The following is a 72,089-nucleotide window of genomic DNA, read 5'->3' as shown; positions in this document are numbered from 1 at the left end:
CTTGCCTTTGCCGATGTTCCTAGGAAGATGTTGCTGTGGCTGAGGTTGAAGAGGTTGCTGCCTGTATTCTCCTCAAGGATTTTGATGGACTCCTTTCTCACATTGAGGTCCTTCACCCATTTTGAGTCTATTTTCGTGTGTGGTGTAAGGAAGTGGTCCAATTTCATTTTCCTGCATGTCTGCCATTATATTTTTTAACTTAATCTCAACTCTACTTCTTTCTAAACAAGATAAAGAGACTATAAGATCCTAAAAGATTCTAAAATATGTAGAGTACTTCAAGAAACAGAAGGAAGAAGAGAAGTGAAAGAGAAAGACAGATGCCATGTTACATAGGAGTAAATGTTTTAGTCACACACACAGAACTCTTTTCAGGCTAGTTGGTATTTAGGGAGAATGAAGACAATATCAAATAAACCACTCCTTTGGGGGTGTCTGGGTGGCTCAGTCATTAAGTGTCTGCCTTCTGCTCAGGTCATGATCCTAGGGTCCTGGGATCAAGCCCTGGGATGGCTCCCAGCTTAACAGGGTATCTGCTTCTCCCTCTCCCTCTGCCTCCCTGCTTGTGCTTGTTCTCTCACTGTTTAACTCTCTCTGTCTCTCTCAAATACATAAGTAAAATCCTAAAAAACAAAACAAAACTAAACAAGTGACTCCTTTCACTTCAGTAATTGCTACCCTACCCTTTGAAGACAGTAAAACAGAGGCAAATACAGTCTCCTAATGAGTCAACACCAGTACGCTATATAGAATGCTTTACTTTTTAAAGCGTATCTGACAATAAGAGCAAACCTGTGAAGTCGTCCGTCTTATTAGGAAATGTTTAACAGATATTGTAACTGAATGTCAGAAATGTCAAGGGACAGTGAAAACTGCACAGTTAGGAAGATCTTGAATCAAGATGATTTCTGACAGTCATTCTTGTGGTCACTATGATATGCTGCATTGCTCACACATTTGACAAGAGAGTAAACAATTTTAATTTAGTAATATCAAGTCCAAGAGAATGTGCCATGGGAAGATTGTAGCAATACCGAGCTGGAAATGTGAGAAGGTAGAATTTCTACTCCATAAAAAAGGTACAGTTTGGAAGTGAGAGAAGAAGTACGGTTCTACATTCTTTACCACTTTTCTTGTTCACAAAGTCATTTGGTGGAATATGAAATAAATTTTTACTTTTCTTCCCTTTCCAAGTTGGCTAGATGTTGAAAGGCAACCTTTCGATTTCATACTTTCTGTCACATCATTCTTTCTGACACTCGCTCGGTGGCTTGACCTTAATTATAGGTGGGTGGGGTTTGCAGGAGAGACTGACTTAATGTCAAAGAGGTATAAATCAAAACATAAATTAAAAAAGCATAAATAAGAACATTACACCTGTTCTCAGGGATAGAAAATGAAAATGTGTAAAATAGTGACTTCCTGAATGTGAAACCAGAAAGCAAGCAATTAGAATGAGTAGGTCCAAGTGAGTCTCCTATTCTGACACAGACAGAAGTTTATTGGAAGATTTTATCAGTACCCCAAGTTCTCTCTGATTGATGTAGAACACTAACACCACCAGCTGTGCATGTTGTTCTCAATATCAAATTCTTTTGTAGGATACAGAAGAAATTAACCAGCCTCTTAGGGGAAATGACACATATAAATGTGATCCCTGGAAGTCATTTGGTCAATCTGATTTTAGGTGATCAAGACAATATGACTAAACAATTGGAGGAAATATTCTTAGGGAAACCTTTTAGAGCTTTGAAAAGGTGATAGTTGTAGCGATGTTTGGCTTGTTACACAACCATGAGAGTAAGAACGGGGTCATTTTGATTGCGGCAAATGAACAGAGTTTCCCCTCTGACCCAGCCTGCCTCTTTTTAGATTCTTCCAACATTGTGCTGGAATCTGGGGGCTGTGCCTCATAGGACAGCCATATGTTTGGTATTTGCCGTTTTTATTTTTTTCCAACAGTGTGTAAGGTGACAGCTATACCTTTAATGCCCATTTAGTGTTGCAACACTGATGCCCACAAGAGGTACCCATGCTGATGTTAATTTCCCCTGATGTTTGTCCCCAGGCAAGCCAGTCTTGTTTCTGACAAACTCATGGTTTCTGTTGTATCCAGGACTTTTTGATACATACAGAGCAGATGACTCTAACACTGAGCATGCCTTGAGCCTTCGATATCCCATAGAGATGGAAGATAAACAGCTGTTTGGGTTTTTCTCTGACTGTTTTATTGCCGTATACTCCAAACCCAGGAATCAGGCTTGAAACCATAGGACTGTTCCAGAAGCCAGGCTTAGTGAGAGACACCAGGCTGTGTTAAGCATTACCATTCCCTTCTATCTCTTGTGAATTTCTTCTGAGTAAGAGTTATAATTTTCAGTAGGTCTGCTCTTGTAGTTAATTCTTTGGTGGAAATCTTTTTCAATTCTTCTATTTTAGACATTTGAGCTTGAGCTTTCTATTAAGACAATTCATTATGAAGCAAGAGTAACTGGAATAGGACCAGGGACAGTAATTGGAATCAACAAGATAACATACGTGTCAACAGCATAGCAGAGGTCTTGTGACTTTCAGAGAAATATTCCAAATGTCTCTAAATCACTCCATACTTGGAAGTGTATGGCCCAAGAGTCAAGGCTGAGAGCCATGAACTATTTCAGCTCCGTGAAGTCATAAGCCCTCAGGTCCTATCAGGTATTTTGCCTTGTCAATCACATAACAATATTCAGAAATACATTGCTCTCATCCCCTGATGCATCTGCATGTCCCAATCACAGCTTATCCATCTTTCTAGGAGGTCTTGACTAACCTATTTGGGATCAGGTGCAGGGTCCACTGGAAGCCGAGGGATGTAGGTAGCCTTGCTTACATGTCTGGTGTTGGGCAGTTTGTCACCAGGGCACCTGCCTCTCTGCCACATGGCCTCTCTAGCAGGCTAACTTGAGTTCATTCACAGGACCGCCTCAGAGGTTTAAACACAGATCAAGAAGCCCTCAGTGCATAAGATCTTCCAAATTGCTGCTTGTGTCTTGTTAATATCTTATCGGCCAAATCTAGTTACATGCCAAGACAGAGTCAATGTAGCAGAGGACAATCCAAATAGGGAGACAGAAGTGGGGGAATAATTTAGTCATTTCTGCAAGCAATCTACCATAGGCAAGACTACTTAGGAGACTTTCGTCATTGTTGACTCTATAAGTGGGTGAAACAAAGGAAGTCAAAGAAGTAATGAGCCATTAGACCCTTCAATATAACTCCAATAGATATGGCATAGCCAAACATATTCTCTCTGGAAAGCATTGACCTTTTGGGGAGTTCTGAAAATGTAATGCCTATGCTCCTTATTCTATGCTATTTTCTAGATTCTGTGTTGACTATGGGTATGGTTATGTTAGGAATCTCAAACATATTGTACTCATTTTATGATACTCATCTAAGATTCTAAATTTACGCGTTACATTCACATAGGAAAATAAAATGCTATTTTTTATTTTCCCACACTGACTCTTTTTCTTTATTTCATCTAATTTGTGTCTTTTTGTATTCCTTTGCCTCTGGACTGATTTGTAAATACTTATTCCTCATTCACAAAGCCTTTTCTTCTTTCTTTGGTCAATATTGATTGATAGAATCAATGTATGAATGAAATGGAGTGTCTGGAAATTTCTCAAAGTTATATAAGACTTAAATTGATGTCTTACATATTATCATACACATTCAGGAACTACTACATATGTAATATTATTACTGCTCTTTCCTCTTTTTGTTGCTGGAAAACCTCTTATTTTTATGTATTCAGACATTACCTTTTCAAAAATGTTCCTTTTCTCTATTTATCTCTCTATCATCTATCCATCCATCTATCTCAAAAGTATTGGTTGTCTTATTTCAGATCCTGTTTAATTCTTCAGGTTGGCACAAACCATCATTAGTCATCATTAAGTACTAAGATTTACATTCAGGGCAGTGCGATGACCTCCTTGTTCCAACTTTTATATTTAAGAGTCTGCATCCTTTTGTCAGTGATTTATATTGCCTCCTACAATGAAGACAGAGAATTCCAATGCAGAATCAGTCAGCATTTACTGAATACCCACCATGTTCCATGCACCATGTTTAGGACTCCCATATTTCTAATTTAACCAAAACTCATTATGATGTTATTGTCTTCACCATATTCACCTTATCATTGAAGAAATTTGTTTTCAGAAAGATAACCTGTCTTGCTCATGGAAGAATAGAATCAGTTAGATGGCATATTAAGAATGGAGACAGCAGAGACATCAAGCAGGTGAACACTATTTACTACCAATATATTAGTTCATGCCTTCTTTGTAGACTATCATCGAGATGTGTCATGTAGGCTAGGAGAAGCTTTAGGCTAAAAGAAATAGTAATCTAGGGAAGCTTCTCCTTCATTTCTTTTCCTTTGGCTATGACTTGGTTTCCAATGAGTATATAATGGGAATAGGTATCCTCACGAAGGTAGATGAGTCTCTACTTTTCTCCTTCAGCACTAACCCCACAGTAGATAAATTCCAACATGGAGACTCAATTCAAAGAGAAAAATTACAGAAAAAGTGAAAGGACCCTATAAGGAAGCTAAAGTAGGAAGGAAGCTAGTTGGAAGGAGGACATCAGTTTAGAGCTACAGCCCTTTTGTTGTAATTGATGCATGTAAGAATTTACTTTTTTGGAGGATGGAAAAACTGGTGCAAAAAAGAAAATTGATTATCTCTTCAGCTTCAGAGTGCCACTAATACTAGGATATTATTCTTTTCAGTTTAATCTTCAAGATCTGACAGATGACAGACAAAAGCAAATGAAGTACCCAATCTTATGTCAGGACTCAGAAGTCATTTAATAAAGAAATAAAAATTCATAGTCTAGGGTGCCTGGGTGGCTCAGTCATTAAACATCTGCCTTTGGCCCAGGTCATGATCCCAGTGTCCTGGGATAGAGCCCTGCATCAAGACCCACATTGAGCCCCACATCGGGCTCCCTGCTCAGCGGGAGGCCTGCTTCTCCCTCTCCCACTCCCCCTTGTGTTCCCTCTCTCACTCTTTCTGCCAAATAAATAAATAAATCTTAAAAAAATTCACAGTCAAAATCGCAAAACTCACAAGTTAACAAGGCAACAGAAGGTAAGCATCTTGTGAGAATGAACTTTGTCCACCCAACCTGTCAATTTAGTGGTTAACAATGTCTTAAATATGGTACATCTTTAATAGTGATTTGTTTAATAAATACCTGAAACAACAGGTCAGATATGCATATTAATCTCTTCTTATCCTAAGACCAGCACATTCTACAACTAACTACTTGAAGAATAAATAATATAACTCCTAAAAACAAAATAAATCATGTATTACTATTATTATATTACTATGATACTACTATTAATATATTATTAATATTAATAGGCAAGGGGCCATCTAAATCCAAGTTTGGGAAATTAAATTCTCTAATGAAAACATAACCTTCCAATATACAAGTCTGCTGGAACTTACATTTAATTTAAATTAATACACAGGATATACTGTTTCACGCTGAAGAATATATACTGTGGTAGTTTATTGCACTCAGGTCTTCAGGACAAAGAGTCCTTACTTTACATTTGCATAATAAAAGGGTTCACTGAAATATATCTTCCAGAACAAAGAGATATTCTCCTAAAGTTAAATTCAGTTTTAATACAGAAAGCAGATACTGGTAAAAATTTTTAAACTGCAATTTTCTCTAATATTAGACTTCAATCCTCCTCTGACCTACTAGTCTGACATAAGAGGTTTTAAAACAGAGTAGGTGTACACATGTGCAAATATGCACACAGGTATATGCATTGTAAAGTGCATGTGATCATGTACACGCATGTGTTACTGGGTAAGTGAACCTGTACGTGCATGTGTTTGCATACAGATATGTGCATTGTGTATGGTATGATATGTGTATGGAAGTGGGTTTGCAGCAATGCATTGAGAGAGGTTATCTGTAGGTGTTAACAGTATTGTTGATTTTTTTTTCTGTTCAAAAAAATTTCTTTAATGTGATTGTGTGTTGCTTAGGTAATTGAAATAAAACCAAATATTAAAAGCTGTTTTAAAAACATTAAAAAATCCACTGGGTTCAAGCTTCCATCAGCAAACCAACTGGGATGAGGAGCATTTACACAGCAGTAGAACAAATGCTGTTCCCGGACTGCCTTCAGCAGCTAGTTTCTTCCTTGGGAGAATGGCTTCTATCACCAACTTGCATTGAGAGAAATTCTGAAGTTTGCTTTGGTAAAACTCAGTTGTCAAATCTTCCTTGAAACCAACTTTGTTTTTAAATTTTCCATTCCAAATATTTAAAACCTCTCAATTTTCCTTCCTCTTCTCTACTAGGATTTTGCATCCTACTTCAATAGTGAGAGTTTATTAATAGGTTAACATCCACTGCCTTGGTGATCTTCCAATGAACAACTTTAAATAATTTTCTTGTCTGTATATTTTCCCACAGACTCAACATCCCTTGCAAAATCCAAAAACTTTTTTACATTCATACTTTCAGTTTTTTTTTTTGTGGTATCTACTAAAATTTCTCCCTGGCATGGAACTTCTGTTCCCAAGGGAGGCTTCCTCTCTTATATTTGCTTCACTAAGTGAGCCTCCCTACAGTTTCTACAGATTTTTGACCTACAGTTTCTGAGATTTTTGGGTATATCTCTGCTGGGGCTCAGTGAGGAGCTCCATGTCCACTGTGTTCTTTGTCGCAAAATCTTGTATTTCCTCCTCTTTTGGATTCAGAGTCTGGATTAATATTTTCTCCTGCAGTAAGAATAGAAAAAGAGCTTTTTTGGGGGAGGTGGGTAACTATTTTTTTTTCAAAGCAGGACCAACCTCTGCTTTATCTGTTGTTCAGCTTTCTTTTTCATTCAAAATGTATTAGAATTCTTGGAACAACAAATGTCTTATAGACAGTTTAAGGTAGTAGAATGAACACAAGCATCTAATTTTACTTCCTCCAGAAAACCACGTGACAATTCAGTAAAATGATTTTTTTTAAAGATGTGAACTCAAAAGGATGACAAAAAAAAGAAGGGAGGAGGAAATAGTAACAAAATTTTGGAAGTTGGAATACATGTGGACAATTAGTACCTGTTGTATACTAAAGAATTTGGCTGGCCTTTAAGTTCTGGGAGAGAAATTCTAAAACCTTTGGAATTTCCCAAATGAAAGAATTATCTTTATTATTCATGAGCCTCTAGGATAACAACTGAGTTTGGGATAATGAACTGATTTGGAATGGACACCTAAAAAGCTTCAGGATGACGGTTGGCCTCCAGAAAGACCAATGATATGATTACAGGCTTGGGATTTTGAACTAGCCCACCTCCAGGGATGGGGCTGGAGATTGAGTTCAGTCATGTGGTCAGTGATTTAATTAACCATACCTAAGTCATGAAACACCCCCCCACCCAAAATTCTGGGCCTCAAGTTCATTGAAGAATGCTGATGGTGATTTGCATTCATTCTATTGGATATGTTCTATTGTGTCCCAAACACATAATGTACTTTTTACTAATCCCATTTTTTAGATGAGAAAAACACATCAGTTAAATAGCTGATAACATTGCTAAGAGTGGAGTTGCTCTTAGCAATAACATTGCTAAGAGTGGTCTTTCTTGACTTTAAGCTTCTTCTTCTTCAAATACTTTATTAAGCATAGTCTCTGATTTGTCAAATAAAAATAAAGTGAATGATAAGAAGATGATAAAAAGAACATGAAAATTAAGAAATACTTTCCTAGTTGATAACAAGATCAGAGAGAAAACTCAAAATAAAAAACACAAAATGTATAAAGTGAAAAGGAAAACATTTCCTAAGAATACCTATGGGACACAGGCAAAGCTTTACTCAAAATTAATAATATTATATACTTGAATTGTTCTGGTATAAGAGAAGACTGAAAACATGAACCAGAAAGTCAAGTTGAGGAATTAGAAAAAAGAGGGGAGAAATATATAAATTAAGAAAAGTTATAAAGAGTAAAATTGCAACCTATAAAAATTTTAAAAAAGCAAAAGAGAAAAAATCAGACATTGATTTTCAAAAAAATAAGTCAGTAAATTAAGTGCAGTTGAGGGAAACCTAGTAATAATTTTCTTTTTAGTGAGACAACACAAAACATAATTTAAAAATAACAAATTTTGAACATGATTATTGAACAATTTAAAAGACTTGGAATGTTGTATAAAAATAAGAGTATGCTTAGGGGCACCTGGGTGGCTCAGTGGTTTAAGCCGCTGCCTTCGGCTCAGGTCATGATCTCAGGGGCCTGGGATCGAGTCCCGCGTCGGGCTCTCTGCTCCGCGGGGAGCCTGCTTCCCTCTCACTCTCTCTCTGCCTGCCTCTCTGCCTACTTGTGATCTCTCTCTGTCAAATACATTAAAAAAAAAAAAATCTTAAAAAAAAAATAAGAGTATGCTTATGTTGGAAGTATTGTATGATTTCTTTTCATAAATATAAAATCCTGAACTTGATCCAAGAAACAGTTGCAAAAGGATAGTAATGAAGTTATGTAAACTTTAATGAAGTTATGTAAACTTTATGTAACTAAAAAATACCTAACTAAAGATTTATCATTAACAAAGCACTGTGTAGCTTTGTATAGTAGTGGTTTATTCATTACCATTAATGTATAGAATTAAATTGTAAGGATAGATTACAATTTACCTGTTCTACTGTAGGTAGGTAGATATTTGATTTCCAATCACCATTGCAAATGATGCTATGTCGTTCTGTGTGAGCTCAATTTATCAAGCATGCTTTCCATGCTTTCTTCCCAAACAAAAACCTTTGTTTCCTATTTAAATTGTTTACATCTGTATCTGAACAACGAGTGAATTCTTGTTTTCTGTGTATGTTATGAAAGGGGTTTTCTGCTGGCCTGATGCCTCTGTGTCCCATCCTCCCCCAATAAATAAAAACAGGCACTTAAGAGACATGAGAAAAATAAATCCAGACATACTATAGTGAAGTATGAAAACATCAAAGAAAAGTGAAAGCTCCAAACTTTTCAAGAGAGATAAAGTAGATAATACATGAAAAGAAATTAGAGACACAAGGAAATCGGGCTTCTCACCAGCAATAATACATATAAGAAGAAAGAAGACTAAAATTTTTCAACAACTAAAGAGAATAGTACAGAAATTAAAACTTCACAAAGCATATACCTTATTTTTCTGGCTTTACTGATACAATTGACATAGAACATGGTGTAAGTTTAAGGTGTACAACTTGTTTAATTGATTTAATACGTTTATATGTTGCAGAATGATTACCTTCATAGCTTAAGCTCACGCCTCCAACACATCATCACATAGTTGCTATTTCTTTTTTGTGATGAGAACACTCAAGAGTTACTTTCCTAGCAATTTTCAGCAGGTAACACAGTATTATTAACTATAGTCCTCATGCTGCACCTCAGATACCCAAAACATATTTGCCTAGTGACCGGAAGTTTGTGACCTTTGACCAACAAATCTTCCTCTCTCCCCACTGTCACCTGCCCCCAGTCCCTGATAACCACCAACTGTACTCTGTTTTTTTTTTTATTTGTTTATGTACAGCATAACAGTGTTCATTGTTTTGGCATCACACCCAGTGCTCCATGCTGTACTCTGTTTTTTTGAATTCAGCTTTTTTCAGATTTACATAAAAGTGATATCATACAGTATTTGTCTTCCTCTGTCTGACTTATTTCACTTAGTGTAGTGTCCTCAAAATCTATCTGTGTTGTTGTCAAAGGCAGGATTTTCCTCCTTCTTGTGGCTAAATACTACACTATTGTATGTAGATACTGTGTCTTCTTTAACCATTTATCTACTGATGGACATTTAGGTTGTTCCTAAACCTTTGCTATTGTGGATATTGTAACATGAACATGGGAATGCAGACATTTCTTCAAGTTGTTATTTTTGTTACCTTTGGGTTTACAGCCAGAAGTGGGATTGCTGGATCACTTGGTAGCATTATTTTAATTTTTTGATAAGACTCCATACTGTTTTCCATAGTGGCTGCACCATTTCACATTCCCGCCAATACTGCACTAGGGTTCCCTTTTCTCTACACCCTCACCAGCTCTTGTTATCTCCTGTCTTTAAAAAAATATATATTTTTTAAAATTTATTTGACAGAGAGACCGAGACAGAGCACAAGCAGGGGGAGCAGCAGGCAGAGAGAGAGAGAGAGAAAAGCTCCCCATTGAGCAGTGAGCCCAATGTCGGAACTCGATCCCAGGACTCTGGGATCATGACCCGAGTGGAAGGCAGACGCTTAACCAGCTGAGCCACCCAGCCGTTCCTCTCCTGTCTTTTTGATGATAGGTATGAAGTGATATTTCATTGTTGTTTTGATCTGCATTCCCTGATGATTAGTGATGCTGAGTACTTTTTTCTTGTAACTATTTTACATTTGTATATCTTCTTTGGAAAAATGTCTATTCAGATCCACTGCCCACTATTTAATTGGATTTTTCCTTCTTTCTTTTTCTTCTTCTTCTCCTCCTTCCCTTCCCCCACCTTGCCCCTTCTCCTCCTCCCGTTCCTCTTTCTTCTTCCTCTTGTTGATGTTGAGTTCTCTAAGTTTTTCAGATATTTTGAATATTAAACCTTTATCAGATATATGATGGTTTGCAAATTTTCTCCCATCCTGCAGGTTGCTTTTTTTTTTTTTTTACTTTACATATATAATCAAAAAAAGATTAAAGGTTACCTTTTCACCATGTTGGTTGTTCTTTTTGCTATGCATAAGCATTTTAGTTTGATGTAGTCCCACTTACTAGTTTTTGCTTTTGTTGCTTGTGCTTCTGTCTCATATCCAAAAATTTGTTATCAAGACCAATGTCAAGGAACTTTTTCCCTATGTATTTTTCTAGAAGTTTTAAGGTTTCAGATCTTATGTTTAAGTCTTTAATCTATTTTGAGTTAATTTTTGTGAGTTGCATAAGATAGAGTCCAGTTTCATTCTTCTGTAGGTGATTATCCAGTTTTCCCAACACTTTTTTTTTGAAAGTGTCCCTTCCCCATTGAGTATATATATTTATATTTATGATTATATCTTCTTGAATTGACCCCTTCATCATTATGTAATGTCTCTTGTTGCTGTTCTTGACTTAAAGTCTATTTTGTTTGCTATGATAGCTACCACTGTTCTCTTTTGATTTCTACTTGCATAGACTATTGTTTAAAGGAAAAGAGAGTCTCTTATAGGTAACAACATATCATTGGGTCTTATTTTTTTTTAAATCCATCTATCCACTCTGTATCTTTTGATTTTAGCATTAATCCATCATGTTTACAGAAATTATTGCTGCATGAGGACTTACTAATACCATCTTATTAACTGTTTTCTGGCTGTTTTGTAGTTTCTAATTTCTTTCTCTTTTGTTGCCTTCCTTTGAGAATTGATAATTTTACATAGTAGTATGCTTTCATTCTTTTTTCTTTATCTTTTGTAAATTTACTATAGTTTTGCTTTGTGGTTATGATGTGTCTTATATAAAATATAGATACAATTCTATTTTACACTGATAACAACTTAACTGAATACAACTGAAAATTCCGAGGTGTTAGTGTATTCAAAAGATAAGTTACTACAAATGATATGTCTAAGATAAATGATACATATTTTCAGAATCTAAAAAGAACTTGCCAAATGCCTCAATTTCTGTCTTTACCTTAAATTTGTGATTGTTCATAGATTAGGAATCTAAATTTCTTAACATCTATAATTCTTCCCGTCATGATTTTCATTCTAACTCCCCTAATTATTGCTTTGTTTCTTTCCTTCATCTCTCTCCACTACCTGCCTGTTAATTATTGATATGCCCTAGGACAGTGATTTATACTGTGTAATAGGAGTACCACTTGTCATATAGCAGATGATTTCATGTGACTTATCAAGGAACACATTTATTTAAGTATATATTTTATATACATTTGTAAAAAACAACTGTACCAACAAATTAGCTTTGTCTCACAAGACATTTACATGAGAAAAGTATTTATTTAAATGAAATAGTTGGTGATATTCAACCATGTAATACTCCAATTTGGAAAAACAACATAGGTGTTCTTGAAGGTGATCTTGAAGAGAGAGAGAGGGATGGAGTCACGAAGATATCAGAAAGGCACGGAAAGGAAAAGAGAGAGCAAGAATATGTATGAAAGACCACAGTGATAAACATACAGAAGCAAAAGATAAAAACAAAGGGAAATGGAAAAAAAAAAAGGAAGAATGTGAAGCCATGTGAACCTTAATTTGGGCTCTTTTGTACCAAGGGTCTACTTCGGGACTGAATATTAACTTCTTTATAAGAGTCAAGGTGGTGGGCTGCACAAGTCAGTAATTATAACACTCATGTCAAATTTCATGGTTTGGAAGGATATCATTTTAGGGCTTCCTACCTTTGTATACAAGGAAAGTACCATCCATAGTTTTGGATAAATTTTGTTGTACTTGCAACTACATATTCATACAGTTTTAAAAATTTTGCCTCTACTGTGTGGAACCATAGATTAGATAATTAAATGCATAGAACTGATGAATTCTTACCTAAAATATGCAATATATGAAATAAGAAATGAAAAGTGACTAACAAAGCAATGGTACATAGTACATGCTCTTGTTTATAGCATGGTGTTCATGTTTATCTTAAAATTAGAGTTCTGTCTGTAGCCAAAAAATGCCAAAATACTGAATTTATTTTTTAATTATATGAACTAACATAAGTATAAAGAAACACTGTGCCTACCAAGCTTTCTTTGCGAGAGTCACATTTGATGATACACAGTTCCTATATGTTTACATGTCAGACCAGGATTGCAAAACAAACATTGAGAAATGCAGAAATATTTGAAAATTAAACATGATTTTAAGTAACACAGACCAATTGGAAATTACAGAAAAGTTGGTCAATATTTTGATCTGAATGAAACAAAAATACAACATATGGAAATGTGTAGAGGGGCACCTGGGTGGCTCGGTGGGTTAAAGCCTCCGCCTTCAGCTCAGGTCATGATCTCAGGGTCCTGGGATCGAGCCGCACATCGGGCTCTCTGCTCAGCAGAGAGCCTGCTTCCCTTCCTCTCTCTGCCTGCCTCTCTGCCTACTTGTGATCTCTGTCTCTGTCAAATAAATAAATAAAATCTTAAAAAAAGAACCAAAGCATTAAAAAAAAGAAATGTGTAGAATGTAGCTAAAGCAGTGCTTCAAGTTGTAAACTATTAAGAAAGAAGAAATATCTAGAATCAATACCCGAAGCATCCACCTTAAGAAACTTTGAGAAGATAAGAACAAGCTAAATGCAAAGTGAACAGAGGAATTAATAAAGATTAGAATGGAAATTAATAAAATATAAAAGAAAAAACAATAGAGAAAATCTATATGACCAAAGGATTATGCACCATGGCCAAATGGGATTTATCTCAGGAATGCAAGTTTGGTTTAGCATTCAAAAGTCAATTAATGTAAAAAAATGTAATAGGATGAAGGTTAAAAAGCATATGATTTATCTCAATACATGTAGAGAAAGCACTTGATACAAGCAAGATCTACTTACAAAAAAAATCCCGCAGACCTCTCAAACTCAGACTATAAGGAAACTTCCTCATTCTGATAGAAGTTATCTATTAGAAAACGTATACTAGTATTGTAATAGTGAAAGACTGAATTCTTTCTGCCCAAGATCAGGAAAAAGCCAAGATTGGCAGTCTCTATGTCTGTCAACATTGTACTGGAAGTTTTAGCCAGTGAAATCAGACAAGAAAAAGAAATAAAAGTCCTCCGGATTGGAAGGGAAGAAGTAAAACTGTCTTTATATAGAGACAATGTAATAATGTATATAGAAAGTTCTAATGAAAACATGACAAAGCCCTTAGAACAAATAAACAAATTCAATAAGGCCACAGGACATAAGATCAAGCTGAATATAGAAATAGCAAGAATATTTATATGTAACACCAATGAACAACACAAAATTTAAAAAATAATCCCATTCATATTGGTATCAGAAATAATATGTATTTAGGGATAAATTAAATGAAAGAAGTGTAAGAATTTTATACTGAAAACTAAAAAACATTTATGAGAAATTAAAGATCATTATCAGTGGTTTTCAGCCAGGGTTGATTTCAGACTCCCCCCAAGGGACACTTGACAATATCTGCAGAAAATTTTGTTTTTCATAACTGGAAGGATTCTTCTAGCATCCAGTGGGTAGAACCAAGAGAAGATGATCCTACAATGCACGCGAAAGCTCCTAAAAGAATATGATCCAAAATGTTAAAAGTACCAAAACAGAGAAACTCTGATGTAAATGTATCTGATGTTCCCAGAATAAAAGACTCAATATTATTAAGATAGTGATTCTCTCCAAATTGATCTATAGATACAACACAATCCCTAGCATAATCCCAGCAGGCTTTTTTCCCTAGAAGTTCACAAGGTGACTGTAACATTTATACAGAAAAGCAAAGACTTAGGATAACTGAAACAATCTTGAAGAAATAACATAGTGCAGGGCTTATGTTTCCTGATTTCAAGCTTACTGTAAAGCCATAGTAATCAAGAAAGTGTGTTACTGACATAAAGATTGATGATATAGATAAATGGGACAGAATTGGGAATCCAAAAATAAACTCTTATATTTTTGGTCAACTGATTTTCAACAAAGGGGACAAAGCAAGTCAGTGGAGTAAAGGACGGCTTTTGACAAGTGCTGCTGAGACAATGGGATATCCACATGCAGAAAGATGAATTTACTCTCCCATTTCACACCCCACACAAATAGTAACTCAAAAAGGACCATAGACCTATATGTAAAATATATACCTATGTTACTTATAGAAGAAACTTATGAAAATATTTCTATGGGCATGTGTTAGGCAAAAATTTCTTAGATAAAACACCAAATGTTCTGACCATAAGAGAAAAAATGATAAATTGGACTTCTAGTTAAAATTTTTCACATTTCCAAGACAATGCAAAAATAAGTCACAGACTGGAGACAATATTTTCAAATCATGTATCTGATAAAGGAATTATATTCAGAATTTATAAGGGACTCTTACAAAATCAGTAACAAGAAGACAACCCAAATGAAAAATTAGATGAAGATACTTTACCAAGAAAGATATATGAATGTTTAATATCATAAGAAACTCAGGGATAAAACTCTTGTTCCCTAGCCCTTTAGTGGGATAAAATTAAGTTCCAGTTGTTCACAGAATTAACTTGTTTGATAATACATGGCCTGCTGACTTTCCTTCTGTTTCCCTATTCCTTCATATTGTACTAAAATTTCTTGCTCTACTGTGTTTTCCATCTGTGGCACTCTGTTTTGCTAGTTCTTTCTGTAAAATCCATTTCTCCTTCTTGTTGGACATTTGAACCATGCAATCAATTAAATTTGTCTTCCTCTTTTGTGATTATATAATGTAAGCAGAACATAATGCAATGTGAGCACAAGAGATGAGTATACTTTCCATTTTAAAAAGTTTATTTATTTATTTATTTATTATTTATTTTGGAGAGAGAGAGCAAGAAGGGAGAAAGGGTTGAGGGAGAGGGAGAGACAATCTCAAGCAGACTCCTCACTGAGCATGGAGCCTAACACTGGGCTTGATCTCATCACCCTGAGATCACGACATGGGCCAAAATCAAGAGTTGGACACTTAACTGTCTTAGCCACCCATGTGCCCCTTTCTGGTCATTTCTAAATATAAACGCCCTTTTATAAAGCCTAGCTTGTTTTCCCATCTTTCATGAGCAGGAACTATACAGCTTTGACCATGTAGATGAAAATGCCATTCTATAGAGAAGCAGAGAAAAGATAGAAGGATCCTAGGTCTGTAAATAACCAAAAGGAGTACGATGATGACCCCACTGGCCTAGAGTTTGTCAGGTTGTTATGGAGAGAGCAAAATAAACTGCCATATTATTTAAGGATCACTTTTTGACCTTTGTTGTTGTTAGTTGCTTTTAGGAAGTAGCCAGCTGGCTTCCTACTATGTGAGCTCCCATTATGTCTTCAATTTCTACCACCTGTCTTATTAAGCCACCTGATTAGTAATCTACAGTGACCTCATTGACTACATCCTTTCACCAAGTTTAAGAAAGACCTGGGAATTTTAGTAACATGTTTTTTTCTCAGATTTCTTGAAGTCCTAATACTTGAGAAACAAGGTTTTCTTGTTACTCTATCTGTGCTCTGTAATCACATGCAGTGTGCCCTGTAAACCATCAAGATTCTGGCTCATAAACCAGATTCCTTGGTCTTTCTGTGTAGGTATTAGCAGTGAGGAAAGTGGCAGCAGATGGCATTCCCCTGGCAACTATGTTTCTAACTCACCAGTTTCTGTCAGTACCTGCTTGAAGGTTACAAACTTGTAAACAGTTTAATTCCTTTGACAGACTTGTTGAAGAAACAGCTGAGAGGATCTCTGGGAGCAGAAGCTTTCTAAAACTCTCAGCCTCAATGCCTCCCATTCCTTTGAAGGGCATTTGGTTTTATCAGGGGATTATCAGAATCACAATCATTTCTGACGCATCACAAACTGGACATAATGAACTCTTGTTCACCATTGTCTGTCTCGCTTAGAGGCGCAGGGCTTAAAATGACAAGGCTACAAACAACAGCTCAGTCAATGCTTAAGCTGGGTAGTCATGTTCTGGAGGCAATCACAGAGAATTAGTGGGCTTGTTATGTACCAATCATTTAGTAAGATAATAAGGACCACCGTGGAAAACTGTCAGCTCCAGGTTGGAGAAGTATCCCCCTCTATGGCAGATGGGGTTTTCTAGGAAGTGGATTCGGAGACAGTTTGCAGGGTGTTTATCAGGGAATACTCTTGAGATCAACTTCTATGTAAAGGGAGGGAAGAAATGAGTGGGCAGAGGGAGAAGCTGAGCTGCCATCACCAAAAACTTCATTGAAGCCCCACAGAGTGCTCCAAAGCCAGGATGTCTTTAGCTGACTTGCACTGAGGCGGGGGCGGAGGTGGGAGGCTGGCCATTCAGCCTCCACATTGACCAGTCATTGGTATGCAGGCTGCTGTAGGAAGTGGCTGTGGCATAGAAGAGGTACATTTTTGTAATCACTTAATTTCCAAAGAAGATTGATCACTTTTAGCCATTTGGGGACAACCTTCTCAGGAACTTTGGGAATAAGAAATAAGGCTAAGAAACTCTGAAGGAGAAATCTGGATGACTCCTTACAGGGTATAATCTATCCCCCACTCCAAGAACCTCCAGGATGAGTCCAAATGAGTTTCTTCCATTACTTTCAGGTTCTTCTCCTTACCACTGCTAGAAGTGATGACTTAATCTCTGCAGTCAGCTAGCAAAACCTTCTCACTATGGTACCCATGAACAAAATGTCCCAATCAGGGTGGCTGGGATTTTTAGGAGGCAGTAGCTGTTCAACCATCCTTTGGCTTCTCTAAAATGTGTTAGGCTGGGAGATTGGGACCGTGTCTCTCTCCCACTATTACCTGCAACCCTTCTTCCCTTAACTCGGTGATTCGTTCCATTATTCATCATTTACATACCACATTTTTTCCAGGTGGAGCAATTTTCCTCCTTAAAACAGAGTTTCTTATGTAAACTATTATTGGCCTCTGTCAAAATTTGCCGAAAGTACAATGTTTCAAATTCAGATCTATTTCTCCTTTAATTTGGGGCTGTGTGGTGTCCGCCTAGTTTGGTGTCTAAGAACACAGCAAGTACTCAATAGGTTCTTGTTGAATTTATTTGAACCACACAGAATTTCCTTCCTGAAATGTGAGTGTCCTAACTACTTAAGTTTTTTTGCTGTTTCACAAACCTGAAAATGCATGAATTTCAAGAATTCAAAATGTTTTTGGAAATGCCTTTTATGAGATGTACTTCAAAAATGTCCTCTGTAATCTTTTTTCCCCATTTTATTTATTTTTTTCAGCATAACAGTATTCATTGTTTTTGCACAACACCCAGTGCTCCATGCAAAACGTGCCCTCCCTATTACCCACCACCTGTTCCCCCAACCTCCCACCCCTGACCCTTCAAAACCCTCAGGTTGTTTTTCAGAGTCCATAGTCTCTTATGATTCGCCTCCCCTCCCCAATGTCCATAGCCCCCTCCCCCTCTCCCAATCCCACCTCCCCCCAGCAACCCCCAGTTTGTTTTGTGAGATTAAGAGTCATTTATGGTTTGTCTCCCTCCCAATCCCATCTTGTTTCATTTATTCTTCTCCTATCCCCCTAACCCCCCATGTTGCTTCTCCATGTCCTCATATCAGGGAGATCATATGATAGTTGTCTTTCTCCGATTGACTTATTTCACTAAGCATGATACGCTCTAGTTCCATCCACATCATCGCAAAAGGCAAGATTTCATTTCTTTTGATGGCTGCATAGTATTCCATTGTGTATATATACCACATCTTCTTTATCCATTCATCTGTTGATGGACGTCTAGGTTCTTTCCATAGTTTGGCTATTGTAGACATTGCTGCTATAAACATTTGGGTACACGTGCCCCTTCGGATCACTACGTCTGTATCTTTAGGGTAAATACCCAGTAGTGCAATTGCTGGGTCATAGGGTAGTTCTATTTTCAACATTTTGAGGAACTTCCATGCTGTTTTCCAGAGAGGTTGCACCAGCTTGCATTCCCACCAACAGTGGAGGAGGGTTCCCCTTTCTGTGCATCCTCGCCAACATCTGTCATTTCCTGACTTGTTAATTTTAGCCATTCTGACTGGTGTGAGGTGATATCTCATTGTGGTTTTGATTTGTATTTCCCTGATGCCGAGTGACGTGGAGCACTTTTTCATGTGTCTGTTGGCCATCTGGATGTCTTCTTTGCAGAAATGTCTGTTCATGTCCTCTGCCCATTTCTTGATTGGATTGTTTGTTCTTTGGGTGTTGAGTTTGCTAAGTTCCTTATAGATTTTGGATACTAGCCCTTTATCTGATATGTCGTTTGCAAATATCTTCTCCCATTCTGTCAGTTGTCTTTTGGTTTTGTTAACTGTTTCCTTTGCTGTGCAAAAGCTTTTGATCTTGATGAAATCCCAATAGTTCATTTTTGCCCTCGCTTCCCTTGCCTTTGCCGTTGTTCCTAGGAAGATGTTGCTACGGCTGAGGTCGAAGAGGTTGCTGCCTGCATTCTCCTCAAGGATTTTGATGGATTCCTTTCTCACATTGAGGTCCTTCATCCATTTGGAGTCTATTTTCATGTGTGGTGTAAGGAAGTGGTCCAATTTCATTTTTCTGCATGTGGCTGTCCAATTTTCCCAGCACCATTTATTGAAGAGGCTGTCTTTTTTCCATTGGACATTCTTTCCTGCTTTGTCGAAGATTAGTTGACCATAGAGTTGAGGGTCGATTTCTGGGCTCTCTATTCTGTTCCACTGATCTATGTGTCTGTTTTTGTGCCAGTACCATGTTGTCTTGATGATGACAGCTTTGTAATAGAGCTTGAAGTCCGGAATTGTGATGCCACCAACTTTGGCTTTCTTTTTCAATATTCCTTTGGCTATTCGAGGTCTTTTCTGGTTCCATATAAATTTGAGGATTATTTGTTCCATTTCTTTGAAAAAAAATGGATGGTATTTTGATAGGGATTGCATTAAATGTGTAGATTGCTTTAGGTAGCATGGACATTTTCACAATATTTATTCTTCCAATCCAGGAGCATGGAACATTTTTCCATTTCTTTGTGTCTTCCTCAATTTCTTTCATGAGTACTTTATAATTTTCTGTGTATAAATTCTTAGCCTCTTTGGTTAGGTTTATTCCTAGGTATCTTATAGTTTTGGGTACAATTGTAAATGGGATTGACTCCTTAATTTCTCTTTCTTCTGTCTTGTTGTTGGTGTACAGAAATGCAACTGATTTCTGTGCGTTGTTTTTATATCCCGACACTTTACTGAATTCCTGTACAAGTTCTAGCAGTTTTGGAGTGGAGTCTTTTGGGTTTTCCACGTATAGTATCATATCATCTGCGAAGAGTGATAGTTTGACTTCTTCTTTACCAATTTGGATGCCTTTAATTTCTTTTTGTTGTCTGATTGCTGAGGCTAGGACTTCTAGTACTATGTTGAATAGTAGTGGTGATAATGGACATCCCTGCCGTGTTCCTGACCTTAGCGGGAAAGCTTTCAGTTTTTCTCCATTGAGAATGATATTTGCTGTGGGTTTTTCATAGATGGCTTTGATAATATTGAGGTATGTGCCCTCTATCCCTACACTTTGAAGAGTTTTGATCAGGAAGGGATGCTGTACGTTGTCAAATGCTTTTTCAGCATCTATTGAGAGTATCATATGGTTCTTGTTCTTTCTTTTATTAATGTGTTCTATCACATTGATTGATTTGCGGATGTTGAACCAACCCTGCAGCCCTGGAATAAATCCCACTTGATCGTGGTGAATAATCCTTTTAATGTACTGTTGAATCCTATTGGCTAGTATTTTGGCGAGAATTTTTGCGTCTGTGTTCATCAAGGATATTGGTCTGTAGTTCTCTTTTTTGGTGGGATCCTTGTCTGGTTTTGGGATCAAGGTGATGCTGGTCTCATAAAATGAGTTTGGAAGTTTTCCTTCCATTTCTATTTTTTGGAACAGTTTCAGGAGAATAGGAATGAGTTCTTCTTTAAATGTTTGGTAGAATTCCCCTGGGAAGCCGTCTGGCCCTGGGCTTTTGTTTGTTTGGAGATTTTGGATGACTGTTTCAATCTCCTTACTGGTTATGGACCCCTCTGTAATCTTTTTAATGTGCTGCTGGATCTTGTTTGCTAGGATCTTGTTGAGAATCTTAGCATCCATATTCATCAGTGATATTGGTCTGAAATTCTCCTTTTTGGTAGGGTCTTTGCCTGGTTCGGGGATCAGGGTAAAGATTATCCACCATGACCAGGTGGGATTCATCCCTGGATTGCAAGGATGGTTCAACATTTGCAAATCAATCAATGTGATAGAACAAATCAATAAGAGAAGAGAGAAGAACCACATGGTCCTCTCAATTGATGCAGAAAAAGCATTTGACAAAATCCAGCATCTGTTCCTGATTAAATCGCTTCAAAGTATCGGGATAGAGGGAACATTCCTGAACTTCATAAAATCTATCTATGAAAGACCCACAGCAAATATCATCCTCAATGGGAAAAAGCTTGCAGCCTTCCTGTTGAGATCAGGAACACGACAAGGATGCCCACTCTCCCCACTCTTGTTCAACATAGTATTAGAAGTCCTAGCAATGGCAATCAGACAACAAAGAGAAATAAAAGGTATCCATATTGGCAATGAAGAAGTCAAACTCTCTCTCTTCACAGATGACATGATTCTTTATATGGAAAACCCCAAAGACTCCACCCCCAAACTACTAGAACTCATACAGCAATTCAGTAACATGGCAGGATACAAAGTCAATGTACAGAAACAGTGGCTTTCTTATACACTAATAATGAAAATACAGAAAGGGAAATTAGAGAATCGATTCCATTTACTATAGCACCAAGAACCATAAGATACCTGGGAATAAACCTAATCAAAGAGGTAAAGGATCTGTACTCGAGGAACTACAGAACACTCATGAAAGAAATTGAAGAAGACACAAAAAGATGGAAGACCATTCCATGCTCTTGGATCGGAAGAATAAACATTGTTAAAATGTCTATACTGCCTAGAGCAATCTATACTTTTAATGCCATTCCAATCAAAATTCCACCAGTATTTTTCAAAGAGCTGGAGCAAATAATCCTAAAATTTGTATGGAATCAGAAAAGACCCCGAATTGCTAAGGAAATATTGAAAAACAAAAATAAAACTGGCGGCATCATGTTACCTGATTTCAAGTTTTACTACAAAGCTGTGATCACCAAGACAGCATGGTACTGGCATGAAAATAGACACATAGACCAGTGGAACAGAGTGGAAAGCCCAGATATGGACCCTCAAATCTATGGTCAAATACTCTTCGACAAAACAGGAAAAAATATACAATGGAAAAAAGACAGTCTCTTCAATAAATGGTGCTGGGAAAACTGGACAGCGATATGTAGAAGAATGAAACTCGACCATTCTCTTACACCGTACACAAAGATAAACTCAAAATGGATAAAAGACCTCAATGTGAGACAGGAATCCATCAGAATCCTAGAGGAGAACACAGGCAGTAACCTCTTTGATATCAGCTACAGCAACTTCTTTCAAGGCCAAGGAAACAAAAGTGAAAATGAACTTTTGGGACTTCATCAAGTACAAAAGCTTCTGCACAGCAAAGGAAACAGTCAACAAAACAAAAAGGCAACCCACGGAATAGGAGAAGATATTTGCAAATGACAGTACAGACAAAAAATTGATATCCAGGATCTATAAAGAACTCCTCAAACTCAACACACACAAAACAGATAATCATATCAAAAAATGGGCAGAAGATATGAATAGACACTTCTCCAATGAAGAAATACAAATAGCTATCAGACACATGAAAAAATGCTCATCATCACTAGCCATCAGGGAGATTCAAATTAAAACCTCATTGAGATATCACCTTACACCAGTTAGAATGGCCCAAATTAGCAAGACAGGAAACAACGTGTGTTGGAGAGGTTGTGGAGAAAGGGGAACCCTCTTACACTGTTGGTGGGAATGCAAGTTAGTGCAGCCACTTTGGAGAATAGTGTGGAGATTCCTCAAGAAATTAAAAATAGAGCTTCCCTATGACCCTGCAATTGCACTGCTGGGTATTTACCCCAAAGATACAGATGTAGTGAAAAGAAGAGCCATCTCTACCCCAATGTTTATTGCAGCAATGGCCATGGTCGCCAAACTGTGGAAAGAACCAAGATGCCCTTCAACGGATGAATGGATAAGGAAGATGTGGTCCATATACACAATGGAGTATTATGCCTCCATCAGAAAGGATGAATACCCAACTTTTGTAGCAACATGGACGGGACTGGAAGAGATTATGCTGAGCGAAATAAGTCAAGCAGAGAGAGTCAAATATCATATGGTTTCACTTATCTGTGGAGCATAACAAAGAACATGGAGGACATGGGGAGATGGAGAGGAGAAGGGAGTTGTGGGAAATTGGAAGGTAAGATGAACCATGAGAGACTATGGACTCTGAAAAACAACCTGAGGGTTTTGAAGGGGTGGGGGTGGGAGGTTGGGGAACAAGGTAGAGGGTAATAGAGAGGGCACGTATTGCATGGAGCACTGGGTGTTGTGCAAAAACAATGAGTACTGTTACGCTGAAAATAAATAAATAAATTTTAAAAAATGTCCTCTATATTCTTGAACTAATAAAGACCCTTGTTGTTGTTATTACTATGGGACTTCTGTTTAAAATAATAAGAATAGATGTTGGCTGCTTTCAAGAGAACTTACTGTGAAATTATTGGTTGACACAGAATCAGATGGGAGGCTTTAGAAACAGCCTGGGGCCTAGGCAGGACCTAGGGAATCTCTAGGGAGTCAACAAACAAGAAGTAATCATCTCAGAAGGACATCATCGCAGAATACATGTATGCATTTTTTTTCCTTTCATACCTTCACTTAGAATTCAAATACTAAATTGGATTGATGTAGTCTGATCATGTGCCTATTTCCTACATATACTATGATAGCTGTCTCTTGATCCTTTTCTTTAAAAGATTTTAAAAATTTATTTGAGAAGGAGAGAGAAAGGGAACGTGAGCAGGGGAAAGGGCAGAGGGAGAAGCAGGCTCCACCGAAGGGCAGGGAGCCCAACACAGGGCTTAGTTCAAGAACCCTGGGATCATGACGTGAGCAGAAGGCAGACACTTAACCACCTGAGCCACCCAGGTGCCCCTGTCTGTTGATCCTTTTTATATATCCATCCTGTTTTCCCATCTCAGTGAATGTCAATAGTTGTCCACATTAGAAATATGGATGTCCTGTAGTGTTTATACACAGTTATTGCTACAGATATTAGGACATTTACATATATTATCTGACACTTTTCTACTTAGACCTTGACTCCTACCATGCACACAAATAGGAGACTACAAACTTTTTATAGCAGAGACTAGCATAGCTTTTGTATTTTATTATATTTATCTAATACAGCCACTTTTGTTGTTGCAACAACAAAAGTCATCTTTCTTGTCCCTAAACACTCAGGAGAGTTCAATCACATTTCTAGCCAGAATTTAGTATATATGCAGGCCTGTATATATTTTTTCAGCATAATACATGCATATATTTTTAAAATGCTAAATTATATTAAATAATATAATTGAGTCATATGAAAAAATATTGAATCTCATCTAATATAGATACTTTCCATTCACTGAACTTACTTTTCATTTATTCATTCACTTATTCAAACAATAAATGTGGTGCTAGGCACGGCTTAGGTGCTTGGGATACCTAAGCAGTGAAGTAGTGATAGAAAGAGAAAAATATGTTTTTCTATGTGGAACTAGGTTTCTAATAGAGTATTCAGACTATGAATTTCTTTTAGTGCATATTTTGAGTTTTACATAGTAATACAACACATAATCCAATACAGTACATAATATATAGTATGTATTTATATTTTTTTCTAAAAATTTTATTTATTTACTTGATAGACAGAGATCACAAGCAGGTAGAGAGGCAGGCAGAGAGAGAGGAGAGAGCAGGCTCCCTGCTGAGCAGAAAGCCTGATGCAGGGCGCAATCCCTGGGCCCTGGGATCATGACCTGAGCCAAAGATTTTAACCCACTGAGCCACCTAGGCACCCCATGTATTTGTATTATAAGAACTACCCTATGATCCAGCAATTGCATGACTAGGTATTTATGCAAAGGATACAAAAATACAGATTTGAAGGTGTACATGTACCTCAATGTTTATAGCAACATTATAAATAGCAGCTTAACTATGGAGAGAGCCCATGTGTCCACTGACTGATGAATGGAAAAAGAAGATGTGGTATACACATACAATGTAATATAACTCAGTTATAAAACTGAATGAAATCCTGCCATTTGCAACAATGTAGAAGGAGCTAGAGTGTATTATGCTAAGTGAAACTAGTCAATCAGAAAAAGACAAATGCCATATGACCTCACTCATATGTGGAATTTAAGAAAGAAAACAGATGAACATATGGGGTGGGGGAGAAAAAAGGAGAGAGGGAAACCATAAGGGACTCTTAATGAAAGAGAACAACAAGTACATTTATCTTCATTGAATTTTGTGTTGTTCAATTTATTTATTCACTTTATCGTTAATAGACATCAGAAAGTCTTCCATTTTTGAGGTTTGTTTTGTTTCTTGCTATTGAAAACAATAACCATATGCTTATTCTTGCACATGTGCAAGAATTTCTCTGGGATTTATACATAATACTAAAACTGCTGTTATCTTAAGGTATGGGCATATTTAACTTTATAAAACAATACCCATTTCTTCTTTTCTAGGCTGGCAATGAATGGAAAGTCTTCTTGCCCAGCATTCTAGTCAACACTTGATATTGTTTGATTCTTTGAGTTTTGGGTTAAAGTGATTGGTGGAAATGAAATCTCACTCTGCATATAAATCAGACACCTCCCCCCAAATTATCAATGAGATTGAATGTTATTTCACTCATTATACTCCTTGGCCTTTTGTGGTTCATTTTTGAAACTCCTCTTTTTTTTTTTTTTTAAGATTTTATTCATTTAGTTGAGAGGGAGAGAGAGAGCACAAGCCAGGGGAGGGAGCCTGAAGTAGGCTTGATTCCAGGACTCTGGGATCATGACATGAACTGAAGGCAGATGGTTAACAACTGAGCCACTCAGGTGCCCCGACCCCATTTATTTCTTTTCATTTTTTAAAAAGATTTTATTTATTTATTTGAGAGAGAGAGAGAGCACGAGATGGGAGAAGATCAGAGAGAGAAGCAGACACCCCGCAGAGCTGGGAGCCCGATGAGGGACTCAATCCCAGGACTCCAGGATCATGACCTGAGCTGAAGGCAATTGTGTAACCAACTGAGCCACCCAGGGCCACCCCCCCCGCCGCCATTTATTTCTTGTATGTGTTTTTGGAATGAGTTGGGTACTTTTCTTTATTGATTTGAAAGTCTTCCTAGTATATTTACAATAGAAATTTGTTAAATGTTTTGTAAACATTTTTTCAGTTTTGTGTCTTAACTTTCCATTCTTTTTATCATTTTTGTAAGTAACAGAAATTCTTAATTTTAATGCAGTAGAATTTATTAGTCTTTTCCTTTGTGGATCGTTTTGGTGTCTTATTTAAGAAGTCTTTCTCTCCTTCAAAGTCATAAAGATATTGCCATATATTGCTGTTTGATTGCCTTGTATTCTCTGCCTCTAGTAACCCCTCTTTGTCTATACTTTCCCCTCCAAAGCAAGTCATTAAAGTTTGCTTTACAAAACTCAACATGCTGTTTTTCCTTCAGTTTGCTCGGCAATACATGGAGTTCTCTAGCAAAATATTTTTAAAAGATTTTATTTATTTATTTATTTGACAGATAGAGATCACAAGCAGGCAGAGGGGCAGGCAGAGAGAGAGGAGGAAGAGGCTCCCTGCTGAGCAGAGAGCCTGATACGGGACTCGATCCCAGGACCCTGGGATCATGACCGGAGCTGAAGGCAGAGGCTTTAACCCACTGAGCCACCCAGGCACCCTTCTAGCAAAACATTTTAACAGCTTAACTTCTTTCCTCTAAGTATTCCTTACTGTGTGAACCATTTATCTCCAGAGCCCTCATAGTTCTGCACTCTTGGTGATTACTTTATATTGCGATTCGGAATCAATCCTAACATCATCACCTCACCTTGGAATAGGAACTTAATTATAAAAATGATCTCAAATTTCCATCTATCTCCATTTTCCTGAGCTTTGTAATATGACTTTGCTGATCCTTCTCAGGAGTTGTAAAGTCTATTTTTCCACACCTTGAACTTGGGCTACACCTGTAACTTAGTTTAGATAGTAGAATGTAATAGAAGTGTCATTGTTTGTTCTGAGCATAAGCCTAAAAGAGCCTTGCACACTTCTATTCTCTCTCAGATCCCTGTGGCAACTGAATGTACCTGGGTTAGATGTTGGAAGTATAAGAAACCATGGAGGAGAACCAGGTAAGTAAGATCAGTGACCCCAGCTGAGACCCTGGACTTCTGATAGCACTCAGCCAAGAACATCAGAGCCACCAACCAGCAACTGACTCACAGCTGACCACAGACAGATGGGTAAGCCATTCTGATACCAACAGATCAGCAGAACTGCGAGGATGACCCACAGCTTATGAGCAACAACCAATGTTTATTAATGTATGAAACTGATATTTTGTGATTTTTACCCAGCATTATTGTGGCAATAAATAACTGGTACAAGAGTTAATTGTGAAGAAATAGAAATCACAAGTTATGCAACACAAACATCTTAAGAAAAACTAATCATGAAATCCAAGTTTGTGATCTTTCCATTGTACACAGAATGTCTTCACAGTTTATAAAACCAAGTGATAAAGATCACATAAAAATCCAAGCCAACCTAGACAACTCCATGTTAGAATTCTTCAGTCATGGGGAGATGGAGAGGAGAAGGGAGTTGAGGGAAAGTGGAAGGGGAGATGAACCATGAGAGACTATGGACTCTGAAAAATAACCTGAGGGTTTTGAAGGGGTGAGGGTGGGAGGTTGGGGAACCAGGTGGTGGGTAATAGGGAGGGCACGTATTACATGGAGCACTCGGTGTGTGCAAAAACAATGAATACTGTTACGCTGAAAATAAATAAATTTATAAAAAAAATTTAAAAAAAAGAATTCTTCAGTCGTTACCAAAGTTACAAACATACACCTCCAAATTGAAAAATTGAAATAAAGGTTTGCTTTTGGTATGGGAAATGAGAAATAAGAGAACATCACAACAATGCTATTAGGATGTTCGGTATAACTGCAATGGGTAGTAGTTTCTCAACCATTGTTTCAATTTCTTCCTGAAATTTATCCCTACACCTGATGGATTATACTTTCTTTCTCAGCCAGTCCCACACACCAGGAATGAGAGCACAGTGTGATGTCCACAGACTGTTGCAGAAAAGGTTCAAACTGAGCCAGAGAGCTAACCTTTTCAATTCTTACAATTCTTTTTGGTTATTTTAATAGTATATGTACTCAATTTCAATCTTCAGTTGCTGAATATTCTTTTTAAGGCTGGCCATGCGGGCAATCAAGGTGGAAATCCTGAAACACAGTTTCACAAAACTGAAAAGCTGCTAAAAATGTTTTCAAAATACTTACTTTGGCTTAGGGTAATGAAAAATGTTAGAAAATTTGGCCAGTTTGGAATGTTTGGATTCTCCTACTTGACATGAAGGAACTAAAACGGTCTCAGTCACTGTGCTAACACAAGCCTATGTGCACATGACTTTGAGATCTTCCTCAGTCACAGTTTCTAGAACAACATATGTACTAACATGCCTCCTCTTTCAGTAATGGCAATATAGCATTCAGAAGGGAATGGATTTGATCCATTTAAGCACAACTTGGTAATACATAGTTAAGAGTGTGAGCTTTAATATTACTGAGATAAATTAAACCTCCAATTTTTCTGCTATTTGTTCTTGTGAGGTTAGGGCAAGTTGCTAAATACCTCAGGAAGTTGTTTTTCATGTGAAATGGAAATAATATTGATTACCTCAGTGTTTTGGCTAGGTTTCTATTTTTGTTTGCGGAATGAACTGCCACTTACATCACAGTGCCTTGGAAAAAGTTAGTTCTCTGTCAATTTCTTTCTTCCAATTCAAAAATCCCAAATCTGTTCTGTATAATTTTGACATGTTTTTATTCTTTTCCTATCAAGACCAATTTTCCCAAAGATCTCTATTAATTTCTGTCTAATCTATGAACTTTGCTTGAATGTTATTGATTGGCTTCAATTTTGATTCTAAACATCTGTTGTCTAATTAAACTTTCAACAATTTAAATTGGCAAACATATTACTCATTTTGGCAAAATTCTCTTTATTGTACTCTAAATATTTTATTTTCAGTAGATCTTTCTTCTTAAAATATTTGCGAAGATTTGGAGAAGGACTCTCTCTTGCTCTTATTATAAAGAGGATACAGTGTTAACAACAGAACAGAATATACCACATATTTGCTAACGGAATCAGTAAAGTGAGTCTGAAAATAGCCCTTAAAATCTCATTAAAGAAGATATGAATAATCTGAATAGTCCTGAATTTGTTACAGAAATGAATTTGTAGCTAAAACCTTTTTTTTTTTAATTTATTTATTTGACAGAGAGAGAGTTAACAAGTAGGCAGAGAGGGAGGCAGAGAGAGGGGGAAGCAGGTTCCCTGCTAAGCAGAGAGTCCGATGTGGGGCTTGATCCCAGGATCCTGAGATACTGACCTGAGCCAAAGGCAGAGACTTAACCCATTGAGCCACTCAGGCGCCCCGCTAAAACATTTTTTTTTTAAATCTTCCAAATAAAAGCCTCCAGGCTCAGATAGCATTAATGGTAAAATCTACCATTTACTTAAAGAACCAATAATACCAGTTAAAAGAATCCTCCCGGAAAATAGAACTGATTGTGTAACAAGAAAACACCAAGTAAACCACAAAAGAGATCCTAGAACTAATAAATGAATTTAGCCAGATTGTCAGATAAATATGTATGTCACATCCATATACCTATGTAATAGTGGTGGATAATTGGAAATTAGAACTTTTTTTTCCCATTTTATTTATTTTTTCAGCATAACAGTATTCATTCTTTTTGCACAACACCCAGTGCTCCATGCAAAACGTGCCCTCCCCATTACCCACCACCTGTTCCCCCAACCTCCCACCCCTGACCCTTCAAAACCCTCAGGTTGTTTGGAAATTAGAACTTTTAAAATATCATTTAAAATAGCACCAAAAGGAAATATCTCGATATCATCTAATATTATCTGAGTAATTTTCACAGAACATTGATAAAAAAAATCAAGACAGCCTACATAAACTAAGTAATATACCCATGTTTATACATTGAAAGATTCAGTTTTGTTGAGATATCGTCTCTTACAATTTGATCTCCAGATCTAATGTAATCATAATTGAAAATTCACTACGGTTTTTAAAAATAGACATTGACACATTAATCCTAAAATTTCTATGGAAAGACAAAAGAAGTAGAATAACCAAACTGAGACTCTGAAATTCTGCAAAGGAACAATGTCATAGGCCTCACATTACTTAATTTCAAGAATTACTGCAAAGTTACAATAAACAAGAGTGTGGTATTGTCAAAAAGATAGACACATAGATCAATCAAACAGAATGAAAGCCTAGAAATAGACTCTATGAATATATTCAACTGATTTTTGACATGGGTCTAAAAGTAATTCAACAGAGGAAAGATAAATAGCCTTTTTTTAAAAAAAATGAATTTGTTTCATACCTTAACACCATGGCAAATACACACACACACACACACACACACACACACACACACACACACACACACCCTCTTAAGATAGATATAGATCTTGCTAATTTTGGCCATTCTAACTGGTGTTAGGTGGTATCTCAATGTTGTTTTAATTTGAATCTCCCTGATGGCTAGTGAAGATGAACATTTTTTCATGTGTCTGATAGCCATTTGTATGTCTTCGTTGGAGAAGTGTCTGTTCATATCTTCTGCCCATTTTTTGATATGATTATCTGTTTTGTGTGTGTTGAGTTTGAGAAGTTCTTTGTAGATCCTGGATATCAACCTTTTGTCTGTACTGTCATTTACAAATATCTTCTCCCATTCCGTGGGTTGCCTCTTTGTTTTGTTGACTGTTTCCTTTGCTGTGCAGAAGCTTTTGATCTTGATGAAGTCCCAAAAGTTCATTTTTGCTTTTGTTTCCTTGGCCTTTGGAGACTTATCTTGAAAGAAGTTGCTGTGGCTGATATCGAAGAGGTTACTGCCTATGTTCTCCTCTAGGATTCTGATAGATTCCTGTCTCACGTTGAGGTCTTTTATCCATTTCGAGTTTATCTTTGTGAACGGTGTAAGAGAATGGTCGAGTTTCATTCTTCTACATATCGCTGTCCAGTTTTCCCAGCACCATTTATTGAAGAGACTGTCTTTTTTCCATTGAATATTTTTTCCTGTTTTGTCGAAGATTATTTGACCATAGAGTTGAGGGTCCATATCTGGGCTCTCCACTCTGTTCCACTGGTCTATGTGTCTGTTTTTATGCCAGTACCACGCTGTCTTGGTGATCACAGCTTTGTAGTAAAGCTTGAAATCGGGTAACGTGATGCCGCCAGTTTTGTTTTTGTTTTTCAACATTTCCTTAGCAATTCGGGGTCTCTTCTGACTCCATACAAATTTTAGGATTATTTGCTCCAGCTCTTTGAAAAATATCGGTGGAATTTTGATCAGAATGGCATTAAAAGTATAGATTGCTCTAGGCAGTATAGACATTTTAACAATGTTTATTCTTCCAATCCAAGAGCATGGAACAGTCTTCCATCTTTTTGTGTCTTCTTCAATTTCTTTCATGAGTGTTCTGTAGTTCCTCGAGTACAGGTCCTTTACTTCTTTGGTTAGGTTTATGCCCAGGTATCTTATGGTTTTTGGTGCTATAGTAAATGGAATCGATTCTCTAATTTCCCTTTCTGTATTTTCATTGTTAGTGTATAAGAAAGCCACTGATTTCTGTACATTGACTTTGTATCCTGCCACGTTACTGAATTGCTGTATGAGTTCTAGTAGTTTGGGGGTGGAGTCTTTGGGGTTTTCCATATAAAGAATCATGTCATCTGCGAAGAGAGAGAGTTTGACTTCTTCCTTGCCAATTTGGATACCTTTTATTTCTCTTTGTTGTCTGATTGCCGTTGCTAGAACTTCTAATACTATGTTGATCAAGAGTGGTGAGAGTGGGCATCCTTGTCGTGTTCCTGATCTCAACGGGAAGGCTGCAAGCTTTTTCCCATTGAGGATGATATTTGCTGTGGGTCTTTCATAGATAGATTTTATGAAGTTCAGGAATGTTCCCTCTATCCCTATACTTTAAAGTGTTTTCATCAGGAACGGATGCTGGATTTTGTCAAATGCTTTTTCTGCATCAATTGAGAGGACCATGTGGTTCTTCTCTCTTCTCTTATTGATGTGTTCTATCACACTGATTGATTTGCGAATGTTGAACCAACCTTGCAACCCAGGGATGAATCCCACCTGGTCATGGTGGATAATCTTTTTAATGTGCTGCTGGATCCTGTTTGCTAGGATCTTGTTGAGAATCTTTGCATCCATATTCATCAGTGATATTGGTCTGAAATTCTCCTTTTTGGTAGGGTCTTTGCCTGGTTTGGGGATCAGGGTAATGCTGGCTTCATAAAAAGAGTCTGGAAGTTTTCCTTCTGCTTCAATTTTTTGGAACAGCTTCAGGAGAATTGGTGTTATTTCTTCTTTGAAAGTTTGGTAGAATTCCCCAGGGAATCCGTCAGGTCCTGGGCTCTTGTTTTTTGGGAGGTTTTTGATCACTGCTTCAATCTCATTACTAGATATCGGTCTATTCAGGTTGTCAATTTCTTCCTGGTTCAATTTTGGGAGTTTGTAGCTTTCCAGGAATGCATCCATTTCATCTAGGTTGCTTAGCTTATTGGCATATAACTGTTGGTAATAATTTCTGATGATTGTTTCTATTTCCTTGGTGTTAGTTGTGATCTCTCCCTTTTCATTCATAATTTTATTAATTTGGGCTTTCTCTCTTTTCTTTTGGATTAGTGTGGCCAATGGTTTATCGATCTTATTAATTCTTTCAAAAAACCAGCTTCTAGTTTCATTGATACGTTCTACTGTATCTCTCGTTTCTACCTCATTGATCTCTGCTCTAATCTTGATTATTTCCCTTCTTGCATGTGGAGTTGGTTTGATTTGTTGTTGATTCTCCAGTTCTTTAAGGTATAGAGACAGCTGGTGTATTCTGGATTTTTCAATGTTTTTGAGGGAGGCTTGGATGGCTATGTATTTCCCCCTTAGAACCGCCTTTGCTGTATCCCATAGGTTTTGGACCGAGGTGTCTTCATTCTCATTGGTTTCCATGAATTGTTTAAGTTCATCTTTGATCTCCTGGTTGATCCAAGCATTCTTAAGCAAGACAGGAAACAACGTGTGCTGGAGAGGATGTGGAGAAAGGGGAACCCTCTTACACTGTTGGTGGGAATGCAAGTTAGTGCAGCCACTTTGGAGAACAGTGTGGAGATTCCTGAAGAAATTAAAAATAGAGCTTCCCTATGACCCTGCAATTGCACTGCTGGGTATTTACCCCAAAGATACAGATGTAGTGAAAAGAAGGGCCATTTGTACCCCAATGTTTATTGCAGCAATGGCTACGGTCGCCAAACTGTGGAAAGAACCAAGATGCCCTTCAACGGATGAATGGATAAGGAAGATGTGGTCCATATACACAATGGAGTATTATGCCTCCATCAGAAAGGACGAATACCCAACTTTTGTAGCAACATGGACAGGACTGGAAGAAATTATGCTGAGCGAAATAAGTCAAGCAGAGAGAGTCAAGTATCATATGGTCTCACTTATTTGTGGAGCATAACAAATAACATGGAGGACATGGGGAGATGGAGAGGAGAGGGAGTTGAGGGAAAGTGGAAGAGGAGATGAACCATGAGAGACTATGGACTCTGAAAAACAACCAGAGGGTTATGAAGGGGCGGCGGGAGGGGGTGGGGTGGGGTGGGAGGTTGAGGAACCAGGTGGTGGGTAATAGGGAGGGCACGTACTGCATGGAGCACTGGGTGTGATGCCAAAACAATGAACACTGTTATGCTGTAAATAAGCAAATAAAAATAAATTAATTAATTAAAAAAAAGATAGATATAGATCTAACATGCAAAATTTCTTTAGAAAGGAAGAAAACAGGAGGAACTATATTACAATGGGTTCATTAAAGAATTTTTAGAAATCAAAAGCATGATCCATAAAAGAAAATATTTGTTAGTTACACTCAATCAATATTTTAAAAAGTTGTTCTGTGAAAGACATGGCTATGCAAAGGAATAGACACTCATAAAATGGGGAAAGTGTTTGCAAATCATTTATCTGATGAATTACTTATACTGAGTCTATATTAAAACTCCCCAAACTCAATAATATGGAAACCAATAGCATAATAAAAAATATTCACATTTGAACAGGCATTTCTTGTGCAAATAAGGACATAAAAAGATGGTCAATGTCATTAGTCACCAGGAAAACACAAAGTAAAACTACAGTGAGATACAACTACACACATATCAGAACACTTAAAATTTTTTTTAAACAGACAATATCAAATATGAGAATGTGCAGCAGCTCTCATGCATTGCTAATGGGAGTTTGAAATGAGATGGCCATTTGGAAGACAATTTGGTAGTCCTTTTAGGGTTAATACTTTAAGAAATGTTGTATTTTTTTTAATTTGTTTATTTACAGCATAACAGTGTTCATTGTTTTGGCATCACACCCAGTGCTCCATGCAGTACGTGCCCTCCCTATTACCCACCACCTGGTTCCTCAACCCCCCCCCCCCCCCGCCCCTTCAAAACCCTCTGGTTGTTTTTCAGAGTCCATAGTCTCTCATGGTTCATCTCCTCTTCCACTTTCCCTCAACTCCCTCTCCTCTCCATCTCCCCATGTCCTCCCTGTTATTTGTTATGCTCCACAAATAAGTGAGACCATATGATACTTGACTCTCTCTGCTTGACTTATTTCGCTCAGCATAATTTCTTCCAGTCCCGTCCATGTTGCTACAAAAGTTGGGTATTCATCCTTTCTGATGGAGGCATAATACTCCATTGTGTATATGGACCACATCTTCCTTATCCATTCATCCGCTGAAGAAATGTTGTATTTTTTATTTGAAAGGTCATAGTTATCAAAGTTATCATATGACCCAGGAAACTCACACATAGGTAATTTACCCAAGTGAATCTCGCTTTATGTTAACGTAGCTTTATTTATGATCACTAAAAACTGGAAACAGTCACGTGGTGCACAGAATAATGACCCCTCCAGGATGCATACTTCCTAATGCCTGAAGTTGGTGAATATGCTAGTTACATGGCCAAGGAGTGTTAACGTTGCATGTGGAATTAAAGTTGTTAATCTGCTGACTTTAAAATAAGGAAATAATCCTGGAATATCCAGGTGGGCAGATGGTAATAAGGGTCCTAAAAAATGGATGAGGAATTTCAAATCAGAGCCAGAAAGATGGTGGTGTGAGGACTCAGTCTGGCATTCCTGACATAGAAGATGGGAGAAGAGGGCCATAGGCCAAGCAATGTGGGTGGCTTTTAGAAGCTGGAAAATACAGGGAAATGCATGCTACCCTAAAGCCTCCAGACAGAAATAGAGCCCTGCTTACACATGGATTTTAGCCCCGTGAGACCCGTTTTAGACCTCTGATCTCCATTAACTAATGATTACAAAAATCTGTTATTTTAAGCCATTAAGTTAGTAGTAACTTATTCTTGCAGCATCAGAAAACTAATATATATTCAGATGTCCTGCAATAGAAAAATGTATAAGCAAACTATGGGAAATCTGTCCAATAGAATATTTCTCAACAATAAAGCTGAAACAATAACCTAGTCATGAGACCACATGACTGAAACTTAAGGGCATTTTACTTAGTTAAAGTAGCCAGATCCCAATGACATTTTTCCTGGCATTCAGGCAAAATGAAAACAATAGGGATAGAAATAGATAAGTGGTCAGCAGGGTTTGAAGTTTTAGGAATGGGTTGCCTACAAAAGATTGCACAAAAAGTTTTGGGGGAAATAGACTGTTGTGTATTATATACACAACTGTATGCAATTGTCAAAAATCATGGAACTGGATGCTACCAAAAGGGAATTTGAAGGGGTGGGGGGTGGGAGGTCGGGGGAGCCAGGTGGTGGGTATTATGGAGGGCACGTATTGCATGGAACACTGGGTGTGGTGCAAAAACAATGAATTCTGTTACACTGAAAAGAAATAAATAAAAAAAAAAGAAAAGAAAAGGGAATTGTAACTGTGTGCAAAATAAAAAAAAAAAATCGACCAGGAAGTTAGGGAAACTGCAGGGGAAATAACCATCTGTATCTTTCAATTTGATAAAAAAATGGAAAAATTAGTCACATTCTACCTCAGAGAGAAGATTTGTCAACTGATGGTGCAGGTATTTCTGGAATCTCTCTATTCATATAGACAGAGATATAAAGGCATAGATTGCTTGCAAATTCATCAGTACATGCCGAACACGTTTACGTATCATTTCAAAACCGTTTGTGGTGCACAATGTCTCAATCGTGCCTTTCTCCTCTATAGTCTGTCAAGTTTTCAACCTGTTCATTTGTTACGACTATCTAAACAGATGCTATTAACGCTGTGTCCTATGAAATTGTTGAGATTACAAATTACCGATTATCCAAATTTGTTTCTTTCTGGTGTTTAGTAATACACTGCTGTGTACCAGTACTACCACAAAGTTAGCAGCTTTAAAAACCATACATTCGTCATCTCACCTTTTCTGTGGATCATGAGTCTAGGAAGAGTTTAGCTGGTTCTTCTGCTTATGGTCACATAAGACTGCAATCAAGTCATTGGTCAGCACAGAGTTCCCACCTGGAGGCTTGACTGGGGAAGGGACTGCTTTCCTTCTTATGTGGTGGTTGTTGGAGTGTCACCAAGGGTTTCCTAACATGACTGCTTACCGCCTTACCAGTTGGGTGCTGCTGTTCTATGTAACATGATCACTCAAGTAAGTACACATGGTCATATACTTCTATGCGAGTAACAGATCCCATCCACACTTAAGGTTGAAGGAACACGCAAGAGAGTGAGCCCCAGGAATTGTGGCTGAGAAGGGACATGCAAGAGTATTCATCAAGAATCCTCTGATAAAAAGGTCTCCAGTGGCATCCTATGTCTTGCTGCTTAGAGTGACTTTGGCTTCTCCAGAGACCTCTAAAGGATTCTTTTATTACACCTAGCGCCTACCATTTCTCTAGTTTTTAGTTTATGTGTAGGAAGTAGTCTCTCTCTACTTCTTCGAGAAAGTGTTTTTCACTAGCATCAAATAGCTAAGCATCCCCTTCTTATTCAGTCCTTACTTGTTCTTTTTGTCTGAAAATTTCTAGCATGTGTGGCATCAGATCTGTTGCTGATAAAAATTTCATATTTTACATATCCTTTTGTTCATTTCAGCAAGAATCTGGAAAGGAAAGTGATGTACCTCCATTATAATATATATTAAGAATTTATGGGAATCTCTTATAGGTTTATTTGAGGAGGAGAAAAGTTCTTGATGAAGATCTGGTCATGGGTTTGAGAAATAAAGTGGCCTGTGAAGCCACTGTGACTCATTCTAAAATACTTGATATTATCTATTTGTTTTGTGAATATATATCTCTTGCCTTTCTGTGCTGCTTTTTTCCCCTCAGATTTTAGTCTAGTACTTTAAATAAACTGTAATATAATATTGAATTTTACCACGTCAGAGCTTTATATGTCTTTAGTTACATCATATATAATTTATAGGGTCTTAAGCAAGTTAATTAAAAGCTTAAAGCCTTTTCTTCTTTGTGAGTAAAATAAAAGAAAGCAGAAATTTCCTTAAAGAGTGAGAATTTAATTATGTGTAAAGCACCTGTATACCACCTGGTGCATGCTACCACCCTAATAAATACTATCTATTTTTTGTTATTTATGAAAATGGGCTTTTTAAACCTTATCTTGTTAGATTCACAAACCCTTCTGTGATATAGAAATTATCTTTCAAATTTTACATATGAAATAACTAAACACCAGAGACACTAGGTGACTTAAGTTTCCACCAAAAGAGTGGAGAAGCCTGAATATGATGCAGGGCCATATGACTTTAATCCCATGCTCTTGACCTTCTACTATAACTACCAGTAGGTCCAGAAAGGAGACATATCCTACAAGGAATGCTGAAAATCCATCAGCTAAACTTGTTAGCACTGTTTTCAAAACATTGAGACTGCCACCTGTCGACAAATTGATATCACTTCTACCCTTCCACAGGGTGGCAAGGCCCATTTGTTTGTTGGAGTATTGCGCTGGCTTCCTAACTTGTCATTTTGATTCTGCTCCTGCCAGCCACACCACCAACACACAGCATCTATCATCAACACATTAAACTAGGTGATGTTTAATCTTCAATGAGATCATGTCACTCCTGTGCTCAAAATATTTTGTTGTCATTGTATATATATGTGTGTGTGTGTGTGTGTGTGTGTGTGTGTGTGTATGTACATATATATGTGCATGGTTATATAGTTTATATATATATATATATAAATGTGTATATATATAAATATATATATAAATGTATATATATATGTGTAAATGTATATTAAAGGATAAATGGAGACAAGAAAAGACCAAAGATCTTGTGTTTCCTGAACAAAAGACCTCTCCATTTACCAAGTCACTTCTTTAGAAGAATTTCTTTTTATATATATATAGAGCTCATATATAGAGAGCTCATGCACAAATGGGGGATGAGGGCAAGAGGGAGAGGGAGAGAGAGAGAATCCAAGATAGGCTCCATGCTGGACTATGCGGGACTTGCTTTCACACCCCTGAAATCATGATGTGAGCTGAAATCAAGAGTCAGAGGCTTAACTGACTGACCCACCCAGGTGTCCCTAGGAAAGATATTATTCTTGATTATGTTCCTTCAAAGTTAAAGGTTGAATGCATGCTCCTGAAGCAGGGATAAAATGTGCTTTACTTTTTCCATGATCTAAAGTTACTACAGGCAGTTTAGAAGGAGATCTGTATCATATTCCAGACTCAGTCATTTACTCTGTTTGACTGTGAATAAATTACTTCTACTCTCTATGCCTCAGTTTCTTCAAGTGAGAAAAGTCTATATTATAATCATTTCCAAGTTGAAACATGTTGCAATTCTATGAATGGCAATAAATTTAGCAAATCCTTGGAACTGTGTTCATCCAATTAAACGCTGCAGTCTCATAATTAAAAAGGATTAGATATGAGCATAAAACAGAGTCTCTGTTTACCCTTAGAGAAAGCCACGAGCTCATGATAAAGAAAATAAAGCTGCTTACATTTACTGCAAAGAACTTTCAAAATATGTATTTGATGTTCTTAATGCATTACAAATACATTACAGTTACTGTTCTCTCAGTCTGGGATATACATCACACTTGGAGTCATACCTAAAGAAAACATTCCTGCTCTTCCTATATGCGACCTACCCTTTGATTTTGTTGCTTTGTTTTCACCACTGAAAACTGTAATTGAAGTCTAGTTTACTCTTACTTTTGGCAGCAGTTTGGTTTGCACAAGTTTCAAGGTTGCTTGGTCCAAATGCCTAAATAGTGCTCTTGGTCTGTTGGTTTCTTCCAGAAATTCTTAATTTATTTGAAGGGTAAACCATTTCAACTCACTCTATTTTTCAAATTAAATTGTTATAAAATGGAATATACAACAAATAAAGATTTGGCTTCTGCTATTCTCACCAAAATCTTCTTGCATCACTCATCTCAATGAAACTGATGCTTGGCAGTAGGTATAAATTATGTGTTTTCTTCACCTTTTGTACCTGAAAGAGCAATCATTTTGCCTGAAAAGCACAGTAAGTGTTTCCATTTTTTTGTCCCCTCACCCTAACTTTTTATTTTGTACCTTATAAATTATATATCTGGGTGATTATTTTATTATTATCCCTTTCCTTATTATACTGTAAGTTCCATGAATTCAGGAAACATGTTTGTGTTATCACTTTATATGCATCACACTTTATACTTGCCTAAAACAGGGTCCATGTGCATATATATGTAGCATTTATCAAAAGGGTGAATATGGGAATTCATGCATTCTTCATAACCCAGCATAATAACTTTCTCTATAAAATATTGTTTAATTTTTTCCTCCTATTCCTTCACAACTCCTGCCCGAACTGTTTACTGCCTCCTCTGTACTACCATCATATACATGTATGCCTACTTAGTACATTTGTATGTGTGGGAAATACTGGTTTAAGAAGGTCTAACTTGGACTTATCTTGCTAACCACAATGTCTGAATATAATCTTTCATTTAGCAAAGATTTCTTGAGCAGCTAATATGAACCAAGTAATATTTATAATCAGTAAATATTTAATCATCATTATAAACCAGTATTTAGCTCTGCTTCTGACTCACAGGCAATAAATACCCAATAATGGTGTGCCAAAGAAAATAATGTATGATGAATCATTTTGCATATCTCTCTCTGCTAGCATATTTGTGCACATAAAGCTGAATAATTGAGAGAAGTGAACAAATTACTCAGGAAAGGATGTGAATTTTGCTAAAGTGAAGTGGCTTATGGTTCTTTTTCATTGACAATAAGTTAAATGGGTCAGGTTTTTGGTATTTGAAGGAAAACAATGATGATTTTAATTTTCTTTATGTGTTTGAACTATTGTGCAATAAATGTATGTTCTTTAGAGAAAATTTGTCAAATGAAAACATTATTAAATGTAATTACCTTTCTCAGAGATAATCAATATACACATTTTAGTACATAGCTCTTCTAAGAAAAAAAATATATTTTAATCCAATTAAAAAAAATCTCAAACATGCTGATTTGTACTTAATTTATTATACACACACATACAAAAATGCACACACACACATACACACACATACATACTAGGCCTTTTTAAAAATATACAGTTTCATGGTTCTCTGATGTTTGATTCCATTTTCTTCTACTATTGAAATTGTGTCAAAGTTTATATAATTCTTTCTTGGGCTATGTCCAATCTACTGATTAGCCTATCATCATCATCAACAACAACAGCAACAACAAAAACCCAAACAAACCAAAAATACTCTCCATCCTTGATACTGCATTTCCATTTCTGGTATTTTCATTTTTTTTATGCTTTCCAAATATCTGCTGAAATTTCCCAATTTTTTCTTTTTTTTTTAAAGATTTTATTTATTTATTTGACAGAGAGAGATCACAAGTAGATAGAGAGGCAGGCAGAAAGAGAGAGAGGGAAGCAGGCTCCCTGCTGAGCAGAGAGCCCGATGCAGGACTCGATCCCAGGACCCTGAGATCATGACCTGAGCCGAAGGCAGCGGTTTAACCCACTGAGCCACCCAGGCGCCCCCCCAATTTTTTCATTTATGTTTTCCACTATTATCACTAGATCTTTTCATATATACTTTATCATAATGATTTTAACTTCCTAGTATGATAATATCAGCATCTGGGCTATCTCTAATTCTTTTAACTGTCTTCTCTCTTAATGATGACTCATATTTTATTGGTTTTTAAAGTGTGACTTGAATTTTTTTATTAATTATTTTTATTAACATATAATGCATTGTTTGCTTCAGAGGTACAGGTCTGTGAATTGTCAGACTTACACACTTCGCAGCACTCACCATGTCACATATCTTACCCAATGTCCGTAACCCAACCAGCCTCTCCACACACTCCCTTCCCCCAGCAACCCTCAGTTTGTTTTGTGAGATTAAGAGTCTCTTATGGTTTGTCTCCCTCCTGATCCCATCTTGTTTCACTTTTTTTCCTTTCCTATACCCCAAATCCCCCACTCTACCTCTCAAATTCCTCATATCAGGGAGATCATATGATAATTGTCTTTCTCTGATTGACTTATTTTGCTCAGCATAATACCCTCTGGTTCCATCCACGTCATCACAAATGGCAAGATTTCATTTCTTTTGATTGCTGCATAGTATTCCATTCTGTATATCTATATCTATCTCTATATATATCTATATGTAGGTGTATATATATATAGATATATATCATACCTTCTTTATCCATTCACCTATTGATGTACATATAGGTTATTTCCATAGTTTGGCTATTGTGGACATTACTGCTATAAACATTCAGGTGCATGTGCCCCTTCGGATCACTACATTTGTATCTTTAGGATAAATATACAGTAGTGTGATTGCTGGGTCATAGGGTAGCTCTATTCTCAACTTTTTGAGGAACCTCCATGCTGTTTTCCAGAGTGGTTGCACCAGCTTGCATTCCCACCAACAGTGTAGGAGGGATTACCTTTCTCTGCATCCTTGCCAGCATCTGTCATTTCCTGACTTGTTAATTTTAGCCATTCTGACAGGTGTGAGGTGGTATCTCACTGTGGTTTTGATTTGTATTTCCCTGATGCCCAGTGATGTTGAGCACTTTTTCATGTGTCTGTTGGCCATCTGAATGTCTTCTTTGCATAAATGTCTGTTCATGTCCTCTGTCCATTTCTTGATTGGATTATCTGTTTTGGGTGTTGAGTTTGAGAAGTTCTTTACAGATTTTGGATACTAGCCCTTTATCTGATATGTCATTTGCAAATATCTTCTCCCATTCTATCAGTTGTCTTTTGGTTTTATTGACTGTTTCCTTTGCTGTGCAAAAGTTTTGATCTTGATGAAGTCCCAATAATTCATTTTTGCCCTTGCTTCCCTTGCCTTTGGCAATGTTCCTAGGAAGATGTTGCTGTGACTGAGGTCGAAGAGGTTGCTGCCTGTGTTCTCCTCAAGGATTTTGATGGATTCCTTTCTCACACTGAGGTCCTTCATCCATTTTTATTCTATTTTTGTGTGTGGTGTAAAGAAATGATCAAGTTTTATTCTTCTGCATGTGGCTGTCCAATTTTCCCTACACCATTTGTTGAAGAGACTGTCTGTTTTCAACTGGACATTCTTTCCTGCTTTGTCAAAGATTAGTTGACCATAGAGTTGAGGGTCCATTTCTGGGCTCTCTATTCTGTTCCATTGATCTATGTGTCTGTTTTTCTGCCAGTACCATACTGTCGTGATGATAACAGCTTTGTAATAGAGCTTGAAGTCTGGAATTGTGATGCCACCAACTTTGGATTTCTTTTTCAACATTCCTCTGGCTATTCAAGGTCTTTTCTGGTTCCATGTCAATTTTAAGATTATTTGTTCCATTTTTGTTGAAAAAAATTGATGGTATTTTGATAGGGATTGCATTAAACATGTAGATTGCTTTAGGTAGCATAGACATTTTCACAATATTTGTTCTTCCAATTCATGACCATGGATAGTTTTTCCATTTTTTTGTGTCTTCCTCTTTCTTTCATGAGTACTTTATAGTTTTCTGAGCACAGATTATTTGCCTCTTTGGTCAGGTTTATTCCTAGGTATCTTATGGTTTGGGGTGTAATTTTAAATGGGATTGACTACTTCATTTCTCTTTCCTCTGCCTTGCTTTTGGTGTATAGAGATGCAACTGTCTTGTGTGCATTGATTTTATATCCTGACACTTTACTGAATTCCTGTACAAGTTCTAGCAGTTTTGGAGTGGAGTCTTTTGGGTTTTCCACATAATGTTTCATATCATCTTCAAAGAGTGAGAGTTTGACTTCTTTTTTGCTGATTAAGATGCATTTTATTTCTTTTTGTCTGATTGATTAGGCTAGGACTTCTAGTACTATGTTGAAGAGCAGTGGTGACAGCGGACATCCCTGATGTGTTCTTGATCTTAGGGGAAAAACTGTCAGTTTTTCCCCATTGAGAATGATACTCCCTGTGGGTTTTAAAAAAAAATTTTATTTATTTATTTGAGAGAAAGAGAGTGAGAGAGAGCATGAGGGGGAGAAGGTCAGAGGGAGAAGCAGACTCCCCATGGAGCTGGAAGCCCAATGCAGGACTTGATCCTGGACTCTGGAACCATGGCCTGAGCCAAAAGCAGTCACCCAACCAACTGAGCCACCCAGGTGCCTCTGCTGTAGGTTTTTAATAAATGGCTTTGATGATATTTAGGTATGTGCCCTCCATCCCTACACTTTGAAGAGTTTTGATCAAGAAAGGATGCTGTACTTTGTCAAATGCTATTTCAGCACCTATTGAGAGTATCATATGGTTCTTGTGCTTTCTTTCATTAATGTATTGTATCACATTGATTGATTGGCAGATATTGAACCAAACTTGCAGCCCAGGAATGTATCCCACTTGGTCGTGGTTAATAACCCTTTTAATGTACTGTTGGATCCTATTGGCTAGTATTTTGGTGAGAATTTTCGCATCTGTGTTCATCGAGGATATTGGTCTGCAATTCTCCTTTTTGGTGGGGTCTTTGTCTGGTTTTGAGATCAAGGTAATGCTGACCTCAAAAAATGAGTTTGGAAATTTTCCTTCCATTTCTATTTTTTTGGAACAGTTTCAGGAGAATAGGTATTAATTCTTCTTTAAATGTTTGGTAGAATTCCCTGGGAAGCCATCTGACACTGGGCTCTTGTTTGTTGGGAGGTTTTTGATGACTGCTTCAATCTCCTTACTCATTATGGGTCTATTCAAGTTTTCTTTTTCTTCCTGTATCAGTTTTGGTAGTTTATACATCTCTAGAATGCATCCATTTCTTCCAGATTGTCAAATTTCCTGGTGTATAGTTGTTCATAATATGTTCTTATAATTTTTTGTATTTCTTTGGGTTTGGTTGTGATCTCTCTTCTTTCATTCTTGATTTTATTTATTTGGGTACTTTCTCTTTTCTTTTTGATAAGTCTGACCAGGGTTTATCAATCTTATTAATTCTTTCAAAGAACCAGCTCCTAGTTTCCTTGATCTGTTCTACTGTTCTTTGGTTTCTAATTCATTGATTCTGCTCTAATCTTTATGATTTATCTTCTCCTGTGGGTTTAGGCTCTCTTTGCTGTTCTTTCTCTAGCTCCTTTAGGTGTAGGGTTAGGATGTGTACTTGAGGCCTTTCTTGTTTCTTGAGAAAGGCCTGTATCACTATATACTTTCCCGTCAGGACCATCTTTGCTGTGTCCTACAGATTTTGGACAGCTGTGTTTTCATTTTCATTTATTTCCATGAATTTTTCCAATTCTTCTTTAATTTCCTGAGTGACCCATTCATTCTTTAGTACAATGCTCTTTAACCTCCATGTATTTGAGTCTTTCCAACTTTCCTCTTGTGATTGAGTTCTAGCTTCAGAGCATCATGTTCTGAATATATGCAGGGAATGATCCCAATCTTTTGGTACTGGTTGATATCTGATTTGTGACTTAGGATGTGATCTATTCTGGAGAATGTTCCATGTGCACTAGAGAAGAATGCGTATTCTGTTGCTTTGGGATGGAATGTTCTGAATATATCTGTGATGTCCATCTGGTCCAGTGTGTCATTTAAGGCCTTTATTTCCTTATTAATCTTTTCATGGGTGATCTGTACGTTTCAGTGAGGGGGGTGTTAAAGTCCTCTACCATCATTGTATTATTGTCAATGTGTTTCTTTGATTTTGTTATTATTAGGTTTTTTTGTTTGTTATTAATTGGTTTATATATTTGTGCGCTCCCATGTTAGGGGCATAGGTTTTAAAATTGTTAGATCTTCTTGTTGGACAGACCCTTTGAGTATGATACAGTGTCCTTCCTCATCTCTTATTATAGTCTTTGGCTTAAAATCTAATTAATCTGATAGAAGGATTGCCACCCCTGCTTTCTTTTGATGTCCATCAGCATGGTAAAATTTTTTTTCCACCCCCTCACTTTAAATCTGGATGTGTCTTTGGGTCTAAAATGATTTTCTTGTAGATAGCATATTGATTGGTTTTGTTTTTTTATACATTGTGATATCCTATGTCTTTTGATTAGGGCATTTAGTCCATTTACATTCAGGGTAACTGTTGAAATATATGAATTTAATGCCATTGTATTTCCTGTAATGTGACTGTTTCTGTATGTTGTCTCTGTTCCTTTCTGATCTATTACATTTAGGCTTGCTCCTTGCTTAAGGAACCCCTTTCAATATTTTCTGTAGGGCTGGTTTGGTGTTTGCAAATTCTTTTAATTTTTGTTTGTCCTGGAAGCTTTTTATCTCTCTTTCTATTTTCAGTGATAGCTTAGCTGGATATAGTATTCTTGGCTGCATATTTTTCTCATTTAGTGCTCTGAATATATCATTCCAGCTCTTTCTGGCCTGCCAGGTCTCTGTGGATAAGCCTGCTGCCAGTCTAATATTTCTACCATTGTATGTTACAGTCTCCTTTTCCCAAGCCACTTTCAGGATTTTCTTTTTGTCACTAAGACTTGTAAGTTTTACTATTATATGATGGGGTGTGGAATTATTTTTATTGATTTTGAGAGGAATTCTCTGTGCTCCCTGGAATTTGATGCTTGTTCCCTTTGCAATATTAGCGAAATTCTCCACTATAATTCTCTCCAATATACCTTCTCCCCCCTCTCTCTTTTTTCTTCCTCTGGAATCCCAATTACTCTAATATTGTTTCATCTTATGGTATCACTTAACTCTTGCTTTCTCCCCTCGTGGTCCAGTAGTTCTTTGTCTCCTTTTTGCTCAGCTCCTTTATTCTCCATCATTTGATCTTCTATATCACTAATTCTCTCTTCTGCCTCATTTTTCCTAGCAGTAAGAGCCTCCATTTTTTATTACACTTCATTAATAGCTTTTTTGACTTGAACTTGTTTAGATTTTAGATCTTTTATCTCTCCAGAAAGGGATTTTGTTTCTCCAGAAAGGGTTTCTCTAATATCTTCCATGCCTTTTTTGAGCCCAGCTAGCAGCTTGAGAATCATCATTCTGAACTACAATTCCGACATATTACCAATGTCTATATTGATTAGGTCCCTAGCCATTGGTACTGCACCTTGTTGGTTTTTTTTTTTAATTGTGGTGAGTTTTTCTGCCTTGTCATTTTATCCACATAAGAACATATGAACAAGAGAATAAAATACTAAAAGGTGGCAAAAACCTTGAAAAATGTACACTAGCCAAATAAGAAGAGATCCAAAACTGGGGGGAGAAGAAAGGCAGAAAAAAGAAATAAAATATATATTAGATTGGTGAATAGAACAGAGCCACCCACTTGATTTTGGGTGTATTTTGGTCTCTTAGAAGGAACTACCTTCCAAAATTTTATAGAAAGAAAAACTTATATATATATATATACACACATAAGGATAAACACAATGAAAGGATGGAATATGACTGTAAAGATGAAAATTTTTAAAAAGTCCAAAAAAGAGGGAGGAGGAGTCAAGATGGCGGAGAAGTAGCAGGCTGTGACTACATCAGGTAGCAGGAGGTCAGCTAGATAGCTTATCTAAACATTGCAAACACCTACAAATCCAACGGGAGATCAAAGAAAAGAAGAACAGCAATTTGAGAAACAGAAAATCAACCACTTTCTGAAAGATAGGACTGGCAGAGAAGTGAATCCAAAGCGACAGGAAGATAGACCATGGGGGGAGGGGCCGAATACCGGCAAGTGGCGGAGCAATGGAGCACAAAATCAGGACTTTTAAAAGTCTGTTCCACTAGGGCGCCTGGGTGGCTCAGTGGGTTAAATCCTCTGCCTTCAGCTCAGGTCATGATCCCAGGGTTCTGGGATCGAGCCCCACATCAGGCTCTCTGCTCTGCAGGGAGCCTACTTCCTTCTCTCTCTCTCTCTCTCTGCCTGCCTCTCTGCCTACTTGTTATCTCTGTCTGTAAAATAAAAAAACAAAGTCGGTTCCACTGAGGGACATTGCTCCAGAGGCTAAACCGGGGTGAAGCCCACGCAGGGTCAGCATGGCCCCAGGTCCCGCAGGGTCACAAAAGGATCGGGGGTGTCAGGGTGTGGCAGAGTTCACAGGAATTAGAATGGGGAAGCAGGCCACAGAGACAGAGCCGAGGACTGAGCTCTCAGCTCAGGGTTACCTTGAATGGGTTGCAGGCTGGGTGAGCTCGGAGCATGGCCAGAGGCCAGGGATATAGGAGTGATTGGGCACTGTTCTCAGGGGGTTCACAGAGGACTGGGTCCCTGGTCTCTTGGCTCCTCCGGGCCGGAGGCTGGGAGGCCGCCATTTTCATCCCTGTCCTCCAGAACTCTATGGAAAGTGTTCAAGGAACAAAAGCTCCCAAAAGCAAACCCGAACAGATTACTTAGTCCTGGCCCCTGGTAAGGGCTGTGCAATTCCGCCTCCAGCAAAGACACTTGACATTCACTACAACAAGCCTCTCTTCCAGAATATCAATAAAAATTCCAGCCAGGACGAAGTTCACCTACCAAGGAAAGCAGGATCAATACCAAGGACAGCAGAGGAATTCCAGAGGAGGAGAAAGCAAAGCACAGAACTCATGGCTTTCTCTCCATGATCCTTTAGTCTTGCGGTTAATTTAATTTTTTTTTCAATTTTTTTTCTACTTCTGCTAAATTTTTTAAAACTTTTACCCTTTTCTTTTTTAACGTTTTTAACTAGTTTATCTAATATATATATTTTTCTTTCTTTTTATATTTTTTCTTTGTTTTCTTTTTTTAATTTTTTCTTTTTTTTATCAACCTCTTCTTTTTTAAGATTTTATTTATTTACTTGACAGAGATCACAAGTAGGCAGAGAAGCAGGCAGAGAGAGAGAGAGAGGAGGAAGCAGGCTCCCTGCTGAGCAGAGAGCCCGATGTGGGGCTATCCCAGGACCCCAGGATATGACCTGAGCCAAATGGAGAGGCTTTAACCCACTGAGCCACCCAGGCGCCCTTCTGAACCTCTTTTTATCCCCTTTCTCCCTCCCATGATTTGGGGGTCTCTTCTGACTTGGTTAAAGTGCATTTTTCTGGGGTCTTTGCCATCCTTTTGGTATTTTACTTGCTCCTTCATATACTCTTATCTGGACAAAATGACAAGGCGGAAAATTCACCACAAAAAAAAGAACAAGAGGCAGTACCGAAGGCTAGGGACCTAATCAATATAGACATTGGTAATATGTCAGATCTAGTGTTCAGAATGACAATTCTCAAGGTTCTAGCCGGGCTCGAAAAAGGCATGGAAGATATTAGAGAAACTCTCTCTGGAGATATAAAAGCCCTTTCTGGAGAAATAAAAGAATGAAAATCTAACCAAGTTGAAATTTAAAAAATCTATTAATGAGGTGCAATCAAAAATGGAGTCTCTCGGGGGGAGGAGTCAAGATGGCGGAGAAGTAGCAGGCTGAGACTACATCAGGTAACAGGAGATCAGCTCGATAGCTTATCTAAACATAGCAAACACCTACAAATCCAACGGGAGAGCGAAGAGAAGAAGAACAGCAACTCTAGAAACAGAAAATCAACCACTTTCTGAAAGGTAGGACTGGCGGAGAAGTGAATCTAAAACGACGGGAAGATAGACCGCGGGGGGAGGGGCCGGCTCCCGGCAAGCGGCGGAGGAACGGAGCACAAAATCAGGACTTTTAAAAGTCTGTTCCACTGAGGGACATTGCTCCAGGGGCTAAACCGGGGTGAAGCCCACGCGGGGCCAGCGTGGCCCCAGGCCCCGCAGGGTCACAGAAGGATCGGGGGTGTCGGAGTGTCGGAGAGCTCGCAGCTATTAGAACGGAGAAGCCGGCTGCCAAGACAGAGCCGAGGACTGAACTCTCAGCTCGGGGTTACCTTGAACTGGTCGCGGGCTGGGTGAGCTCGGAGCGCGGCTAGAGGCTGGGGATACGGGAGTGATTGGGTGCTGTCCTCTGGGGGCGCACTGAGGAGTGGGGCCCCAGGCTCTCGGCTCCTCCGGGCCGGAGACTGGGAGGCCGCCATTTTCATTCCCGTCCTCCGGAACTCTACGGAAAGCGTTCAGGGAACAGAAGCTCCCAAAAGCGAACCCGAGCCGATTACTTAGTCCGGCCGCCGGTAAGGGCGGTGCAATCCCGCCTCGGGCAAAGACACTTGAGAGTCACTACAACAGGCCCCTCCCCCAGAAGATCAACAAAATATCCAGCCAGGACGAAGTTCATCTATCAAGGAGAAAGCAGATTCAATTCCTAAGACAGCAGAGCAATTCCAGAGGAGGAGAAAGCAAAGCATGGAACTCATGGCTTTCTCCCCATGATTCTTTAGTCTTGCGGCTACTTCAATTTTTTTTTCTTTTTTCAATTTTTAATTTTTTTTTCTTTTTTCAATTTTTTTTCTTTTTTCTTTTTTCTTCTTCTGCTAAATTTTTTTAAAAACTTTTACCCTTTTCTTTTTTAACGTTTTTTGACTAGTTCATCTAAATAAATATATTTTTTCTTTCTTTTTTATATTTTTTTATTTGTTTTATTTTTTAAATTTTTTTCTTTTTTTTTTTTTTCTTTTTTTTTCTTTTTTTTTCAGAACCTGTTTTTTATGCCCTTCCCCCCCCCCCAATTTGGGGTCTCTTCTGATTTGGTTACAGCGCATTTTTCTGGGGTCTTTGCCACCCTATTAGTAGTTTATTTGCTCCTTCATATCCTCTTATCTGGACAAAATGACAAGGCGGAAAAAATCACCACAAACAAAAGAACAAGAGACAGTACCGAAGGCTAGGGACCTAATCAACACAGACATTGGTACTATGTCAGATCAAGAGTTCAGAATGACGATTCTGAACATTCTAGCCGGGCTCGAAAAAGGCATGGAAGATATTAGAGAAACCCTCTCTGGAGATATTAAAGCCCTTTCTGGAGAAATTAAAGAACTAAAGTCTAACCAAGTTGAAATCAAAAAAGCTATTAATGAGGTGCAATCAAAAATGGAGGCTCTCACTGCTAGGATCAATGAGGCAGAAGAAAGAATTAGTGATATAGAAGACCAAATGACAGAGAATAAGGAAGCCGAGCAAAAGAGGGACAAACAGCTACTGGACCATGAGGGGAGAATTCGAGAGATAAGTGACACCATAAGACGAAACAACATTAGAATAATTGGGATTCCAGAAGAAGAAGAAACAGAGAGGGGAGCAGAGGGTCTATTGGAGAGAATCATTGGAGAGAATTTCCCTAATATGGCAAAGGGAACAAGCATTAAAATCCAGGAGATGCAGAGAACCCCCCTCAAAGTCAACAAGAATAGGTCCACACCCCGTCACCTAATAGTAAAATTTACAAGTCTTAGTGACAAAGAGAAAATCCTGAAAGCAGCCCGAGAAAAGAAATCAGTAACATACAATGGTAAAAATATTAGATTGGCGGCAGACTTATCCACAGAGACCTGGCAGGCCAGGAAGAGCTGGCATGATATATTCAGAGCACTAAATGAGAAAAACATGCAGCCAAGAATACTCTATCCAGCCAGGCTATCATTGAAAATAGAAGGAGAGATCAAAAGCTTCCAGGACAAACAAAAACTGAAAGAATTTGCAAACACCAAACCAGGTCTCCAGGAAATATTGAAAGGGGTCCTCTAAGCAAAGAGAGAGCCTAAAAGTAGTAGATCAGAAAGGTACAGAGACAATATACAGTAACAGTCACCTTACAGGCTACTAATGGCACTAAATTCATATCTCTCAATAGTTACCCTGAATGTTAATGGGCTAAATGCCCCAATCAAAAGACACAGGGTATCAGAATGGATAAAAAAAAACAAAACCCATCAGTATGTTGCCTACAAGAAACTCATTTTAGACGCGAAGACACCTCCAGATTTAAAGTGAGGGGGTGGAAAACAATTTACCATGCTAATGGGCATCAGAAGAAAGCTGGGGTGGCAATCCTTATATCAGATCAATTAGATTTTAAGCCAAAGACTATAATAAGAGATGAGGAAGGACACTATATCCTACTCAAAGGGTCTGTCCAACAAGAAGATCTAACCATTTTAAATATCTATGCCCCTAACGTGGGAGCAGCCAACTATATCAACCAATTAATAACAAAATCAAAGAAACACATCAATAATAATACAATAATAGTAGGGGACTTGAACACTCCCCTCACTGAAATGGACAGATCATCCAAGCAAAAGATCAACAAGGAAATAAAGGCCTTAAATGACACACTGGACCAGATGGACATCACAGATATATTCAGAACATTTCATCCCAAAGCAACAGAATACACATTCTTCTCTAGTGCACATGGAACCTTCTCCAGAATAGATCACATCCTGGGTCACAAATCAGGTCTCAACCGGTATCAAAAGATTAGGATTATTCCCTGCATATTTTCAGACCACAATGCTCTGAAGCTAGAACTCAATCACAAGACGAAAGCTGGAAAGAACCCAAATACATGGAGACTAAACAGCATCCTTCTAAAGAATGAATGGGTTAACCAGGAAATTAAAGAAGAATTGAAAAAATTCATGGAAACAAATGATAATGAAAACACAACAGTTCAAAATCTGTGGGACACAGCAAAGGCAGTCCTGAGAGGAAAATATATAGCGGTACAAGCCTTTCTCAAGAAACAAGAAAGGTCTCAAGTACACAACCTAACCCTACGCGTAAAGGAGCTGGAGAAAGAACAAGAAAGAAACCCTAAACCCAGCAGGAGAAGAGAAATCATAAAGATCAGAGCAGAAATCAATGAAATAGAAACCAAAAAAACAATAGAAAAAATCAATGAAACTAGGAGCTGGTTCTTTGAAAGAATCAATAGGATTGATAAACCCCTGGCCAGACTCATCAAAAAGAAAAGAGAAAGGACCCAAATCAATAAAATCATGAATGAAAGAGGAGAGATCACAACTAACACCAAAGAAATACAGACAATTATAAGAACATACTATGAGCAACTCTACGCCAACAAATTGGCCAATCTGGAAGAAATGGATGCATTCCTAGAGACATATAAACTACCACAACTGAACCAGGAAGAAATAGAAAACCTGAACAGGCCCATAACCAGTAAGGAGATTGAAACAGTCATCAAAAACCTCCAAACAAACAAAAGCCCAGGGCCAGACGGCTTCCCAGGGGAATTCTACCAAACATTTAAAGAAGAACTCATTCCTATTCTCCTGAAACTGTTCCAAAAAATAGAAATGGAAGGAAAACTTCCAAACTCATTCTATGAGGCCAGCATCACCTTGATCCCAAAACCAGACAAGGATCCCACCAAAAAAGAGAACTACAGACCAATATCCTTGATGAACACAGATGCAAAAATTCTCGCCAAAATACTAGCCAATAGGATTCAACAGTACATTAAAAGGATTATTCACCACGATCAAGTGGGATTTATTCCAGGGCTGCAGGGTTGGTTCAACATCCGCAAATCAATCAATGTGATAGAACACATTAATAAAAGAAAGAACAAGAACCATATGATACTCTCAATAGATGCTGAAAAAGCATTTGACAAAGTACAGCATCCCTTCCTGATCAAAACTCTTCAAAGTGTAGGGATAGAGGGCACATACCTCAATATTATCAAAGCCATCTATGAAAAACCCACCACAAATATCATTCTCAATGGAGAAAAACTGAAAGCTTTTCCATTAAGGTCAGGAACACGGCAGGGATGTCCATTATCACCACTGCTATTCAACATAGTATTAGAAGTCCTAGCCTCAGCAATCAGACAACAAAAAGAAATTAAAGGCATCCAAATTGGTAAAGAAGAAGTCAAACTATCACTCTTCGCAGATGATATGATACTATATGTGGAAAACCCAAAAGACTCCACTCCAAAACTGCTAGAACTTGTACAGGAATTCAGTAAAGTGTCAGGATATAAAATCAATGCACAGAAATCAGTTGCATTTCTGTACACCAACAACAAGACTGAAGAAAGAGAAATTAAGGAGTCAATCCCATTCACAATTGTACCCAAAACTATAAGATACCTAGGAATAAACCTAACCAAAGAGACTAAGAATCTATACACAGAAAATTATAAAGTACTCATGAAAGAAATTGAGGAAGACACCAAAAAATGGAAAAATGTTCCATGCTCCTGGATTGGAAGAATAAATATTGTGAAAATGTCTATGCTACCTAAAGCAATCTACACATTTAATGCAATCCCTATCAAAATACCATCCATTTTTTTCAAAGAAATGGAACAAATAATCCTCAAATTTATATGGAACCAGAAAAGACCTCGAATAGCCAAAGGAATATTGAAGAACAAAGCCAAAGTTGGTGGCATCACAATTCCGGACTTCAAGCTCTATTACAAAGCTGTCATCATCAAGACAGCATGGTACTGGCACAAAAACAGACACATAGACCAGTGGAACAGAATAGAGAGCCCAGAAATCGACCCTCAACTCTATGGTCAACTAATCTTCGACAAAGCAGGAAAGAATGTCCAATGGAAAAAAGACAGCCTCTTCAATAAATGGTGCTGGGAAAATTGGACAGCCACATGCAGAAAAATGAAATTGGACCACTTCCTTACACCACACACGAAAATAGACTCCAAATGGATGAAGGACCTCAATGTGAGAAAGGAATCCATCAAAATCCTTGAGGAGAACGCAGGCAGCAACCTCTTCGACCTCAGCCGCAGCAACATCTTCCTAGGAACAACGGCAAAGGCAAGGGAAGCAAGGGCAAAAATGAACTATTGGGATTTCATCAAGATCAAAAGCTTTTGCACAGCAAAGGAAACAGTTAACAAAACCAAAAGACAGCTGACAGAATGGGAGAAGATATTTGCAAACGACATATCAGATAAAGGGCTAGTATCCAAAATCTATAAGGAACTTAGCAAACTCAACATCCAAAGAACAAACAATCCAATCAAGAAATGGGCAGAGGACATGAACAGACATTTCTGCAAAGAAGACATCCAGATGGCCAACAGACACATGAAAAAGTGCTCCACGTCACTCGGCATCAGGGAAATACAAATCAAAACCACAATGAGATATCACCTCACACCAGTCAGAATGGCTAAAATTAACAAGTCAGGAAATGACAGATGCTGGAGAGGATGTGGAGAAAGGGGAACCCTCCTCCACTGTTGGTGGGAATGCAAGCTGGTCCAACCACTCTGGAAAACAGCATGGAGGTTCCTCAAAATGTTGAAAATAGAACTACCCTATGACCCAGCAATTGCACTACTGGGTATTTACCCTAAAGATACAAACATAGTGATCCGAAGGGGCACGTGTACCCGAATGTTTATAGCAGCAATGTCTACAATAGCCAGACTATGGAAAGAACCTAGATGTCCATCAACAGATGAATGGATCAAGAAGATGTGGTATATATACACAATGGAATACTATGCAGCCATCAAAAGAAATGAAATCTTGCCATTTGCGACGACGTGGATGGAACTAGAGCGTATCATGCTTAGTGAAATAAGTCAATCGGAGAAAGACAACTATCATATGATCTCCCTGATATGAGGACATGGAGAAGCAACATGGGGGGGGGAGGGGGATAGGAGAAGAATAAATGAAACAAGATGGGATTGGGAGGGAGACAAACCATAAATGACTCTTAATCTCACAAAACAAACTGGGGGTTGCTGGGGGGAGGTGGGATTGGGAGAGGGGGAGCGGGCTATGGACATTGGGGAGGGGAGGCGAACCATAAGAGACTATGGACTCTGAAAAACAACCTGAGGGTTTTGAAGGGTCAGGGGTGGGAGGTTGGGGGAACAGGTGGTGGGTGATGGGGAGGGCACGTTTTGCATGGAGCACTGGGTGTTGTGCAAAAAGAATGAATACTGTTACGCTGAAAAAATTAATAAAAGGGGGAAAAAAAATGGAGTCTCTCACTGGTAGGATAAATGAGGCAGAAGAAAGAATTAGTGATATAGAAGACCAAATGACAGAGAATAAAGAAGCTGAGCAAAAGAGGGACAAACAGCTACTGGACCACGAGGGGGAGAATTCGAGAGATAAGTGACACCATAAGATGAAACAACATTAGAATAATTGGGATTCCAGAAAAAGAAGAAACAGAGAGGGGAGCAGAAGGTTTATTGGAGAGAATTATTGGAGAGAATTTCCCTAATATGGCAAAGGGAACAAGCATCAAAATCCAGGAGGTGCAGAGAACCCCCCTCAAAGTCAACAAAATTGATCCACACCCTGTCACCTAATAGTAAAATTTACAAGTCTTAGTGACAAAGAGAAAATCCTGAAAGCAGCCCGGGAAAAGACGTCTATAACATACAATGGTAAAAATATTAGATTGGCAGCAGACTTATCCACAAAGACCTGACAGGCCAGAAAGAGCTGGCATGATATATTCAGAGCACTAAATGAGAAAAACATGCAGCCAAGAATACTCTATCCAGCCAGGCTATCATTGAAAATAGAAGGAGAGATCAAAAGCTTCCAGGACAAACAAAAACTGAAAGAATTTGCAAACACCAAACCAGCTCTACAGGAAATATTGAAAGGGGTTCTCTAAGCAAAGAGAGAGCCTAAAAGTAGTAGATTAGAAAGAGACAATATACAGTAACAGTCACCTTACAGGCAATACAATGGCACTAAATTCATATCTCTCAATAGTTACCCTGAATGTCAATGGGCTAAATGTCCCAATCAAAAGATACAGGGTATCAGAATGGATAAAAAAAACAAAACCCATCAATATATTGCCTACAAGAAACTCATTTTAGACACGAAGACACCTCCAGATTTAAAGTGAAGGGGTGGAAAACAATTTACCATGCTAATGGGCATCAGAAGAAAGCTGGGGTGGCAATCCTTATATCAGATCAATTAGATTTTAAGCCAAAGACTATAATAAGAGATGAGGAAGGACACTATATCCTACTCAAAGGGTCTGTCCAACAAGAAGATCTAACCATTTTAAATATCTATGCCCCTAACGTGGGAGCAGCCAACTATATCAACCAATTAATAACAAAATCAAAGAAACACATCAATAATAATACAATAATAGTAGGGGACTTGAACACTCCCCTCACTGAAATGGACAGATCATCCAAGCAAAAGATCAACAAGGAAATAAAGGCCTTAAATGACACACTGGACCAGATGGACATCACAGATATATTCAGAACATTTCATCTCAAAGCAACAGAATACACATTCTTCTCTAGTGCACATGGAACATTCTCCAGACTAGATCACATCCTGGGTAACAAATCAGGTCTCAACCGGTATCAAAAGATTGGGATCATTCCCTGCATACTTTCAGACAGTAATGCTCTGAATCTAGAACTCGATCACAAGAGGAAATTTGGAAAGACCCCAAATACATGGAGACTAAATGGCATCCTTCTAAAGAATGAATGGGTCAACAAAGAAATTGAAGAAGAATTGAAAAAATTCATGGAAACAAATGATAATGAAAACACAATGGTTCAAAATCTGTGGGACACAGCAAAGGCTGTCCGGAGAGGAAAATATATAGCGGTAAAAGCCTTTCTCAAGAAACAAGAAAGGTCTCAAGTACACAACTTAACCCTACACCTAAAGGAGTTAGAGAAAGACCAGGAAAGAAACCCTAAACCCAGCAGGAGAAGAGAAATCATAAAGATCAGAGCAGAAATCAATGAAACAGAAACCAAAAAAAAAAAAAAAAAAAAAAAAAAAACCCCAAAAGAATAAGATTGATTAAACCCCTGGGCAGACATATCAAAAAGAAAAGAGAAAGGACCCAAATAAATAAAATCATGAATGAAAGAGGAGAGATCTCAACCAACACCAAAGAAATACAGACAATTATAAGAACATACTATGAGCAACCCTACGCCAACAAATTTGACAATCTGGAAGAAGTGGATGCATTTCTAGAGACATATAAACTACCACAACAGAACCAGGAAGAAATAGAAAACTTGAACAGGCCCATAACCAGTAAGGAGATTGAAACAGTCATCAAAAATCTCCAAACAAAAAAGAGCGCAGGGTCAGACGGCTTCCCAGGGGAATTCTACCAAACATTTAAAGAAGAACTAATTCCTATTCTCCTGAAACTGTTTCAAAAAATAGAAATGGAAGGAGAACTTCCAAACTCATTTTATGAGGCCAGCATCACCTTGATCCCAAAACCTGACAAGGATCCCACCAAAAAAGAGAACTACAGACCAATATCCTTGATGAACACAGATGCAAAAATTCTCGCCAAAATACTAGCCAATAGGATTCAACAGTACATTAAAAGGATTATTCACCACGATCAAGTGGGATTTATTCCAGGGCTGCAGGGTTGGTTCAACATCCGCAAATCAATCAATGTGATACAACACATTAATAAAAGAAAGAACAAGCACCATATGATACTCTCAATAGATGCTGAAAAAGCATTTGACAAAGTACAGCATCCCTTCCTGATGAAAACTCTTCAAAGTGTAGGGATAGAGGGCACATACCTCAATATTATCAAAGCCATCTATGAAAAACCCACCACAAATATCATTCTCAATGGAGAAAAACTGAAAGCTTTTCTGCTAAGGTCAGGAACACGGCAGGGATGTCCATTATCACCACTGCTATTCAACATAGTACTAGAAGTCCTAGCCTCAGCAATCAGACAACAAAAGGAAGTTAAATGCATCCAAATCAGCAAAGAAGAAGTCAAACTATCACTCTTCGCAGATGATATGATACTATATGTGGAAAACCCAAAAGATTCCACTCCAAAACTGCTAGAATTTGTACAGGAATTCAGTAAAGTGTCAAGATATAAAATCAATGCACAGAAATCAGTTGCATTTCTGTACACCAACAACAAGACAGAAGAAAGAGAAATTAAGGAGTCAATCCCATTTACAATTGCACCCAAAACTGTAAGATACCTAGGAATAAACCTAACCAAAGTGGCTAAGAATCTATATGCAGAACACTATAAAGTACTCATGAAAGAAATTGAGGAAGACACAAAGAAATGGAAAAATGTTCCATGCTCCTGGATTGGAAGAATAAATATTGTGAAAATGTCTATGCTTCCTAAAGCAATCTACACATTTAATGCAATCCCTATCAAAATACCATCCATTTTTTTCAAAGAAATGGAACAAATGATCCTAAAATTTATATGGAACCAGAAAAGACCTCGAATAGCCAAAGGAATCTTGAAAAAGAAAGCCAAAGTTGGTGGCATCACAATTCCGGCTTCAAGCGCTATTACAAAGCTGTCATCATCAAGACAGCATGGTACTGGCACAAAAACAGACACATAGATCAATGGAACAGAATAGAGAGCCCAGAAATAGACCCTCAACTCTATGTTCAACTAATTTTTGACAAAGCAGGAAAGAATGTCCAATGGAAAAAAGACAGCCTTTTCAATAAATGGTGCTGGGAATATTGGACAGCCACATGCAGAAAAATGAAATTGGACCACTTCCTTACACCACACACGAAAATAGACTCCAAATGGATGAAGGACCTCAATGTGAGAAATGAATCCATCAAAATCCTTGAGGAGAACACAGGAAGCAACCTCTTCGACCTCAGCCGCAGCAACATCTTCCTAGGAACATTGCCAAAGGCAAGGGAAGCAAGGGCAAAAATGAACTATTGGGATTTCATCAAGATCAAAAGCTTTTGCACAACAAAGGACAGTTAACAAAACCAAAAGACAGCTGACAGAATGGGAGAAGATATTTGCAAACAACATATCAGATAAAGGGCTAGTGTCCAAAATCTAGAAACAACTTAGCAAACTCAACACCCAAAGAACAAATAATCCAATCAAGAAATGGGCAGAGGACATGAACAGACATTTCTGCAAAGAAGACATCCAGATGGCCAACAGACACATGAAAAAGTGCTCCACGTCACTCGGCATCAGGGAAATACAAATCAAAACCACAATGAGATATCACCTCACACCAGTCAGAATGGCTAAAATGAACAAGTCAGGAAATGACAGATGCTGGCGAGGATGCACAGAAAGGGGAACCCTCCTCCACTGTTGGTGAGAATGCAAGCTGGTTCAACCACTCTGAAAAACAGCATGGAGTTTCCTCAAAATGTTGAAAATAGAACTACCCTATGACCCAGCAATTGCACTACTGTGTATTTACCCGGAAGATTCAAACGTAGTGATCCTAAGGGGCACATGCACCCAAATGTTTATAGCAGCAATGTCTACAATAGCCAAACTATGGAAAGAACCGAGATGTCCATCAACAGATGAATGGATAAAGAAGACGTGGTATATATACACAATGGAATACTATGCAGCCATCAACATAAATGAAATCTTGCCATTTGTGACCACGTGGATGGAACTAGAGGGTATCATGCTTAGTGAAATAAGTCAATTGGAGAAAGACAACTATCATATGATCTCCGTGATATGAGGACATGGAGATGCAACATGGGGGGTTAGGGGGATAGGAGAAGAATAAATGAAACAAGATGGGATTGGGAGGGAGACAAACCATCAGTGCCTCTTAATCTCACAAAACAAACTGAGGGTTGCTGGGGGGAGGTGGGCTGGGAGAGGGGGAATGGGGTTATGGACATTGGGGAGGATATGTGCTATGGTGAGTACTGTGAAGTGTGTAAACCTGGCGATTCACAGACCTGTATTTGTGGAGATAAAAATACATTATATGTTTATAAAAAAATAAGAAATAAGTAAAAAATTTTTTTAAAAAGTCCAAAAAAGTAATTCATAAGATATGTTGGTTAAAAAAAAAAGAAAGAGGAGGGAATGTGCTCAGGCTGGAGACTAGAATGAAGCCATATGCTAGATTAGGGTATATCTATTAGAATAGGTATATCTATTAGAAGAAATTGTATCCCAAAATTAAAAAAAAAACAAAACACCTATATGTATACAAAAAATAAGGTTAAGTACAATGAAGGAATAAAATATGACTATCACAGTGAAGGTTTGAAAAGTTTTTTTTAGAAAGGTATTGTTAAGATAAACTAGTTAAAAAATGTTAAAAGAGGAAAACTTAAAGAAATAGAATAAGAAAAATTTTTTTAAAAATTTAACTTTGCAAGACTAAAGGTTCATGGGGAAAAAGCCACGAATTCTATGCATTGCTTTTCCTACCTCTGGAGTTCTAGTGCTCTCCTTGATCAGTGAGTGAGCTTGGTCTTCACTGGATGATCTTGCTGATCTTCTATGGGAGGGGCCCGTCACAGTGATTTTCAAATCTCTTTGCCCAAGGCGGAATTGCACTGCCCTTGCCAGGGGCCAGGCATAATCTGCTAGGGTTTGCTCTTGGGAGCTTTTGTTCCCTGAACGCTTTCCGCACTGCTTTGGAGGATGGGAATGAAAATGGTGACCTCTCAATCTCCAGCCCAGAGGAACCGAGAGCTCAGGGGCCCCCTCCTCAGTGTGCCCAGAGATAAGCAGTCAATCACTCCTGTCACCCTGGTCTCAGGCTGAGCTCTGAGCTTCCCCCTCCTGTGACTGAGGGTTTTGATCTCTGGCGCACAGCCCCATTTGGAGTCTCTAATCCCAGCAGATTCCTCCCACACTACTCCTCTCAGTGCAGGAAAGTGAGTCTTCCCAATCTCCACTTGTGGGGTCCCTGCTTGAAGAGTAGTGGTCCAACTGTGCCTTGGATCATGGTTTAAGGTAACCTCTATCTGAAAGCTCACTCCTTGGCTCTGTCTCTGTAGCCGGCTTCCCTGCTCCAATACCTGGCAGCTTCTCCACACTCAGACACCTCCAATCTTTCTGTGACCCTGCAGGACCTGAGACCACAGAGTCCCTGCGAGAGCTCAACCCCCACTTAGTGTCTGGAGCGATGACCCTCAGTGGAGCAGACTTCTAAAAGTTCTGATTTTGTGCTTCACTGCTCCGCTACTTGCTGGAAGCTGGCCCCCACAGTCTATCTTCCTGTCACTTCAGATTCACTTCTCTGTCTGTCCTACCTTTCAGAAAGTGGTCGATTTTCTGTTCCTAGAATTGCTGCTCTTCTTCTCTTCTATCTCCTGTTGAGTTTGTAGGCATTTGGAATGGCTTGATACCTATCTAGCTGAACTCCTGGGATCTGATGTCATTTCAGCGTGTTACTCCTCCGCCATCTTCCTGATGCGTGCTTTGAATTTTTTTATTGAATTGCTAACTTTGTATATAGAAGAGTAGATATTGCAGTGAATGATATTTATGCTCATAAAGAAAGCACTCTTTTATCAGACCCAGAGTGTGTGGAAGACATGGGGGTATCCAGAAAAATCTAGTCTGTAGTTAAGATGCGTGTGGACTTTGTTGTTGTTTTGGTTATATTGTTTACCAGAGTCTTCTGATTATCACTGAGTGTAGTACAAATCTTTGCCTTATCAAGCCTCGGCATTAGAACGCCTGGAGAGAGCATTTGCATTCTCTTGCTTTGTCCTCACACTTCAGCTACACATGCACTTGTGCTTCCCGATTGCTTTCACAGCAGTAAATGGACACTCCCTTGCCCTGTGTGTGATGCTTTGAAGTGTCTCATAGTTGTTCTACAACATCATCAAACTACAGTAGATCTGGGAGGGTTCCCTCTCAGCTCTTTCTATCCCCCTCTCCTTGAAAGGTATCAATTACCTGGTGTTTGGTTTAAAGTGGAATAAGAGAGGGCTTCTCTCTCTTCTCTTGCACTCCACACAGATTGTGGAAGGCATGGCATACCTCTATACCATAAGGGCCTCTGTCAGATCTCCTCTACCAGTGGTAGATGAACACTGCCTCCTCACCTGGGTGGGGAAAGGCCCAAAGTATAGGAGACTTTCCTTTGGTTCTCCCAATTTGCTCTTTTGCTTCAGGAGATCTTTCTTTTTTCTCCATTTCTATATCCAGCCTTGACCATGGACACTAGATGAAAATTCATGAAAAAAGTGTCAGTGGATGGGTATGGAGATCCATTTTCTCTAAAGCTCCTGGAGATTTCTAAGTTAACATGCCAGCCCACACTCAGGCCCTAAAAATTTGTTACAGTTTCAGCAGTTTTCTTCTAACTCGTGTGTGATGGTTTAATGTGTCACCTCAAATTTCACATGTTGAAATCCTAACCCCCAAAGGTGATGGTGTTAGAGGCATGGCCTTTGGGAGGTATTTAAACCACTGAAAGTAGAGCCCTTGTAAATGGGATTAGTGACTTATAGAGAGGCTCCAGAGAGACCACTAGACCTTCCACCACTTGAGGACACAATGAGAAAGAGCCAGAGATGAATTAGGAATAGGTCCCCTTACTCAGCAATGCTGGTTCACTGATCTCAAACTTCTTCCCTCCAGAACCAGCAGAAAGAGATGTTTGTTGTTTATTAGTTACCCAGCCTGTGGTATCAAATATACATATAGTGATTCATAATTCCCTATATTACTCACTGCTCATCATGATAAATAAACTTTCTCAATCCCTTTCACCTATTCCACCCACCCCCCACCACTTCCCCTCTGATAACCATCAGTTTGTTCTCTGTAGTTGAGTCTGTTTTTTGGCTTCTCTCTCATTTTTCCTTTGTTCATTTGTGTTCTTTCTTAAATTCTACATGAGTGAAATCATATGATATTAGTCTTTCTCTAACTGACTTGTTTCACTTAGCATTACACTCTGTAGCTCCATCCATGTCATTGCAAATGGCAAGATTTCATTCTTTTTATGGTTGAAAATTTTCCATTTTGTGTGTGTGTGTGTGTGTGACCTTGTCTTCATCCATCCATTTATTGATGGACACTTAGGCTGATTCCTTAATTTCGCAATTGTAAATGTTGCTACACTAAGCTTAAGGGTATATATATTCCTTAGAATTAGTGTGTATTCTTTGGGTAAATATCCAGTAGTACAATTACTAGGTCATAAGATAGTTCAATTTTTAATTGTTTTTTAGGAACTTCCATACTATTTTCCACAGTGGCTGCATCAGTTTGCATCCCCACCAACAGTGCAAAAGGGCAACTTTTGCTTCACATCTTCATTGATACTTGTTTCTTGAGTTTTTTACTTTAGTGACTTTGACAGGTGTGAGATGGCATCTCATTGTGGTTTTGATTTGCCTTTCCCTGATAATTAGCGATGTTGAGAATCTTTCCATGTATCTGTTGGTTATCTGGATGTCTTCTTTGGAAAAATGCCCGTTTATGAATTCTGCCCATTTTTAAATTGGACTTTTTTTTTGGTGTTAAGTTGTATAAGTTCTTTATATATTTTGGATACTAGCCTTTTACTGTCATTTGCAAATATCTTCTCCCATTTAGTAGTTTGTGTTTCAGTTTTGTTGTTTTTTTTTAACTGTGCAGAAGATTTTTATTTTGATGTGGTCCCAACCGTTTATTGTTGCTTTTGTTTACCTTGCCTGAGGAGACATATCTAGAAAGACGCTATGGCTGAAGCCAGAGAATTTACTGCCCATACTCTCATTTAGGATTTTTATGGTTTCAGGTCTCACATTTATGCCCTTAATCCATTCTGAGTTAATTTTTGTGTATGGTTTAGGAAAGTGGGCCAGTGTCATTCTTTTACATGTCACTGTCCAATTTTCCCAACATATTTGTTGAAGAGACTATCTTTTTCCCATTGCCTCTCGTGGTCTCATTTGTTGAACATTTTTGGGCATATAATTGTGGGTTTATTTCCAGGCTTTCTGTACTGTTCTTTTGACCTATGTATCTATTTTTATACCAGCACCAGGCTGTTTTGCTCTTACAGCTTTGTAATATAACTTGAAGTCCAGAATTGTGATACCTCCAGTTTTGATTTTATTTATTTATTTATTTATTTTTATTTTTTTATTTACAGCATAACAGTGTTCATTGTTTTGGCATCACACCCAGTGCTCCATGCAGTACGTGCCCTCCCTATTACCCACCACCTGGTTCCTCAACCTCCCACCCCCCCCCACCCCCCCACCCCCCCGCCGCCCCTTCATAGCCCTCTGGTTGTTTTTCAGATATAGTATAGTATAGTATAGAAGTTTTAACATCTGTTCTTCCAACCCCTGAGCATGGACTGTTTTTCCATTTGTTTGTGTCATCTTCAGTTTCTTTCATAGTGTTGGGTAGATTTCAGGGTACAAATCTTTCACCCTTTTGGTTAAGTTTGTTCCTAGGTACTTTATTATTTTTTGTGTGCATTTGTAAGTGGGATTGTTTTCTTAATTTCTCTTTGTGGTGTTTCATTATTGGTAGATAGAAATGCAACCGATTCCTGTACATTCACTTTGTATCCTGTGACTATACTGAATTCATTTATCAGTTCTGGTAGTTTTTTGTGGCATCTTAAGAGTTTTCTATACATAGTAATATGCCATCTGCAAATAGTGAAAGTTTTACTTCTTTCTTACTGATTTGAACCCCCCCCTTTTTTTTGTTTTTGTTTTTGTGTTGTTGTCTGATTGCTGTATTTGTCAGAGTTGCAGTAGCACCAAATTTCCAGACACTTTCCCTGTGCCTGAGAGGTTTTCATGGATGGGCATGAGTGCCACCAGACCAGCTGCTGCTCCCAACCCACTGCTGGGACTGCAGTCTGACTGGTGTGTTTAGTTATGCTCCTCTAACCCCAGGGCAGGAGTCACTTTCCAGTGGTGCTGTCCCCTGCTGGGATTGTTTTCACACTACTTGGCTTTTGGCCCTGGATTGAAGAGGCTCCAGCCAAGACTGGGGACAGCAGGACATGCCATACCCACAGGGTTTCTGTGTTGGTGAAAGGGGACATGCTGCCATCACCAGACCAGGCTGGCTAGGGCAGTGTGCAGTTCTAACAAGGTGCACACTGATCTGCTGTGAAATGAGACCTATGGCCATCACCACCAGGACCAGCTGAAGTAGATTTGCAAAGTGCATGTGGGCAGGGCATGAAATTTTAACAAGGTACTGGCTGGTCTTCTAACTTGCTCAGAACAGAGTCCCTGTTTTTTAAAATTCCAGACTTTAAGTCCCATTGGTTGTAAGAACTCACAAAATTTGCCCCCTCCCCTAGTTTTTCAGAGCCAGGTGTTATGGGGATTCATTTGGTGTGAAAGTCTGTTTCTCTCTGGTCTCTGTGCCTCTGAATCCCTCCCTCCCACAGACAACCCCCAATCTGTTTAACTCCCCACTGCACGTCTTCTCCCTTACCCTCTTCAGTGTGTCCTTTTCTCTACCTTTAGTTGTGGGTATTTTTCTGCCAGTCTTCTGAGGGTTACCTAGTTGTATCTGTAGGAAAAGGTGAGCTTGGGTCCTCCTACTCTGTCATCTTCCCAGCCACCTGACAGCTTCTAAATTACTTTCAAAGTACTTTTGTTTAAGTGCTAATAGAATAAAAAGCTTATAATACACAAGTTAAATTAGTCTTGGAGTGTTTTTGCTCACCTCTGATGTGTCTGATTTCATTCAAGATACTTTAGACCCAGTGGTAAATATATCATTGTTTTTGCCATCATAGAATTTATACACTAGGGACTGGGACTATAAATAATCTCAGAAATCATGGAAGTATTGCTGCTCTTGATTGTATGCATGTATAGGCATACATAGACATAAAAATTCAGTACACATATTCTAAAAAAAGAAGTGTGAGAACAATGGATTGCTTGCTTTAACCTGGTAATAATAAATGTATCATTAGTGTATGAAAAAATGAATGTGAGACCAAAGAAATGCAAATATATTGAACTTTCCAGCCAAGATGTCAATCTATTGTAAAACAAAACAAAATAAAAAAGCTCCAACAGAAGAACACAAGGTCTCAAGGAACCTATTGCAGTATTACATAGTTTTGTGTGTAAACTGGAACAAATAATTTGGAAAACAGTTTAACAATATATTTTAATGGTTGTAAAGTATTCATATTTTTACTTAATAATTCTATTCCTTTAAATATATACAAGAATAATTAATGGAAAATGATGTTTGTGAACAAAAATGTTTGTTGTATATTTGTCTCTAATAAAACCTAGTATGATATTATTATGTATTATTTTCAATATAGCAGAATAGCAAATTGGTAAAATTACTTTTATACTTCCTATCCTACACTGTATTACTAATCCCTTTTGCAAAGGTCAAAACCTTAGCATACTTTATCCATCTGTAATCACAGACACTTGAATTAAATATCTATGCATAACTTCTTTCCTTCAGTTATAACCTTCTGCATTTCTCATTCCCCTTTAGAGATTCATCTGAGTTTCCTCCTACAAAATGAGTCAATGAATATATTCTCTTCTAAAGAAAAAATTAAAATGAGATTTTAGTTGAATGGAGATTTTAGTTAAATACAACATTTAAAATAATTAATGAAGATGATTTTAAATGGTCACAATCTTCAGGGCCCCAGCAGTATGAACTCTGACCCAAAGGATTTTTTTCAAGGTTTATATTATTATGTTTAATTTTTATGATGTCCAACATGCAAAACAATCACAAAGGAAATAATAAAATTCACTCTCATTCTCCCACCCAGAAACAAAATTCATTCCAATGTCAGGACATTGGTTGTACCTAAGAATGGATGCCATATAATGGAATGAAAAACTGGGTGTTTTTTAAAATTTTATTTTATACCTTGTGTTTTTTCCTCTAAGGATTACAAATAAAGAAAGCTGATTCTATTGTCTGCTAATAAGCTGCTTCAACAAAAATTCTACTTCAAAGTCTCTATGCCATTTGTAGTACTTTAGCAAGATTGAAATAATTATGTTTCTCCCATCCAAGTACTAACCAGGCCCGACCCTGCTTAGCTTCCGAGATCAGACGAGATCGGGCGCGTTCAGGGTGGTATGGCCGTAGACGAAATAATTATGTTTCTAATGGGATTTGAAAATCATAGTTCTGGTGCTTGTAGCAATGTTTAATAACAATCGGCTATTGTGGACCAGGTGACTTTAAAATTTAAGGTAGAAGATATGAAGCAAATTTACCTATGTAAAATCTTTCTATTACTAATCAAACTTTGTGAAATTTTAAAAAAAGAGGTGATTCATATTTGTCTACAAAAATTTAGTTTTGCTTTGGTGGTTTTAGGGTAGTTTCTTAGAAAATAACAATGATTGTTAAATAAACAGGGTAGAAAACTGATGTAGATGTAATAAATGCTTGCCTTTTTTTTTTTATTTTGTCTGTGGGTATATGTTTTGTAGAGACTTTCTGCTACCTGGTGGGTACCACATTTTACTTTCTTTCTAAACGTACTGCTAACATTGATTAAAGAACACCCAGTTTAATTCATCAATGTGGGAAGCAGCAGCCTATTGTTTAACAGATCTAAATCTACTTTTTCTCATTTAAATTTCTGCTTATACTGGGTGTATTGTATGGATCATTTCTGTAAAAGAATTATCATCTATTTTAAGCACCCCTCTTATAGATGCTTAAGATAATTTTATCCCAGACCTAAAATTATGTTGATATTAATCAAATTTGTATAGATTATTATTAAATTTTGAACATTTTTATGATTCTTCCCAAATTAAAAAAATATATATACATATTGTTAAAGGGAATAATGATACTCAATTAAGATATTGTGTTAAATAAATGAAATATTGAATTTAAATAACCCAACAATGTATTTGAAGTATAAAAGGGACTCCATAAATGTCACTTCCTTTATTTTTTTTCCTGGGCATTATACAATTACAATCACTTAAAAGAGAAACAAAACATGAAATAAAGAATATGATGTAATAGAAATTATAATCTTAGATTTTATTTCATCCACTTTTATAGAATTTTTACAAAAGGAATTAATTTTTATTTATAAAGATTTTTATTTATTTATTTGACAGAGAGAGAGAGAGATCACAAGTAGGCAGAGAGGCAGGCAGAGAGAGAGGAGAAGCAGGATCCTTGCTGAGCAGAGAGCCCGATGCGGGGCTCGATCCCAGGACCCTGAGATCATGACCTGAGCCGAAGGCAGAGGCTTAACCCACTGAGCCACCCAGGCACCCCAAAAGTAATTAATTTTTAATTGTTATGTTACTATATATAGAATTCTTATAATATGAATAAGTATCTTTTCCTTTGTTTGGTTTATTATGGGTCCTTCTATGTTCTATCTTTCCAGAACAAACTACATAAAGCAGAAGGATTTTATTTCTTAAGTATTTGGCAGGAATCTCCAATTAAACTGCCAAGACCTTATATATGTGTGTGGGAAGGTGTGTTTTTGTGTAAGCATTGTGTTTGAAATACTAATGAAAACTTTTTAATAGATAGTGAACTATTCCTCTTTCTTATTTCTTCTTGATTCAGCTTAAACTATATGTTTCTAGATATTTCCACAGTTCAGTTCATAGAAGTTTCAGACTGAAACTACTATTCCTACACCTGTGAGTTAGAAAGTATCTACATCATAGGTATTTTTAAGAGAGATTGTTAACTTAGTTCATATAAAGAACATGAATATAGTAAAGGTTCAGAAAATATTCACTCATAATCTTATCAAGGGGGTAATAGAGATGATGACCTAATGACGTTTTTAACCCTTTTATTAAGCAAGTACTAGAGGAGCTTATTTATCTCTGAACAACATGGTGCAAATATTATGTTGAGGTCAAATATGAAGGAAAGCAATGATAGTAAACATTGTTAACCACATATTTCATATACATGTAAACCATTTCTTACACACTATATCATTTGATTCCTTCAAGATTCTTGAAAATTAACTATTTTAGGGAAGTGGAGATTCTCATTCAAAGTCACACACTCAGTAAGTATTCAGCCCCTATTGTAACCCAGATCTGTTGGTTTATGAGTCCACTATTCTTTCTAATCTCCATACACAGTTTCTCCCTCTGCATCACCCAAATATTGTATTTGATCTAAAAGACTAGATAATCCATGGTATGTGATTAAGAAAAATATTGTACTGAGAGCAATATATTATATAAAAAGTAGAGGACTGGTTTTTTCCTATTAAGAAGTCAAATCAGAAAAACATGCTGAACTGAGTCTAGAAATATTTAGTGAGGAGGAATATATTTGAATGAACATAAATAGGTAGAGGTTTTGTTTAAAAGGTATGCATTATGATATTATGTACTATGTCAGGATTATGGTTACCAGGCCTAGAGCATGGCTTTTGATCCCATTTTTTATTTTCTGTTTCCATATGGAAGACAGGATTCAATAGTGGAAAGAGCAAGGCTGTATTAGAAGACCTGACTTCTGGTCTTTTTCTCCCATATTTGGTTAGAGTGCACCAGACAAGTCATTTCTGCTGTTTGGGTCACTATCTTTTTGATTTTTAACTTAAGGGGTTGAATGAGACAATTTTACTTGAACTGGTGATATCACCAAACCTTTTATGTCAATTTTCTTGTCACTGCATCATAATATGCCAACTAACAGGTTGGTTGAGGACCAAAGAGGAAAAGGTATATAAAGAAGAAAATAAACTACTGTATCTTTATAAACACAATGGAATGTAAACTCCCTTCTTGATGTTTGAAAGATAGAGGCCATATTCTCCAGAATAATACTAGCACAGCATAGAAACATATAAAGCAAGCCCTCAGAAACAAAATGGAAACAATAAAAAATTAACTTACCCTTATGGTCTCTCTCTTATGAGATGGTTTCAGCAAATCTCAAGTCTATCAAGTCAGCCTGAGTAGTTAGTAGTCATTGTTTGGAACAGAATCACATTTAAGTATAATAGAAATTTAATTTTACATGTTTAAAATGTTTTGATGTATAAATATATGAGACACTGAAGGACAGTCCAGTGATGGAATAATGAAGCCATTTCATCCTGGAAATATCTTTTTGGGGAAAAAAAAATCTGTGCTAAAGCCTGTTCACTGACTATCAATGGAATGATAAGAATAAATGTTAATAGGAAGAAATGACTGTTATACCCATGTTTTTTGTTATTGAAAACAAAGGGAGTTTTTTTTTAGCCAGACTGATGAGCTAAAAAGAGATAAACCCCCACTAATCCCCTTCATGTTCAGTGAACTTAAAAAACTGATATTTGAGGAATATGTCTCTTTTTGTATCTCCTTCAATTCAGGTTTTTGGGGATTTGGGATAGAAAGGGAGTTGGATATCAATGAGCCCTTGATCCATTTTTCTCCTACCTTCTATTTTGACACAGTTTTTACTTGATCTGTGAAATCTCATCAGAAAAATTTCTCAATTCTGTTACTTTTTTATAGTAATTGATATTATTTGGATTCTTATGCTAGTTTATCTATTATATGTCTTATTTTTCTGCATTTGTGTCTTCTATCTTTTATTAATAAATATTTTATTTTGAAAGAAGAGAGAAGTTATATAAGCTATTGCTAATCAAATATTGAACCATAATATTTGCATTTGAGTAGGACTTAATTTTCAAAAATTATCATTTTATTTAAATAATCAAATACATTAAATAAAATATTATTTGAATGGTCAAATAAGAGTACTTGAACAACATGGGAATTAAGGGTGCCAAACATCTCTTACCCAGTTGAAAATCCATGTATAACTTTTGACTCCCCCAAAACTTAACTGCTTCTAGCCTACTGTTGAACAGAAGTCTTATCAATAACATAGTCAATTAACACGTTTTTAAAATGTCATGCACATTATATACTGTATTCTACAATAAAGTTATCTAGGGAAAAGAAAATGTTATTAAGAAAATCAGAAGGAAAGGAAAATACGTTTCCATATTATATTGTATTTAGTGAAAAAATCTGTGTATAAGTGGACCTGCACAGTTCAAACCTATGATGTTCAGGGTCAATTGCAATCTGAATTAAGGAACAAATAAAATTTTATACTGTTCTGGAAAGTCTAACCTAGTGACTTCCCTAGTAGAATATCAAAAACTTGAGTCTTGTGTACCACAGTATATAAAGTCAGTGAATCAGAAACTCTGGGCTTATGGTCTATATATCTCTATTTACTTCCAAGTTATAAGGAAATTTTAACACATTGACAGAGTTTAGACCTCTTATTCTACTGTATAAAAAATAATTTTAAAAAATATTATAATTTTAAAATAAGCTAATTTGACATTTCATTTACTATAGGAGATACAATATATAAAAGACTGTTTTCCTGGAACAGCCAATAAAATAAATTGAGACCCTTTCAGAAATTGTTAGGCCATTTTAAATAGTATGTGTTAAAATATATGTATTTTAGAAAGTTGATAGTTTTTTTTCATTTAATTGATTTTTTTTTTCAGTGATCCATAATTCATTGTTTATGCATCACACCCAGTGCTCCATGCAGTAAGTGCCCTCCTTAATACTCACCACCAGGCTTACCCAACCCCCACCTTCCTTCCCTCCAGAACCCTCAGTTAAATCAGAGGGGAAGATAAACCATGAGAGACTGCAGACTCTGAGAAAGTTGATAGTTTTTATATAATCTAGCAAAAGTCCTTTAAATCATTGTGGAAGATGTTTTCATTAATGGTAAGATTTTTTTAATAGTAAGATTATTTTATAAAACAAAAATATAAAGTACATTGTTACAAATACAATAAAAATTTATGGAAAGTGTAAAAGAGAAATTATCAAAGAAGATATTTTCTGAAGTCCTGCCAAAAAAATGGAGTACCATAT

The sequence above is a fragment of the Meles meles genome, chromosome 13 (assembly GCF_922984935.1).
Source record: "Meles meles chromosome 13, mMelMel3.1 paternal haplotype, whole genome shotgun sequence".
NCBI lineage: Eukaryota > Metazoa > Chordata > Mammalia > Carnivora > Mustelidae > Meles > Meles meles.
This window is presented reverse-complemented; position numbering follows the sequence as displayed.